A 72089-nucleotide genomic window follows, 5' to 3' on the forward strand; every position below is an offset into this window, starting at 1 on the left:
TCCTAATTCTACCCATGATATCTCGATTGCCAACGGCACCAAGAACGTATGGTTTCAAACTAGAAAATCATAAGAATTAACAAGTTACTAACAAACAATCACACACCATAACAAATGTGACAACCCTCACTAAACCAGGTATCCGTACGATTTAATTAATAAATAATTGCTGCTTAATTACTGTGCTTAACTGAAATTGCTGACGAACTGCTACTTGATTTCTAGTACTTGTATATTCTTGCATCATACTTTGATTGCCGTCACTACATTATTTACAAGTTGAACCTTAGTGACAAACATGATGCACTAAAGCACAGTAGCATTAGAACGGATAACTTATTGAACATGCTGATAAAGCCAGCATCAGGCAGACACTGCCTCTAAGGGCCTGTATGAGCCAGAAATATTTTACTACACCCATAGTGAGTGTAGGGATACAAGGGTTGTAGAACCGCGTCTCTAGGAATAAGATATAATGACTGGATGTGCCTAAAGCGTACTCTAAGCACGAAACACAGCACTTTTATTAACATACTAGCTTATGGCTAACTAATAAAGTGCCAAAACATGAGGAAAATATTCCTGACACTTTGTAGAATAAGTTGTGTCACTAAAAGCATTATTTACGACACTTAAAAGCTTACTTAAGCACTTTAACGGATTACTATCCAACCGAACAACCGGACTATACCCGGAACATGAAAATATTGACAAAAATATTATTGGTCTTTTTCTGAGCCAGTTAGGGTCCCTGAATACCCTAACACCCGCATATTACGCACCACACCACTAACCGAGTTAACCCCTAAATCTAACTTGGTTTAGAGTAACTAAACACTAACTATATACTTGAAATCGAACCAAGACCCCCCCCCCCCAATTGAGATCGGCCAACTAGAGGGGAACACAAGGGTACAAAAGTTTGATTATTTTATTTTGTTGCCTAATATCTTGAAGACATAGTGACCAATGGATTAAGGAACTTGATTTTGTCTATAAAATCTAAACTAAACTCTAGAGATTACTCACACAACATAACACCCAAAACACTCTCTCCCTTGCCCTCTCTAACTCTCGGCCGAACCCCCTCCCCCTTCTACATCCATTTTCGGCTTTTGATCTCTTCATTCCAAGCATCTACAAGTCTTTCGGGTCACGCATTAGGAGTCTTGGAGCAAACGGAAGTGGAAGGACCTCGTTATCTTGCTTTTATCCACCACATTTTCGCCTAGATTCTTCCCTAGCCCCGAGCTAGAGGTATAACACTTAAAACTCATACTCGGATCATTCTAAGGTGGTTAATAAGATTTGTAACGGTTAAAATGCGGAAACTTGCATTTTGAATCTTTAAAGTCTACTAAAACATGAATATAGTTGGTTAAAAGCTTAATACTTGTGTAAAAGTTGTAGTATTTGAAAGTTGTGAATATTGAGGCCCGATCTACGTTGTGGTAGCTCGGATCATCGTTTTACCCGACTTTGTTAAGATCATAGATCTTGACATAAGCTTGTTTCTATCGGTACAAGGGTTAAAAGGTGAAACTCTACCACACGAGAAACATGATCTTGTGTAAAAGTATTTTTACTTGTAAAATAGTATTTAAAACTAGCGGATCTACGTATGTACAAGTGGTATTTTCGTAGAACCAAGTGTCGAGAAAATCATGTTTTCTAAAAGTCGGATAACACACTAACAAGTGTGATTTTTACAAACCACAAGTGTATAAACACTTGTGAAATGAAAAGTTTCGACAAAATAACGATCTTTGTAAAAGTTGACAAGAAGATGTAAAGATAGATTTATTCTAAAAACGAGGTTTTTACGATAATAAGTTATTTTACACATAGATCCACAAACTATAACGGGATCTACACTAAAGTTTTCGGAAAAACTACAAGTTCATGTGATTATGCGACTTACATACTTGTCGACTAGTTTGATATATCGGAAATTGCTTGATTGAATCAAAAAGTTGTTGAAGTGATTTTGTAAAAGAAAATGATACGCTTGAAAGCGTGGCCACCTCCAGTTACAGGGGAAACTCTGGCGAAATTTTTCTAAAATCTAACACTTAGAATTATTTACAAGTGTTAGAACTATTTTTGATATGTTTTCAAAATATATTTCGCCACGACTTTATTTACAAACATTCGGAGGTGGGTTTTTCACAAAACTAAACGTGATAAATATATATTTGGTAAATATATTTTCACCGCACTGTTTATGATTATTTTGTGAAAATACACAAATGTTATTTTTAGAGTAAAAATAATATTTGCAAACGTTGACGAATCCAAAATAATACAAACGCTTTCACGATAAACATATAAGTTACAACGGTAATTATTATTACCACTTAATCGTTAAAACGTAACTTACGCATTATACGGAAATATTCATGAGCGCGTATTTTGTCAACGCATTATTTTGGAAGTATTATGTGAAGTGAAAATATAATATTTTTGAGAAAAATATTTATATTTTGGAAGTAGAAGTAAAAATATATTAAGTGGGACTTAATGATATAATACAAATACACATGTATTAAATCCCCCATCCTTGGGAAGGAGATTAATTACCAAAGTACATGCAAAATATAAACACGAAATAGTTGTCTAACTATTTCCCAAAAACTTAAACTATAAAGCTAAGGCACGGCCATCCGTCTAATAAAATTAGCACATGTAGGTCGTTGCACAGCTGCCTGATATTTGGAGTACTTGGTAGAGACGCACTGACTGTGAGTTCATGTCCCCCTTTTCTCTTAACTGTTTTCAGTTTTCTAAACTGCGGGGGTGAAATACATGTTACTATGATTATGAGTACTTTTTACATGGTATGGTTAGCGTAAGGAGGGTTACTTTTTAGATCATGTGAATGGGTAGGCGGAAACTTGAGGCCATTAATCCTCATGGTAGGACCGAGGGACAGGAGCGGTAGATCTATCTGGGTGTAGCGAGCCCAGCCCCAGGTCCAGCATAACGGACCTCGGGGTGACTTAGTGCCCGACGCATAAATCCGCTAGGTTTGAGTCTTCCTACTTGCATTTCACACATATCAATGGCCTTGCAAACCATTGGTGATCTCTTTTTCCTTATTTGCTACATACCAGGGTTTTTGATAAATACAAAGGTTTACTTACTCACTTACACATGAACTCGCTCAACATTATTGTTGATTTTTCAACTTACATGTATTTCAGGGAATTAAAGATCTGGCACGGTATGGCATGTTTTTCCCGCTGCATTAGTCACCGAGGTCATCCAAGGTTCTGGGAAATGTGACTCTTTCCTGGACAAGTCACAGTCCTTGAATCATGTTTATGTTAAGATTGAATTTGTAATGTTTGGTGAACAAGTTTATGGTTGTTAGGGTGTTATCCCGTTAAGACAATGTTATGGTATTTTTATTTTAATGGATGATCTTGCATATTTTTAATTCATATAGCTTGGTTATGATTAAGCTATGGTATTAAGAAGTCACACCAAATTAACCACGCTTCCGCAAAGCCAGGGTGTGACAGCTTGGTATCAGAGCTCTGATCATAGCGAACTAGGATTCCTTCTTGAGTATAGACTATGATCACTAGGGCTCTCACGAAAACATTTTTACTGCATACCACTTAAGTCCAGATCCAAAACGTTTTTATAACCAAATGTTGAGCGCATTTTATTTATTATTTTAGGCTCAGTCTGGGAGGCTGAGGCTCGGTCTGGGAGGCCGAGGCTCGATCCAATGGATCGAGGTAGTTGTCTAGTGGGACTAGGGAGTCAGTCTGGGAGGCTGGGAGAATTGACTAGTGGGACTAGGGAGTCAGTCTGGGAGGCTGGGAGAATTAACTAGTGGGACTAGGGAGTCAGTCTGGGAGGCTGGGAGAATTGTCTAGTGGGACTAGGGAGTCAGTCTGAGAGACTGGGAGGCTAGTGGGACTAGGAAGAGCAGTCTGGGAGGCTGGGAGAATTGGCTAGTGGGACTAGGAAAAGCAGTCTGGGAGGCTGGGAGGCTAGTGGGACTAGGAGAATTATGTGATTTTTACTTGGTAACTTATGTGATTATTCGATTGTATGACTGATTATTTGTGCATACTTGTGTTTGTGTTACAGACACATGGACTCACCAGGCACAGGTGACTCGGACACCACCGGACCCCTACCTATCGTATCTGATGACCTCCCATCTTCGGAGCATGAGGTGCATACATCTGATTCCACCAGCACGGACGACGACGATTTCCAGCCCTTCGCACTACCCGAGGGTGCTGATGAGCCTGCGGATGGCCCCCCTGCTGAGTACTTACCCCTAGTAGTGATTCCGGCTCCTATACCTTTAGCCGTTTATCCCGCATATGACTTACTACTTGACGCCGAGGCTGACGGCGATATCGATCTGTTTGAGGATGAGCCTATAGAGGATGAGATCCCGGACGCAGCCCTACTTCCTGCTGGCGATCTTCTGATGATCGCTGATGCCCCTGCCGAGGACTCACCCGCACATTCACCGGTCCCAGACTCCTTTGAGTCTGTGGCTTCCGCACCTTCTCACGAGGTGAGTGCACAACACTTTGCACACGATTCGGATCCTGACCAGGCATCCTCTGCTGCACCTATTCCGAGCTTTGCATTTGAGCATGACGACATAGAGGATTCTGATCCCATTTTTCCTCCGGGATTCGACCCGGATCATGATATTGAGTTTATCCCGATGGACCAGCCCATGGAGGCTCCCGCTGATCCAGTTGACCCTATTGATCCTGAGTTCGACTTTGATATGGCTTTTGATGACCCGGAGCCTGCCTTGGCCCCTGAGCAGGCAGCCGCTCTAGACCCCATGCATGAGCATGACCTCGTACATGCTGGCGTCCCTGTGGAGCCCATTATAGCTGACCCACCTGTTGGTGATCTTCCTGTAGATGTTCCTTTGTTAGAGGGTGAGCCGGTCATTGCCGCCGATCATGTTGATCCACCTTTTGATGCTGATATACCTGTTGACCATCCTGTTGAGCACATTGCACCCGTTGACCCTGTCGTTGCTCCCCCATTTGATCCCGTTCCACTCGAGCCTGAGCACGCACTGTTTGCAGACCACATGGATCCACCGGATAAGCATGCACAGCATGGTTGGATACCTGCTGATGAGGACATTCCACCTTTGCCCGCTCAGATCCCTGTTACACGACCTATTGATTTCACTTTTCAGGTTCCTCAGTTCGTACCTCCAGCGAGGCCTGGAGAGGGTTCTTCAGCCCATCCTTTTGGGCACGTACCGATGTCTAGCCCCTTCATGCCCCAGATGTCATCTGTTCCACCCTCTACTTCACCGTTTCATGTGGCACCGTTTGACCCCACCAGTGAGCCTTTGCTTTGGTCGACACCAGCAGTCATGCCACCTACTGATCCTTACCATCCGTTTCATGTGGGACACACTATAGACGACGTTTTGATGTCCTTCGTTCATCAGCACGAGTCACACACGCAGCGTCTCCAGGAGCTTGAGAGAGCTCAGCTGCCACCATGTTCATGCCATGGTCAGATACACTCTCCTCTTCAGCCATGTCGATCATTACCCCCAGATTATGCTGCTCGTCTCTTTACACTAGAGCAGCAGGTTGCTTCTGTCATCCGTACTCAGCAAGCTATGGAGGAGGACTGGCTCCAGTTACGTCGCTTGCTTTACACTTACTTTCCCCCTCCTCCACCGCCATCTGTATAGAGCTCATCAGTACTGCTTGTGTAGACGTTGGTGAGAGGACCGCGATTGCTTTTGGTTGCATAGCATTTTGGAGACGACATGATGATACTGACTTTTGACACATACTTGATGTATTTGATGTATTTGACACTGATTTGATATAGCTTTTGGACAGGGGTGATGTAGCCCCTAGTTGATTGATGATTGTATGACACAGTGATGTACTGATACACTTACGTTGTGGTCTCGATATATATGGCAATCGCAGTATTCTCATCATATTAGATTCACTTGATTGCTTATTTACATTTTTATGACATGGGATGTTGTGTGTATAATATTTGTGACATGGGATGTTGTGTGATTAGTATTTGTAAAGTATTGATAACATGAGATGTTATGTGCTATTACTATTACTATATACGTACGCGTTACTATGGCCTGACCGACGTAAACACATCTTTAGAAGATGCCGCCAAGACGTCAACAACAGCAAATGCCCACTACTCAGGACGAACTACAGCAAGTCATTGCTGCAGCTATTGCTCAATATGCTGCCTCTCAAGGAGGAATGAGTGGAAGCAACTCTGGCAACATGGGCAACAACAACAATCCACCTCATGGGTGCACCTACAAACAGTTCTTAGACTGCAAGCCCATGAACTTCGATGGCAAAGGTGGTAATGTCTCCTTCGTCCGCTGGGCTGAGAAAACCGAATCCGTACTTCGCATGAGCAAATGCGCGCTGGATCAACAAGTCACTTACATCTCTGGGCTATTTTTGGATGGAGCCCTATCATGGTGGAATCTACAAGTACAGACACTTGGCGAAGCTGCTGCTTACGCGCTGACTTGGGCTGAACTGAAAGAACTCATGCGCAAGAAGTACTGTTCTCGCGCTGAAATTCAGAGATTGGAGACCGAGTTCTGGCATCTAAAAATGGAAGGTTCAAAGATAGCTGAGTACGTCCAAAGATTCCACGACTTGTCGCATGTGGTACCCTACATGGTCACACCTGAGTTCAAGAGAATTGAACGCTTCATTTGGGGATTAGCTCCTCAAATCATCAGCATGGTGACCTCCTCCAAACCTGCAACTATCACTGAATCCATTGATTTGAGTGTGGCTCTCACCGAGGAGGCAATTCGTTTGAACAAGTTTGATGAAGCTGAGCCCAAGAAGAAAGAGACTCATGTGGAGTCGTCAGGTGGTAACAAACGAAAGTTTTCGAACTTCAAGCAGGGCACCGGGGTGGTGGTTAAGAAAGGAGAGCAGAACGCGCCAGCTCAGGATACAGCTGGTGGTAGGAAGAAAGGAAAGGGATATATGGGTGCACAACCCAAGTGCAACTCATGCCAACGACATCACTCTGGTCGTTGCAGGCTAAGAGTTTGTGAATCATGTGGGAAGACTGGTCATACGAAGGATTTTTGTTGGGCTAGTGCTGGCCGGGGAGGCCAAGGAGGATCTGGGAATAGGAATAATCATGGTGGTAATGGGAACCGCCCCCAAGGAAACCATGGAGGTGATGGGAATCGGGTCAATCATGCAAACCAAGCGGGTGCCATGAATCAAAATCAGGGAAACAATCAAGCTGGAAACGTTGGTGGAAATGGGCAGAGACCCGGATGTTTCAACTGCGGCGACATTGGGCACTACAAAAGGAATTGCCCGGAATTGAACCAAGCCCGCGGAAGGGTTTTCAACATAGAAGCAAGGGAAGCGCGCCAGGATCCCAATGTTGTCACTGGTACGTTCCTTGTAAACCAACGCTATGCATCCGTTTTATTTGATACTGGCGCCGATTATAGCTTCGTGTCGTTAGAATTTAAGAATATGCTTGGTTTAGCCGCTAGTAAGTTAGATGTTCCGTACTCGATCGAATTAGCGAATGGGAAGTTAGTAGAAGCTAATGAAGTGATTCGAGGGTGTGTACTCGAATTGGGAGAGCGTGAGTTCGCTCTAGATCTACTACCAGTCCAGTTGGGAAGCTTCGACGTGGTAGTAGGGATGGATTGGTTATCGAGTAACAAGGCCGAGATAGTTTGTCATGAGAAGGTCGTTCGTATCCCAACCAATGATGGTGAGACCATTGTTGTTCACGGAGAGAAGCGTGAGACGCCGTTGAGGATTATTAGCTGCCTGAAGGCAAGAAAGTGTTTGCAGAAGGGATGTGCTGCCTTTCTGGCACACATTGTAGATAAGAAGGCTGCTGAGCCAAAGATCGAAGACATCCCTGTCGTGAGAGAATATCCAGAAGTCTTCCCAGAAGATTTGCCTGGCTTGCCGCCTCAAAGACAAGTGGAGTTTCGCATTGATTTAGTTCCAGGCGCCGCGCCTGTGGCTAAGGCACCCTACAGACTTGCTCCGTCTGAGATGCAAGAACTATCGACACAACTTCAAGAGTTGTTAGACAAGGGATTTATCCGACCAAGCTTCTCGCCTTGGGGAGCTCCAGTTTTGTTTGTCAAGAAGAAGGACGGTAGTTTCCGTATGTGCATTGACTACAGAGAGTTGAACAAGCTGACGATCAAGAACAGGTATCCCCTGCCAAGAATCGATGATCTGTTCGACCAACTACAAGGTTCAAGCTTTTATTCAAAGATCGATCTTCGATCTGGATACCATCAGTTACGGATACAGGAGGAGAGTATCCCAAAGACAGCCTTCAGAACCCGATATGGACACTACGAGTTTCTCGTTATGCCATTTGGTTTGACAAACGCACCTGCAGTATTCATGGATTTGATGAATCGAGTTTGTAAACCGTACTTGGATAAGTTCGTGATTGTATTCATCGATGATATTTTGATTTATTCAAAGACGAAGGCTGAGCACGAGCAGCATCTTAGAGCCATTCTGGAGCTGCTAAAGAAAGAACAGTCGCCAAGTTCTCTAAGTGCGAGTTCTGGCTATGAGAAGTGCAATTCCTTGGACACGTGGTGAATGGAGATGGAATCCACGTGGATCCAACCAAGGTCGAGGCGATCAAAGATTGGGAAACGCTAAAGACGCCAACCGAGATTCGGCAGTTCTTGGGTTTGGCTGGCTATTACCGAAGGTTCATTGAGAATTTTTCAAAGATCGCTCAACCATTGACGCTCCTCACTCAGAAGGACAAGAAGTTTGATTGAGGAATCAAACAGGAAGAAGCATTTCAGATATTGAAAGATAAGCTTTGTAACGCGCCAATCTTAGCTCTACCGGAAGGTACAGATGATTTTGTGGTATACTGCGACGCATCGCGTCAAGGATTGGGTTGTGTGTTGATGCAACGCCAAAAGGTTATTGCCTACGCGTCACGCCAACTGAAGGTACACGAAAAGAACTATACCACACATGATTTGGAACTAGGCGCAGTAGTTTTTGCTTTAAAGATCTGGAGACACTACCTTTATGGTACGAAGTGCACAATCTTCACAGATCACAAGAGCCTCCAACATATATTCAACCAGAAGGAGTTGAACATGAGGCAAAGACGATGGGTAGAACTGTTGAATGACTACGACTGCGAGATTAAGTATCATCCAGGGAAGGCGAATGTGGTCGCCGATGCCCTAAGTCGAAAAGAGAGGATCAAGCCCATAAGGGTTAGGGCTTTGGAAATGATTATTCAGACCGATCTTTCTTTGCGCATCCGTGCCGCGCAGAAAGAGGCTCTCAAGGAAAGAAACCTTGAAGAAGAGTATCTCCATGGGATGGAGAAGATATTGGTACCAAACAGGGAAGGAACGTTGTGTTTTGAGAAAAGGATTTGGGTTCCTCTGTTTGGTGGTTTAAGAAAGGTTATTTTCGATGAAGCTCACAAATCGCGGTACTCTATCCATCCTGGAGCGGATAAGATGTACCAGGATCTTAAAGATTATTATTGGTGGCCTAGGATGAAAGGCGATGTGGCTGTTTATGTGAGCAAATGTTTAACTTGCGCTAAGGTTAAAGCGGAACACCAGAAGCCTTCGGGACTTCTGCAGCAACCAGAGATTCCCAAGTGGAAATGGGAACAAATCTCTATGGATTTTATTACGAAGTTGCCAAGAACGCCAAGAGGCCATGACACTATTTGGGTAATAGTGGACCGCTTAACGAAGTCAGCACACTTCCTACCTATCCGAGAGAAGGATAATACGAGCAAACTGGCCGAAATTTACATGAGAGAGATTGTTACACGCCATGGAGTACCTCTCTCGATTATCTCCGATAGAGACAGAAGGTTCGTATCGAGGATATGGCAATCCTTCCAGGAAGCTTTTGGCTCAAAGTTGAATCTGAGCACTGCTTTTCACCCGCAGACCGACGGCCAAAGCGAGCGGACGATTCAGACATTGGAGGACATGCTGAGAGCATGTGTGATGGATTTGGGCGGTAGCTGGGATAAGCATTTGCCTTTGGTTGAGTTCTCATACAACAACAGCTACCACACCAGTATTGGTGCCGCGCCATTCGAAGCTTTATATGGGCGCAAGTGCATATCACCGCTTTGTTGGGCTGACGCAGGTGATAGACAGTTGGTTGGTCCTGAAATGGTACAGGAAACCACAGATAAGATCGCACAGATACGAGACCGCATCAGTGCGGCACGTGACAGGTAGAAAGCCTACGCGGATCAAAGCAGGAAACCTCTAGAGTTTGAGGTTGGTGAGATGGTTTTGTTGAAGGTATCACCCTGGAAGGGGGTGGCACGCTTTGGGAAGCGTGGAAAGTTGAATCCAAGGTATATTGGACCGTTCAAGATCTTGGAGAGAATCGGGTTAGTAGCATACAAGTTGGACCTACCTGCCGAACTGAATGGTGTTCACGATACATTTCATGTATCCAATCTGAAGAGAAGCTCAACGCAAGATACAGTTGCCATTTCTACCGACGAAATTCATGTTGACGACACGCTCCACTTCTTTGAAGAACCTGTCGAGGTCACGGATTGGAAAGTTAACAAGACCCGCCGGAGCAGTGTCAAGCTCGTCAAAGTTTGTTGGAATGCTAGGCATGGTCCTGAATTCACCTGGGAGCGTGAGGACCGAATGAAAGAGAGATACCCCCACCTATTTCCTGAGAACCCTGCTTCTACAAGCAGAACTTAAAATTTCGGGACGAAATTTTTCTAACGGGGGGAGAATGTGACAACCCTCACTAAACCAGGTATTCGTACGATTTAATTAATAAATAATTGCTGCTTAATTACTGTGCTTAACTGAAATTGCTGACGAACTGCTACTTGATTTCTAGTACTTGTATATTCCTGCATCATACTTTGATTGCCGTCACTACATTATTTACAAGTTGAACCTTAGTGACAAACATGATGCACTAAAGCACAGTAGCATTAGAACGGATAACCTATTGAACATGCTGATAAAGCCAGCATCAGGCAGACACTGCCTCTAAGGGCCTGTATGAGCCAGAAATATTTTACTACACCCATAGTGAGTGTAGGGATACAAGGGTTGTAGAACCGCGTCTCTAGGAATAAGATATAATGACTGGATGTGCCTAAAACGTACTCTAAGCACGAAACACATCACTTTTATTAACATACTAGCTTATGGCTAACTAATAAAGTGCCAAAACATGAGGAAAATATTCCTGACACTTTGTAGAATAAGTTGTGTCACTAAAAGCATTATTTACGACACTTAAAAGCTTACTTAAGCACTTTAACGGATTACTATCCAACCGAACAACCGGACTATACCCGGAACATGAAAATATTGACAAAAATATTATTGGTCTTTTTCTGAGCCAGTTAGGGTCCCTGAATACCCTAACACCCGCATATTACGCACCACACCACTAACCGAGTTAACCCCTAGATCTAACTTGGTTTAGAGTAACTAAACACTAACTATATACTTGAAATCGAACCAAGACCCCCCCCCCATTGAGATCGGCCAACTAGAGGGGAACACAAGGGTACAAAAGTTTGATTATTTTATTTTGTTGCCTAATATCTTGAAGACATAGTGACCAATGGATTAAGGAACTTGATTTTGTCTATAAAATCTAAACTAAACTCTAGAGATTACTCACACAACATAACACCCAAAACACTCTCTCCCTTGCCCTCTCTAACTCTTTGAACCCCCTCCCCCTTCTACATCCATTTTCGGCTTTTGATCTCTTCATTCCAAGCATCTACAAGTCTTTCGGGTCACGCATTAGGAGTCTTGGAGCAAACGGAAGTGGAAGGACCTCGTTATCTTGCTTTTATCCACCACATTTTCGCCTAGATTCTTCCCTAGCCCCGAGCTAGAGGTATAACACTTAAAACTCATACTCGGATCATTCTAAGGTGGTTAATAAGATTTGTAACGGTTAAAATGCGGAAACTTGCATTTTGAATCTTTAAAGTCTACTAAAACATGAATATAGTTGGTTAAAAGCTTAATACTTGTGTAAAAGTTGTAGTATTTGAAAGTTGTGAATATTGAGGCCCGATCTACGTTGTGGTAGCTCGGATCATCGTTTTACCCGACTTTGTTAAGATCATAGATCTTGACATAAGCTTGTTTCTATCGGTACAAGGGTTAAAAGGTGAAACTCTACCACACGAGAAACATGATCTTGTGTAAAAGTATTTTTACTTGTAAAATAGTATTTAAAACTAGCGGATCTACGTATGTACAAGTGGTATTTTCGTAGAACCAAGTGTCGAGAAAATCATGTTTTCTAAAAGTCGGATAACACACTAACAAGTGTGATTTTTACAAACCACAAGTGTATAAACACTTGTGAAATGAAAAGTTTCGACAAAATAACGATCTTTGTAAAAGTTGACAAGAAGATGTAAAGATAGATTTATTCTAAAAACGAGGTTTTTACGATAATAAGTTATTTTACACATAGATCCACAAACTATAACGGATCTACACTAAAGTTTTCGGAAAAACTACAAGTCCATGTGATTATGCGACTTACATACTTGTCGACTAGTTTGATGTATCGGAAATTGCTTGATTGAATCAAAAAGTTGTTGAAGTGATTTTGTAAAAGAAAATGATACGCTTGAAAGCGTGGCCACCTCCAGTTACAGGGGAAACTCTGGCGAAATTTTTCTAAAATCTAACACTTAGAATTATTTACAAGTGTTAGAACTATTTTTGATATGTTTTCAAAATATATTTCGCCACGACTTTATTTACAAACATTCGGAGGTGGGTTTTTCACAAAACTAAACGTGATAAATATATATTTGGTAAATATATTTTCACCACACTGTTTATGATTATTTTGTGAAAATACACAAATGTTATTTTTAGAGTAAAAATAATATTTACAAACGTTGACGAATCCAAAATAATACAAACGCTTTCACTATAAACATATAAGTTACAACGGTAATTATTATTACCACTTAATCGTTAAAACGTAACTTACGCATTATACGGAAATATTCATGAACGCGTATTTTGTCAACGCATTATTTTGGAAGTATTATGTGAAGTGAAAATATAATATTTTTGAGAAAAATATTTATATTTTGGAAGTAGAAGTAAAAATATATTAAGTGGGACTTAATGATATAATACAAATACACATGTATTAAATCCCCCATCCTTGGGAAGGAGATTAATTACCAAAGTACATGCAAAATATAAACACGAAATAGTTGTCTAACTATTTCCCAAAAACTTAAACTATAAAGCTAAGGCACGGCCATCCGTCTAATAAAATTAGCACATGTAGGTCGTTGCACAGCTGCCTGATATTCGGAGTACTTGGTAGAGACGCACTGACTGTGAGTTCATGTCCCCCTTTTCTCTTAACTGTTTTCAGTTTTCTAAACTGCGGGGGTGAAATACATGTTACTATGATTATGAGTACTTTTTACATGGTATGGTTAGCGTAAGGAGGGTTACTTTTTAGATCATGTGAATGGGTAGGCGGAAACTTGAGGCCATTAATCCTCATGGTAGGACCGAGGGACAGGAGCGGTAGATCTATCTGGGTGTAGCGAGCCCAGCCCCAGGTCCAGCATAACGGACCTCGGGGTGACTTAGTGCCCGACGCATAAATCCGCTAGGTTTGAGTCTTCCTACTTGCATTTCACACATATCAATGGCCTTGCAAACCATTGGTGATCTCTTTTTCCTTATTTGCTACATACCAGGGTTTTTGATAAATACAAAGGTTTACTTACTCACTTACACATGAACTCGCTCAACATTATTGTTGATTTTTCAACTTACATGTATTTCAGGGAATTAAAGATCTGGCACGGTATGGCATGTTTTTCCCGCTGCATTAGTCACCGAGGTCATCCAAGGTTCTGGGAAATGTGACTCTTTCCTGGACAAGTCACAGTCCTTGAATCATGTTTATGTTAAGATTGAATTTGTAATGTTTGGTGAACAAGTTTATGGTTGTTAGGGTGTTATCCCGTTAAGACAATGTTATGGTATTTTTATTTTAATGGATGATCTTGCATATTTTTAATTCATATAGCTTGGTTATGATTAAGCTATGGTATTAAGAAGTCACACCAAATTAACCACGCTTCCGCAAAGCCAGGGTGTGACAACAAACCAACCATAAAGATTAGAATTGCTATTCTAGAAATTAGGAAATCAAATACAAATTGTCTCAAACAAACCTTCAATCTAGGACAATCATAAAGTGTTTAGCCACACATGGCTCGAATCAACATCCTAACAAATATATTATTGTTCATACGGATCAAAGACACAAACCGAATGTTAGAGATTGTCTAAAAACCAGCAAAAAACCAGCCAATTCGCCCCTCGGATCCCCTCAAAACCGACAATGATTAGAATATGTGAAAAGACACCATCAAAATCAACTTAATGTGGCAGTTACACTTTTTCACGCAGCCACCACCGTAATTTACGGTCCTACCGTAAATTACGGTGGGGACCGTAAATTACGGTGGACTTGATATATTTACGGTGGAGAAGGACTGATTTACGGCAGCTTTAGGTCATCATCAGGTTCACCGTAAATTACGGTGAGACCGTAATTTACGGTGGTGTCTTGAAATTTCTTCTTTGTTTCATCTTTTGTTCCATGCTCGACCCGTTCATCTCCGAATCCTCCAACGCTACGTTTAATCCACTTTTTAGCTCCCTAACTGCACCTGAAACATAGACAAGAGTAGTTAACTAATTCAAGATAATTACATGATTAAGTGAAGGATTAATTTGTCTTTTAACATGATTAAGGGTTGTCCAATGGACCACCCGTCAGAACTCCACTGAGTTCTTCGGGTAGATTCAACCTGTAGGCGACCTTGCCAATTCTCTCAATGATTTCGAATGGTCCGACATAACGTGGATTGAGCTTGCCTCGTTTGCCAAAACGAACTACACCTTTCCAAGGTGAGACTTTGAGTAGCACTCGATCCCCAACCTGGAACTCAAGTGGCTTTCTTCGCTTATCGGCATAGCTTTTCTGACGGTCACGAGCTGCCGCCATGCGTTGTCGTATATGAGCAATCTTCTCGGTTGTATCTACTACAAGCTCTGGGCCAGTGATTTGGCTGTCACCAACTTCTGCCCAGCAAAGAGGTGATCAGCACTTCCGTCCATACAATGCCTCAAATGGAGCGGCCCGGATGCTGGTGTGGTAGCTGTTGTTATATGAAAACTCCACTAACGGGAGATGCTTTACCCAGCCGTTACCAAAATCGATCACGCATGCCCTAAGCATGTCTTCAAGGGTCTGGATGGTGCGTTCAGATTGCCCATCCGTCTGTGGGTGATAAGCGGTGCTCATATCTAAACGTGAGCCAAAAGACTTGTGCATAGCTTGCCACAGTTCAGAGGTAAAACGCGCGTCACGATCAGAAATGATGGAGGTTGGCACTCCGTGCCTTGATACCACTTCCTTTAGGTAGATGTCTGCTAAAGTAGAAAACTTATCCGTTTCTTTGATAGCCAGAAAATGTGCAGACTTGGTCAGTCGATCTACGATCACCCAAATGGTATCATTTCCGCGTTGAGATATGGGTAGGCTAGTAACGAAATCCATGGAAATTTGCTCCCATTTCCATTTCGGAATCTCTGGTTGTTGGAGTGGGCCTGATGGTTTCTGGTATTCGACCTTGACCCTAGCACAGGTCAAGCATTTGCTGACGTAGGTTGCCATGCTGGCTTTCATACCAGGCCACCAGTATGTAGTCTTTAGATTGTGGTACATCTTATCCGATCCCGGATGTACTGAATAACGAGACTTATGTGCTGCATCCATCACAAGCTCGCGTAAGTCTCCATACAGTGGAACCCAGATGCGTCCGTTAAAATAGTAGGCATCGTTTTCCTTTTGTTCTAGTCGTTGCCTCGATTCTCATAGGGACTCAGCCCTAATGTTCTCTGCCTTCAATGCTTCAACCTGAGCATCGCGAATCTGAGTGGAAAGGTTAGATTGGATGGTAAGCTGTAACGCACGTACACGCTTAGGTATAGTATCCTTTCGGGTGAGGGCGTCGGCCACAACATTGGCATTGCCCGGATGGTACTTGATAGCGCATTCATAATCATTCAAGAGCTCTACCCATCGGCGTTGACGCATGTTCAATTCCTTTTGCTTAAAGATATGCTCGAGACTCCTGTGATCGGTGTAAATGGTGCACTTGGTACCGTACAGGTAATGTCTCCATATCTTAAGCGCGAAAACAACTGCTCCCAGTTCCAGATCGTGGGTAGTGTAGTTCCTTTCGTGAACTTTAAGTTGACGTGATGCGTAGGCAATGACCTTGTCACGTTGCATCAACACACAACCAAGTCCTTGGATGGAAGCGTCGCAGTAAACCACAAAATCATATGTGCCTTCAGGCAATGAGAGGATAGGTGCGCTACAAAGTCTCTCCTTCAAGTGCTGAAATGCGGACTCCTGTGCATCACCCCAACGATAGGTGACACCTTTCTGAGTCAGTGAAGTGAGAGGTTGCGCAATCTTGGAGAAATCCTTGATAAACCTTCTGTAATATCCTCCCAAACCCAAGAATTGGCGGATTTCTGTTAGTGTGCTGGGTGCAGGCCAGTTCTTGATCAAGTCAACCTTGGATGGATCAACATGAATTCCATCCTTGTTTACCACGTGGCCTAGAAAGTGCAGGCCAGTTCTTGATCAAGTCATCCTTGACTTCACGAAGCCAGAAGTCACATTTCGAAAACTTAGCATACAATTGCTCTTTTCGAAGAAGTTCCAGAATAAGCCTCAGATGTTGCTCATGTTCATCCTGACTCTTAGAATAGATCAGGATGTCGTCGATGAAGACTATGACAAATTTATCTAGGTAAGGCTTACGCACTCGGTTCATGAGATCCATGAAGACCGCATGTGCATTCGTTAATCCAAAAGGCATAACCAGAAACTCATAATGGCCGTAACGAGTTCTGAATGCTGTTTTGGAAACGTCTTCCTCTCGGACTCTCAGCTGATGGTATCCCGATCTCAAATCAATCTTAGAGTAATAACTCGACCCTTGCAACTGGTCGAACAAATCATCAATGCGTGGAAGAGGATAACGATTCTTCATTATTACCTTGTTGAGCTCGCGGTAGTCAATACACATCCTGAAAGTACCGTCTTTCTTCTTCACAAACAAGACTGGAGCTCCCCATGGCGAAGAGCTAGGACGTATGAAACCCTTTTCCAAGAGTTCTTGTAGTTGCGTGGACAGTTCTTCAAGCTCTGATGGAGCTAGACGATAAGATGCTCGAGCTATGGGTGCTGCCCCAGGGGCTAGCTCGATTTGAAACTCAACTTGACGATGAGGCGGAAGACCAGGTAATTCCTCAGGAAATACCTCAGGAAAGTCGCGCACAATAGGAATGTCTTCTATCTTCCTTTCTTCCGCGGATGCATCAGTAACGAGGGCTAGGATAGCGGTGTGGCCCTTTCGTAAGCACTTCTAGGCCTTTAGGAAAGAGATGATGCCTACAACAGCACCACTCTTGTCACCACGAATCACGAGGGGTTCTTCACCAGAACGAGGGATACGGACGATTTTCTCCTTGCAAATAATCTCCGCTTGGTGTTGAGATAACCAATCCATTCCAATGACGACGTCAAAACTACCCAGAGTGATAGGAATAAGATCGATGGAGAAGGTCTGACCAGCTAGGACGAGGTTACAGCCCTTAACTATGTGTGTGGCTTCAAGACTTTTACCATTTGCTATTTCTACTGTGTGTTTGGTGTTCAGAAGCGTTGGAGTGCGCTTAAGCAATTGGCTAACTTTTAAGGACACATAACTAGCATCGGTACTCGAATCAAATAACACAGTAACAAAGAAGTCGTCCAGAAGATACTTACCCATCACAACATTGGGATCGTTCCTTGCTTCTCCCTGACCAATCACGAACACCCGTCCTTAGGCGCCATTGCCATTATTGTTACCTCCATTGTTGCCTCCGTTGTTATTTCCATTGGGGTTCCCGTTTCTTTGGTTGTTGTTCTGGTTTTGGTTCAGCTGGGGGCAGTTCCTCTTAAAGTGGCCTTCAGCGCCACACTGAAAGCATCCTTTATTTCCCTGCTGATGTTGCTGCTGGTGGTTCTGTGGAGCTTGTTGTTGTTGTTGGCGATTCTGATTCACAGGACGTGGGCTCCTGCAATCTTTGGCTTCGTGACCCAGCTTGTGACATCTCTGACAACGACCCTTGTTGCACTGGCCGCTGTGGTGCAAATTACATCGATTGCACTTAGGGTGATTTCCCTTGTACCCACCTTGACCTTGATTTCCAGATGACTGCTGACTGGGGCTCCTGTACTCATCTGTCTTTCGCTGCTGAGATTGAGCTGAAGCAGAACCCTTTCCCAGATTTCCATCCCACTTACGCTTATTGTCGTTGGGAGCATCAGAAGTAGTGGCGCTAATTCGTTTGGGCAGTTTGTTCTGCTCAACCGCCTGATCAGTGAGACGATGAGCCAACTTGACGATTTGTTGTATAGTGCCAAGGTTAGCTGAGGTTACGTGGCTTTGAATTTCTGGCACCAATTCCTTAAGGTACAGCTCAATGCGCTTGTAGGGAGGGTCTACCATAGTAGGGCACAAGATGGCTAGCTCATTTGACCTCTTCGTGTATGCCTCAATTTCAGATCCCGTCATCTTCAGATTGAAAAATTCTACCTCCAGCTTGTGGATGTCGTCACGACTGTAGTACTCTTCTCTAATCAGTTCCTTGAAACCGTTCCATGGGGTGGCATTAGCAACCGCCAACCCAAGCAATTGAACCTGTGCTTTCCACCAGGTTAATGCAGCTCCTTCGAGTGTTCCAGTAGCATACTTCACCCTACGATCTTCAGGGCATTCACACATCTAAAAAACAGACTCAAGCTTCTCGAACCAGTGAAGAAGACCTACAGCTCCTTCAGTGCCGTTGAAGGTACTAGGTCGGCAATCCATGAAGGTTTTGAATGTGCACACAGGAGGCTGTGCACGTTGACCTGTGATGCGAGAATAAAAGACAAGGTTAAGCACGAGGGTTGGTTTGTGAAGGTAGGATCTAAACGTCCTAAGATAGCTCGAAGTAGCAGGTTATACCTCCTGCAGGAACAGCTGCAAGTGCCTCAGTAACTCCTTCATTGATCAAAGCCGTCAACTGGGCTTGAGTGAGGTTGATACTTCCTCTGCGTCCGCTCATGATCTTCATAATGAAGCAACGTAAGTGAGAATAGTGTCGCGAAAGTGCGTAAGTGTGGGACGACAGGAGAGAGTAAACACACAAGGTTCAAATAGCAATTATCACGTTAACTAATGCACAGTGAGAACTATCGAACCAACAATATAACATATATCATACCACTTATGGTGTCGAGTCTTGCACGTGGAGCGAAGCGTCGTTGTGGATCGTTGAGCACTGTACAGGTTATAGTCTGGTTTTATCAAAAAGTTTTTCCCTTTTTAAAACCAAGTTCACTATAACCAATGGCTCTGATACCAATCTGTCACACCCCCAAAATCCACCATGCGGAGTACCACCGCTTGGAGGCGTGACGTGACCAGGATCGAGCCACCAATCATACTGAACAACGTATTTAAGTAAATCAAGCCAACCACAATACGATTGGTGAGCAAAAGCAAGTTAACCAAGTTTTAATTTAGACAGCGGAAGCATAAACATAAAGTTCAAAATATAAGTCCATAGTTTATAAGTTAAAGTTCAAAACGCAAGTTTAATAAGTTCATAAGGAATTAAATATTATGCACGGAACATAACAGTCCGTACACCACAACGACTCCTTCCTCGTGCAAGCTCCAAGCATTTAGCGACCTGTAAGGCATGTAACAACGAGTCAACAACAAAGTTGAGTGAGTTCATGTTTGGTTGTTTAGTTTTAAGTTGTTTTCTGAAAACGTGGTTTGTCTTTCATTGGCGTAATTGCTGTGGGGGTTACCCCGTAGTTAAAAGAAAGTTTAACCAATTCATTCTTTATTACCCATACCCTGTCCATGATTAGTGGGGGCTTCCCCATGTGAACTACTAGACCGTATGATATCGACTACTACGCAAGTAAGTTGTGCCCTACATCAGTGTCTATCATCACTGATGGTTTGCCATAGTCCATTAGTACACGCCCGTCCGACTGGCACGATGTGAGGTTTGTTAAACCTAATAGCGCTATTACTTAATGACCCGCTCGCCATTGGCCTCGGCGATTAAGTCGATATAAAATGAGGGACTTATGATAGAGTCTTGTCTAGTAAGTTTTAAGGTTGTTGTCCTACCTAAGGAGGACGAACGTACGTAGTTCTCCCAAAGAGAATACGCCGGATTAATACTGGTGTAACAACTCTTATTAAAATCAATAATTAGAATGATAATTAGTCAATAAGGAAACCCTAATTGAGACACCCAAGTAATTCTGCACTAACCCTAAAATTTTCGAAACAATCGGAATCAGGATCAGGGCCCCTAAAACTCAGGGGGGGGGTAAACCCTAGTTGATAATTATCAACTAAATTTGTTGTCACGGTAGAAACTGAATTTAAAAGTGAGTCAGCTAAGCTAGTCCCGAAACCAGCTAGCATAGGTATATAGACTGCACCCTTTACGGACCGTAAAGGGAAAAGCCATACGGTCCGTAAGGGAGTCCCAAATTTCACTATAAATAGCCGACATTGGCAGTAGCCTTTAGAAGTTGAAACGACGTAAATACGCTCTGTGTACGTCGAGATAGATCAGTTATACTAAAATTAAACACACACTGCACTCGAATCGCTGCCGCAAAACAAGGTAATTACTCGATCGCTATTACGATTCATTTTCCGAGATCAATATATCCAAAGAATGTTTAAGTGCCGCCCACATTGGGTTATAATCGATGAATGTTTAAGTATTGCACTTTGTCGTTCATTGTGAGAATTTGATTTCGTGAGTTATCGTGACTGCTGTATTGATCACTAACCCAGTTTTGTGTGCATTATTATTGAAATTAGGTTAACCAAGCTAAATCATATTATGTTCGTGTTAAATCTGCAATGTGAGTCATTCTCTTTTTATCAAATGTTTTACAATACTCCAAATTATTTTCAGAATTATAATTACAGTGATTAAGTTGATGTAATCATCAAATTACAGCCAGTATGTGGGGTATTGTGCACATTACTACTGTTTTTATCACAATTAGGTGGGCGAACCTAAAATTAAGTGATACGTCATTCATTGGGGCAGCCAATGGTGATATGACCACTGTCACAGATCCGGTCGAGTGACAAATACTGTGGGTAGTTGGTTGATATCAGAAACATGTGTAAAAGATCTTAATACTGTGAATTATAACAAATGTGTCGTTTTCAGTAAACTGAATGATTCACTCAGTATTTCCCCGCTGACAAAACCTTTTTCAAACATGTTTCAGGTGACCTACTGTAATTCAGGAGAAGTGCCGGGGAGCATTTCAAGCTTAAGATAGTGGCTCAGTATAAAATAAAGAAATATGTTTTGAAATAAAGATTTATCAGAAAAATCTTATTATTGTAAATTATCGGGGTTTTAGCCCGAATTGTGAAATAAAATAATCGGGAAAAGTTTTTAGCTTTATAACGATCCTGATGTTAAAGAATTCCGCTGCTAAAATCACATAAATAAATATCACGGGATTTCTGTCCCGCGGCTCCTGAAACGGGTCAAACCGGGTCGGGGACCGTGACAGAAATAAGGTGGTATCAGAGCCACTGAGTTAAGCTAATTAAGTATTTAACAGATACTTAATTTTTCCTGATTACTATTATGTGATTATGTGTTTTATTAAACTGACTATTTGTTAGTTACAGTATGGGTAAGCAAAAGTTGCAAGATATCTATCTTAAATTAGATAGGTCAGTCTACGAAGAGGGAAGTTCATCCAAAACTAAATTTTCAAAACTCCCTACAATCCCTGAAGAAGGAATATTTGTGCGAAAAGCACAATATGAGAAACCGCTTTCTCCTAGAAAAAGGAGTATGATTATTAAGAAAAGTAAAGAGCAAATCCGAGAAAAGAGGATTAAAAAGGAAACCCATGAGTTAATCAATAAATCACCTTGGGAAGATAAGCTAGATGAGAAATGGGCAAATTTGTATATGCTAGCTACTGTAGCAGAACATGCAAATCTTTAAATACCCTAAGTCTAGTAATAACACTTCTCAGTAAATAAATAAATAAATCTGAGTGTGTTCTTTCCTGTTATTTTGTACAAATAGTGTGCAATAAAACTTCGATGTTTATTTGTTAAACTTTGTTCCAAAGTTTTAACTTAGCATTTCTGTGCATTTTGCATATATGCTACACAGCATGAGCGAGATATCTGAAGCTTTTCAGAACCTCAATCTTTACCCGGTGAATATAGAAGTTTCCCAAGAGTTTACTGGATACTTTGCTGATGTGGACCAACCTGTAGAATTCCATGCTCCACCTTTGACAAAGCCAAAACGAAAGAAAAAGAAGAATTACGTGTGGGGACATCGTATCCGTAGGAAAAAGCCAGTTCCGAAACTTCCTAAAATAAACAATCCTTTAGAAATAGCAAAAGAAACTCGTTCTAATGACATCTTCGTCGTTTTATAAAACGTCATATTTTAAAAGTTATACAAGAAAAACGAGTTAAGCAGCTGAATTAATATATATAAGCAAGCAAGCTAGCAGGTCAAGCAGGTAGGTAGGCACATCAATTGAATCCCACATCGACCAGAAAAGGATTTGAGGTGCCTGCTTGCTTGCTTTAAATAAGAGTCTCAGTAGGTTGTTTAGGTACCAGTTTTTTTAACGGGAATGCTCTAGTATAGAGAATCCTGAGTATACGATACCCCGTTGGGTGTTGTTAATAGTCGTTTTTGGAGCGCGAGTAGGAGCAGGAGTAGGGAAACTCTACATCAACGTGCCGTAGATAGTTTTGAGGTATACTCTCGTTTAAGTTTATGTTTAGTTATTTATTATTTATTTTTAGTAGTTAATATTAGTTTTATTATTAGTAATAATATATTAGTAGTAGTAGTGTTAGTATTATTTTTAGGTACTAGGGTTATTGTCAGGGGCGGGTATTGGGTAGCCTAGCCTTAGTTAGGCATGGACTGATCACCCATGCTTAAACAAGGTAGGGTTAACCAATATCCAACCATGATAAATGACTAGTTAGGTGTACCAGTACCTAACCTAGGATTATGTAATTGTGTCAGGACCTTGAGACATAACCCAGTATTACTAGCGGCTGTTAAGCAATTGCTAATCAGGTGAGTCATCATACTTGTCTTTTAAACTGTGATAGTATACTCGTCCATAACTGGTAATAGTAAGAATGCTGCAGTATGCATGTGTCAGTAGGGGTATATGGGATCCTATTATGCTTAATGAGGTGTGTCACTCTGGGAAGGGTAATAAGGTGTTGTACCCACAGGCACTTCGTGCTTATAAGGTCCATATAGAAGTTTCCCAAGAGTTTATGGATACTTTGCTGATGTGGACCAACCTGTAGAATTCCATGCTTCACCTTTGACAAAGCCAAAACGAAAGAAAAAGAAGAATTACGTGTGGGGACATCGTATCCGTAGGAAAAAGCCAGTTCCGAAACTTCCTAAAATAAACAATCCTTTAGAAATAGCAAAAGAAACTGGTAAACAGCCGGAGATGGAAATTGAAGATAAGAAAGATTCTAGGCAAATGGAGATACAGTTTGAGGAATATTCTAAAGATATAGAAATGGAAGTAGGACAAGGTTCTAGACCAACTCAGATAGAAATCGGAGAGAGCTCCAATCAAAACCAGAACCAGGAAATAACTTTTCAGGATGAAATAGATTTTCTATTGGCAAACTGTGAAACTATTCAACCTGTCAATACGAATGTTTTTACCTATCCTAGTGAAAATCCAATCCCTATGAATTTTGCACCAGCAATCCCAGAACCAATAGTCCACGCTCAACCTATAGAAATGGAAGAATGGTGGACAAATGATTGGCAATTTCAAAATATTGTCAACGACCCTTATTCCTTCCTTCCGCAATTCGATCCAGAACCCCTACCTAATCCACCAATGAGCACTGAGAATATGGCTGAACTTCACCATTTCGGTGAAGAGTTGATGGATGCAGGGAATAGAATCAGGGAGATAGGGGGACAGATTGCCTGGAAATATGATGAAAGGGAAATGCGTTTTTAGAACAACAAATGGTGCGGGATAGGAGGATGGTAAAACTATAGTTGTGTAATAGTATAGTAAATAGTGAAATCAGTCTGTAACATAACTCCGAATAAAACTTTGTAAAATATCTGTGTGTAGTGATGCATACTATAACGGATATAAAATGGAATCGAGAAATCGATAATTTTGACTATACGTGTATTGTAAATTGTCTGATTGTTTATGTATGATTACTATTTATCAAATACTAATAAAAATTATTATATATTATCAAATGGCAAATAGTGGTAATGAACCAGTAAATGAGGTTAATCAGTTGGAGCAACATCCAGGGGATCAATATATGACTAGACAAGATATTGAAAATATTGTTGCTCAAGGGATAGCCAATGCTATTCCAGCATTTGTTGCTGCTGTAAAAAGTCCAATCGAACCGCAACATATCATTCCTAGTAAACGTACTACTGAAGATAACTTCAGTAATAGTATAAACGGTGGCCATAATCATGTTAATCATGGTAATGAATCCCAGCACACGCCGCTCCCTAAGAAACGGAAGGCTGCAACACCTGGTTGCACTTTCAAAGAATTCCTTGCTTGTAAACCCACTGAATTTGCAGGCAATGAAGGGGCAACTACATCATTGCGTTGGTTAGAGAAAACCGAAGCAGTAATTGCAATAAGTAAGTGTGCCAAAGATGATCAGGTCATGTACGCATCAAATCTGTTTAAAGAAGGAGCACTCGAATGGTGGAACACTGTGTTACAAGCTAAAGGAAGAGATAGGGCTTATGCTATAACTTGGGAAGAATTTAAGAATCTCGTAGAAAGAAAATTCTGTCATGAGTATGAAAAAGAACAAATGGCAAATAAGTTCCTAACTCATCGGATGTTAGGTGTGGATTGTCGTGGTTATACTTCGACATTCTTCGAATATGCTAGAGTGGTACCTAACCTGGCTTTGCCGGAACCGGTACTCATTTCTCGCTATATTTGGGGATTAATTAGCAAAATTCGCAATATCGTTAAGGCTGCGAGACCTCGCACTATTGACGATGCAGTAGAATTAGCTAACACCCTAACTGATGAACTGATACGTATAAGAGATGAAGATAGGAAGAAGGAACTAGCTCAGAAAATTACCCAAGGATTTAGAGTGGGTAATAGTAGAAATTTCAAGAAAAGAGGAACAGGGCAATCCTCAACTTTGCCATTCTGCAAAATTTGCAAAAAGAATCATTTTGGAAAATGTAACAAACTTTGCAATTTTTGCAAAACGATAGGACATCGTGAAGAAAACTGCAGGAAGAAATCCATAATTTGTTACAATTGTGGAGAAGCCGGACATTTCAAAACAGAATGTCCTAAGTTAGCGAACCCAGTAGACAACAAACCCAAAGCGACCGAAGGAGCTACTAAGAAGAATGCCAGAGCATTCCAGCTAACCACTCAAGAAGCAAAGCTCATTCCGGATGTCATCGCCGGTACGTTTCTAGTTCACAACGTTTATGCAAAAGTATTATTTGACTCTGGTGCAAACCAAAGTTTTATAAATACTTCATTCTGTCAGGCTCTTAAGTTACCCTTAACTACCGAGGCAGATTTTTACAGTCGAAACTGCAGATGGGAATTCAGTAAAAATCAATCAGGTTTTGCAAAAAGTAGAAATAGAACTCTCAGGTCATAAATTTGCTGCGAACCTATTACCTATGAAATTAGCTGAATTTGATGTTGTGTTAGGAATGGATTGGTTAATAGCCAACCATGCTCAAATCATTTGTGATAGAAACTCTATAGAAATTCAATCACCTACTAGGAAAGTAATCATGATTACAGGAGATAAACCTCGAAAGCCGCTAAAGTTCATATCAGTAATGAAAGTTGCTAATTATGAACGGAAACAAGGAATAGTATATATGATTTCAGTAATCATTTGTACTAAAGGAAAAGAACTTAAGGAAATTCCTGTAGTCTCAGAATACCCAGATGTATTTCCGGAAGATTTACCTGGGTTACCACCAGATAGGGAGGTAGAATTTAGGATTCATCTAATTCCAGGAACTACACCGATAGCCAAGGCACCCTATCGATTAGCTCCTACCGAAATGCTAGAATTGAAAAAGCAATTAGATGAATTACTAAGCAAAGGATTTATACAACCTAGTTCATCCCCTTGGGGTACACCAGTGTTGTTTGTGAAAAAGAAAGATGGATCGATGAGAATGTGTATCGATTATAGAGAACTGAATAAGGTTACAATTAAGAATCGATACCCATTACCTAGGATTGATGATCTTTTCGATCAATTACAAGGCCCTAAATATTTTTCTAAGATAGACTTGCGCTCCGGATATCATCAATTAAAGGTTCAAGAAGAAGACATACCTAAAACTGCTTTTAGAACTAGGTATGGACATTATGAGTTTACAGTCATGCCCTTTGGATTAACTAATGCACCTGCAGCATTTATGGACATGATGAACAGGATCTGTAAACCATATTTGGATAAATTTGTAATTGTTTTCATAGACGATATACTTATTTATTCAAAAAGTCAGGTCGAACATTGTCAGCACTTGCATACACTCTTAACTTTGTTAAGAAAAGAAAAGTTGTACGCTAAATTCTCGAAGTGTGAATTTTGGCTACAAGAAGTGCAATTCTTAGGACACATGGTGAATCACGAAGGTATTCACGTAGATCCTGCTAAGATAGAAGCAATTACCAATTGGAAGGTTCCGCAAACTGCAATGGAAATTAGAAGTTTTATAGGTTTAGCTGGGTATTATAGACATTTTATTAAGGATTTTTCCAAGATAGCTATACCATTAACTAAGCTAACCTGTAAAGCCACTAAGTTTGAGTGGGGACCTAAACAAGAAGAGGCCTTCAGAATTTTAAAGCAGAAATTAACCAATGCTCCAATCTTAGCCTTACCAGAAGGAACAGAAGATTTTGAAGTATATTGTGATGCTTCAAAATTAGGATACGGATGTGTGTTAATGCAACGCAAGAAGGTAATTGCGTATGCTTCCAGACAATTGAAAAAGCACGAAGAGAACTATACGACTCATGATTTAGAATTAGGAGCTATAGTTTTTGCCCTTAAGATATGGAGACATTATCTGTATGGAAGTAAGTTTACTGTTTATACAGATCATAAAAGTTTAAGGTATATATTTGGGCAAAAAGAGTTAAATATGAGGCAAAGAAGATGGATGGAAATCCTGAGTGATTACGACTGTGATATTCAATATCACGAAGGAAAGGCAAACGTAGTCGCAGACGCCTTAAGTCGTAAGTATCATGAGAAGCAAAGGCGAGTCCGTGCCCTTAGAATAAATCTACAAATAGATTTAATGGAACAATTGAAAGAAATTCATGAAACGGTAATCAAGGACGATGCCGAAGGAATGAAAGGTTACCTAAAATAATTGGAACAAGGAAATGATGGAATTTGGAAATTCCACAAAAACAGAATTTGGGTACCTAAACACGGAAATTTAAGGTCAAGGATTTTAGACGAAGCTCATAAATCTAGGTATACTGTACATCCAGGAAACAATAAGATGTACCAAGATTTAAGAAAGAATTTCTGGTGGATAGGAATGAAGAAGGATATAGCCGAATACGTATCTAAGTGTTTAACTTGTTCACAAGTTAAAGCCGAACATCAGAAACCTTCAGGACTACTACAACAGTTAGAAATGCCTGTATGGAAATGGGAACTCATAACAATGGACTTTGTTACTAAGTTACCCAAAACCAGAAAAGGTAATGATGCCATTTGGGTAATCGTGGACCGATTAACCAAATCCGCTCATTTTCTACCAATAAAGGAAACCTTTAACATGGAAAGGTTGGCTAAGTTGTACGTAGATGAAATAGTATCCTTACATGGAGTTCCACTCTCCATCGTATCGGATAGAGATAGTCGTTTCACTTCCCGTTTCTGGACAAGTTTCCAAGAATCAATGAGAACCCGACTCAATTTAAGTATTGCATATCATCCACAAACAGACGGACAAAGTGAAAGGACAATTCAAACTCTAGAGGACATGCTCCGAGCATGTGTAATTGACTTTGGTGGTAATTGGGATAACCATTTACCATTAATCGAATTCTCCTATAATAATAGTTATCACTCAAGCATTGAAGCCGCTCCATTCGAAGCACTGTATGGACGCAAGTGTAGAACTCCAGTATGTTGGGCAGAAATAGGAGAAAGTCAATTATCAGGTCCAGAAATCGTGCAAGAAACCACTGACAAGATAACACAAATCAAGGAAAGACTAAAGACGGCTCGAGATCGCCAGAAGAGCTATGCAGACAATCGCCGCAAGCCACTCGAATTCCAGATAGGAGACAAAGTACTTTTGAAAGTATCTCCTTGGAAAGGAGTAGTACGATTTGGTAAGAAAGGAAAATTGAGTCCAAGATATGTTGGACCATTCCCAGTGATTCAACGAATCGGACCAGTTGCTTATCGCTTACAACTACCAGAAGAACTAGCTGGAGTACATGATGTATTTCATGTATCCCATCTTAAGAAATGTCTATCAGACGAATCCCTGGTAGTACTTCTTCAAGATGTAGAGGTAAATGAAAAGCTGAAATTCATAGAAAAACCTTTACAAATAGAAGATCGAAAAGTCAAGTTTCTCAAACACAAGCGACTAGTACTGGTGAAAGTCAAATGGAATTCAAAGAGAGGACCAGAATATACTTGGGAACTGGAGTCAGAAATGAAGCGGAAATACCCTCATCTATTTCAATAAATCTCGAGGACGAGATTTTTCTTAAGGTGGGGAGGATGTAACAACTCTTATTAAAATCAATAATTAGAATGATAATTAGTCAATAAGGAAACCCTAATTGAAACACCCAAGTAATTTTGCATTAACCCTAAAATTTTCGAAACAATCGGAATCAGGATCAGGGCCCCTAAAACTCAGGGGGGGTAAACCCTAGTTGATAATTATCAACTAAATTCGTTGTCACAGTAGAAACTGAATTTAAAAGTGAGTCAGCTAAGCTAGTCCCGAAACCAGCTAGCATAGGTATATAGACTGCACCCTTTACGGACCGTAAAGGGAAAAGCCATACGGTCCGTAAGGGAGTCCCAAATTTCACTATAAATAGCCGACATTGGCAGTAGCCTTTAGAAGTTGAAACGACGTTAATACGCTCTGTGTACGTCGAGATAGATCAGTTATACTAAAATTAAACACACACTGCACTCGAATCGCTGCCGCAAAACAGGGTAATTACTCGATCGCTATTACGATTCATTTTCTGAGATCAATATATCCAAAGAATGTTTAAGTGCCGCCCACATTGGGTTATACTTTGTCGTTCGTCGTTAAATCGATGAATGTTTAAGTATTGCACTTTGTCGTTCATTGTGAGAATTTGATTTCGTGAGTTATCGTGACTGCTGTATTGATCACTAACCCAGTTTTGTGTGCATTATTATTGAAATTAGGTTAACCAAGCTAAATCATATTATGTTCGTGTTAAATCTGCAATGTGAGTCATTCTCTTTTTATCAAATGTTTTACAATACTCCAAATTATTTTCAGAATTATAATTACAGTGATTAAGTTGATGTAATCATCAAATTACAGCCAGTATGTGGGGTATTGTGCACATTACTACTGTTTTTATCACAATTAGGTGGGCGAACCTAAAATTAAGTGATACGTCATTCATTGGGGCAGCCAATGGTGATATGACCACTGTCACAGATCCGGTCGAGTGACAAATACTGTGGGTAGTTGGTTGATATCAGAAACATGTGTAAAAGATCTTAATACTGTGAATTATAACAAATGTGTCGTTTTCAGTAAACTGAATGATTCACTCAGTATTTCCCCGCTGACAAAACCTTTTTCAAACATGTTTCAGGTGACCTACTGTAATTCAGGAGAAGTGCCGGGGAGCATTTCAAGCTTAAGATAGTGGCTCAGTATAAAATAAAGAAATATGTTTTGAAATAAAGATTTATCAGAAAAATCTTATTATTGTAAATTATCGGGGTTTTAGCCCGAATTGTGAAATAAAATAATCGGGAAAAGTTTTTAGCTTTATAACGATCCTGATGTTAAAGAATTCCGCTGCTAAAATCACATAAATAAATATCACGGGATTTCTGTCCCGCGGCTCCTGAAACGGGTCAAACCGGGTCGGGGACCGTGACAGAAATAAGGTGGTATCAGAGCCACTGAGTTAAGCTAATTAAGTATTTAACAGATACTTAATTTTTCCTGATTACTATTATGTGATTATGTGTTTTATTAAACTGACTATTTGTTAGTTACAGTATGGGTAAGCAAAAGTTGCAAGATATCTATCTTAAATTAGATAGGTCAGTCTACGAAGAGGGAAGTTCATCCAAAACTAAATTTTCAAAACTCCCTACAATCCCTGAAGAAGGAATATTTGTGCGAAAAGCACAATATGAGAAACCGCTTTCTCCTAGAAAAAGGAGTATGATTATTAAGAAAAGTAAAGAGCAAATCCGAGAAAAGAGGATTAAAAAGGAAACCCATGAGTTAATCAATAAATCACCTTGGGAAGATAAGCTAGATGAGAAATGGGCAAATTTGTATATGCTAGCTACTGTAGCAGAACATGCAAATCTTTAAATACCCTAAGTCTAGTAATAACACTTCTCAGTAAATAAATAAATAAATCTGAGTGTGTTCTTTCCTGTTATTTTGTACAAATAGTGTGCAATAAAACTTCGATGTTTATTTGTTAAACTTTGTTCCAAAGTTTTAACTTAGCATTTCTGTGCATTTTGCATATATGCTACACAGCATGAGCGAGATATCTGAAGCTTTTCAGAACCTCAATCTTTACCCGGTGAATATAGAAGTTTCCCAAGAGTTTACTGGATACTTTGCTGATGTGGACCAACCTGTAGAATTCCATGCTCCACCTTTGACAAAGCCAAAACGAAAGAAAAAGAAGAATTACGTGTGGGGACATCGTATCCGTAGGAAAAAGCCAGTTCCGAAACTTCCTAAAATAAACAATCCTTTAGAAATAGCAAAAGAAACTCGTTCTAATGACATCTTCGTCGTTTTATAAAACGTCATATTTTAAAAGTTATACAAGAAAAACGAGTTAAGCAGCTGAATTAATATATATAAGCAAGCAAGCTAGCAGGTCAAGCAGGTAGGTAGGCACATCAATTGAATCCCACATCGACCAGAAAAGGATTTGAGGTGCCTGCTTGCTTGCTTTAAATAAGAGTCTCAGTAGGTTGTTTAGGTACCAGTTTTTTTAACGGGAATGCTCTAGTATAGAGAATCCTGAGTATACGATACCCCGTTGGGTGTTGTTAATAGTCGTTTTTGGAGCGCGAGTAGGAGCAGGAGTAGGGAAACTCTACATCAACGTGCCGTAGATAGTTTTGAGGTATACTCTCGTTTAAGTTTATGTTTAGTTATTTATTATTTATTTTTAGTAGTTAATATTAGTTTTATTATTAGTAATAATATATTAGTAGTAGTAGTGTTAGTATTATTTTTAGGTACTAGGGTTATTGTCAGGGGCGGGTATTGGGTAGCCTAGCCTTAGTTAGGCATGGACTGATCACCCATGCTTAAACAAGGTAGGGTTAACCAATATCCAACCATGATAAATGACTAGTTAGGTGTACCAGTACCTAACCTAGGATTATGTAATTGTGTCAGGACCTTGAGACATAACCCAGTATTACTAGCGGCTGTTAAGCAATTGCTAATCAGGTGAGTCATCATACTTGTCTTTTAAACTGTGATAGTATACTCGTCCATAACTGGTAATAGTAAGAATGCTGCAGTATGCATGTGTCAGTAGGGGTATATGGGATCCTATTATGCTTAATGAGGTGTGTCACTCTGGGAAGGGTAATAAGGTGTTGTACCCACAGGCACTTCGTGCTTATAAGGTCCAGCGACACACACTCATACCTATGTGACGGCCGTAGGGGGACACAGCTGGAGGACCAGTATGTCTCTTGTACGGTGGTTTGTGACAAGTCAAATGTGACCTATAAGGTTCAATGAGGCCCAACCTGACTATAATGTGGTCACATGCCCATATTGTGTATGCATATAATGTAAACTAGGGTCTGTCTTTATAAAAATTGTATAGTATGAGCTCACCAGTATATATCTGACGTCGTTTTGAGTATACTTATCTCAGGTGAGTCATGAGGAAAGCTATAGGAACTATTTGACAGTTGTGGAGTTTTAGAAGATCAAGGAGTTCTTAGTTGCCAAAAGTTTGTAAATAAATAAAGTGTTTTACTCAGACTATTATAAGTTTTAATGAAAGTTTAGTTTGTTTCCGCTGTAAGTGTATCAATTGTGCACAATCACCCGGGTTACGGGGTGAGGGTGTTACAACTCCCCATCCATTCCCGCTCACAAATAAACATACGATATTGCACATAACACCTTTATTGACACATAACATGTTAGATCATTCATAGATAGCATATTCGACATTTAGGCACGCAAATTACTACTTATGTCATTTCTATTTAAATATCAGAAACTGGGTTGTTTTCGAGCTTTTTAATAAAATAGTTATCTTATTTCAAAAATTCCCAACTTTTTACAGAAGATGCTATACGACCCAAATATTATTGTGTAAAAATATCGGGATCTAATTCATCACCAATATTTTACTAAAAATCATTTTCCGGACTGCACTCAGATTGATTATTTTCTGACTGCAGCCCACGGAATAATTCACTAAAAATTCATTGTAAGTCGGACTGACAAAATTCCAGTGAGACAATTACTAGACATTAGTGTCCATCTACTGTACAGATTTCATGGACTGATTCGACACGGAACTCAAGTTATGGCTGAAAACATATCACCAATTTTCTGCAGAAAAATGCAGCTCTAGCTGCTGTTACGGAATGACACTTTAAAAATAGTAAACGAAGTCCAAAAATTATGATTCCGGTGCCATTAGAACCGTATTTCCTAATATCACATTTTAGATTCAAAATAACAGTTTTTCGTTGAGTTTATGACCTGTTTACAGCCAACTGAAGTTGGCTGTAAAACTTGGACAGATTCTGTTTTCATTCTTTAACTTTCTAACTTGTGTTCGATTGATTTCCGTTATCATGTTTAGTGATCACAACAACATCAAACATCAATATTAACCAGTAAATCATCAAGAAATCAATCAAGAATCATAACAACACAAGATCTACATGATTTACACACACATCTACTCTTTATCCAACATATTCATCCTACTTTCAAGTCTTTAAGTTTTGATCTTTTGTGTTCTTGAGTTTTAGCCGTTAAATCTCTTATTAACCACCTTAAACAAGAACAAGAAGGCGTTTAGAAGAACTTACTACTAGCTCGTGGCTAGGGAAGAATCAAAGCGAAAACAATGTGGATAAAAGCAACGTAGAGAGGTTCTTGAGATTCCGAAAGCACCGAGCTTCATTGTTGGACCTCTTACACCTTTGTATGTATGAGAAATTATTGAACAAGAGCTTGATGATGGTGGTAGTATGGTGGAAGGTGGCTGCCGAACTCAAAGGAGGAGAGAAGAGAAGAAGTTTTGAAGGTGTGTTGTGTTGAGAATGGTGGTTATGTTCTAAAGGCTAGTGCTTATATCCTCCAACACAATTTAGTCCCATGGATAATATGTTCCTTAGAGTACATACATATCCTAATTAAAAATCAAAGAAATCCCACCATTTAGGCATGTGGTCGATTAGGCTAGGGGGGGGTGTCTAGTTGGGTTTCAACTAATTGGTTAAGGATCTTGGTTAGAATTTAAGAGTTTAGTTGGTGATTATATGTGTGGTGTAATATATAGTGTGTTAGGGTGTTCGGGGACCCTAACTAGCTTAGAAAAATAAAAACAATGTATTTGACAATATTTTTGTGTTCCGGGTAAAGTCCGGTTGTTCGGTTCGGTGTTGTTTCGTTAATGTTCTTAATTAACCCGTAACGTGTCATATATATATATATATATATATATATATATATATATATATATATATATATATATATATATATATATATATATATATATATATGTAACGTCTTTAATTTTTAACACTCAGGAAATCACACGGGACTTTTTTAGTAACTTTTCTGTACATTACTAGTAGGTTAACAAGTACATGTAAGTATAACACAGTAATCAGAGAGCAGTTAAGTAATTCCACACAGTCGTCAAGCACTTTAGTTATCAATAATAAATTGTACGGAATACATGGAATTTTGAGGGTCGTCACAATGGTGGTGGGGGCAGCGCGAGGGGATTAGGTGATTGGCGGTGCAGGGGTGGTGTGGGGTGGGAGTGGGTGGTGGCAGATGGAGGTGTTGGTGGCGGCAGATGGTGGTGGCCTGGGGGTTTGCCCTAGAGAGAGTGTGCGAGTAGAGAGAGAATTTTGTTTTAGAGAGAGAAAGTATTATATATATAATATTTCTAATTTAAAACGTTTTTTAAAGTATTTTTTTAAATGGTTGGATATTTATGTTTTTTTACAAGATTAGTCCCTGTAAATATGAATTGACAAAAATACCCTCATGTGCAAGACACATGACCAATTTTAACTGAAAAAATTAACTAGGTTATGACTAAAGGACATAACGTGTCGCATTTTGAAACATTAAGTACAAAATTCGTCAATTTTAAACATAAAGAAAACTGCCTGCAAAAGAGTATAAAGATAAAGGACAAAATTTGCGATTCACGTCGAGATTGTCGAGCATCAACCACAAATAATTTTATATTATTAAAATCCAATAGTATTTTGTGATTTAAAGAAAAAACAAAAATGTGAGTCGAATTGAAAATTCTGGGTACATGACAATGACAATATGAAGATGTTGACTTTAATTGGCTTACTACCATTGGACCAGTGGTAGGTGGTTTTCACTACTTGATTGATGGCACCTTCTCTCAAACCCTAATTCGCTCCTGATCAGCAATCACACCAACAAACTCAGCAGGTAATTACCATCATTTATGTATTACAATCTCTGGTTTCTTTCTGATCATCTACTATGTTAATAACTACTCATTATTATTATTATTATTTGAGTTTCTGGTGTTTGTTACTGTCGTAATTTTCCCCCAAACTCCAAGCAGAACGGTACCGTTTCACCTCTTAAGCTTGCATACATACATCAGTTGTAACTGAAATACAAATTTGGATTTTAATTTTTTTAATCCATTTAGTTAACCAACCAATTTTGTTCTGAAATTGAAGCATTTGATTTTGTTTTTTTTTTATATATATTTATAAACAGTGAGAGTAATACATTTAGTGCATTTAACAAGATCGCAATCGATTAGCTTCAAATTATCTATACGATGAATAGTGATTTTTTTTTGTTTTTATTTTTTATTTTTGTAGTTTTGTCTTTTGTGTGTGTGTTTTTTTTCATAATAAACTTGAAGGTTTTTTGTTTTGTAATAAAATTATGGTTTTTATTATACCGCCATAAAAGTTAGATGAGTTTATTTTTTTTTGTTTTTAGTTTTGTTTTATGCTCTTTTTTCAAATTTGGTGGTCGTCCGGTTATTATTTAGCATGGTGTTTGGTAGTCACACGTGGTCCCTCAAGTTATTTTTACCCCCCTCGACTTTCTAATACGTGTCGGTATATATTCAACTTCGTCTACGTGTTACGTCATGTGAGCCACTTGATGTTAGAAATTCGTGTTTTCATTTTCACTTTTTCCAGTTTTAATCGTTATTTGATTGCTACTTAGTATGGTTTTACACCCTCCCTGTTTGTTATTAAAATTTGTCAATTTGACTCTCAAAATCAATTTTATGTGTTAGTTTCCACTTTGAGTAAAATGCCAAAATGGTCCCTGAGTTTAGGTCACTTTTGCCACTTCAGTTCAAAAATGAAAATTTTTGGATCTGGGTCCATGAGGTTTCATTTTTGTTGTCATTTTCATCCAATTGTCAAACCGGGTTAGAATTTTCTGTTAACTTCACCCTTTTTTGTCATTTTCCTCATTTAATTAAAATATGTTATGGTACAAAATGACGATTATACCCTTTATTTAAATGGGGAAAGCGAAAAAAAAGGAAGAAGTTAACAGAAAATTCTAACCCGGTTTGCCATTTGGATGAAAATGGCAACAAAAATAAAACCTCTAGGACCCAGATACAAAAAGTTTTATTTTTGGATTGAAGTGGCAAAAGTAGCCTAAACTTAGAGACCATTCTGGCATTTTACTCTTCCACTTTCCATGTGTATTTAAGTTGTATTGTGGATCAAACTCTTCTTAAACTGTTTGTTCATTTTCTATTGATGATTCAATTAGCTATTTTTCGTTTGAAATCCAATCATATAATGTAACATGGCGCGTGTTAATCATGGCATCTCTTGACATTTACAAATTTTGTTAAATGAACTTCAAGTTAATATAACAGTATAATCGAGCGAATTTTGTTTATATTTCGTCTATATATAGGAGCAGCTAGTTACTTGAATCCACTGATGGCTGATGATACGACCGACCCAAGTTACTGGTTGAACTGGAGGTTTTTCCTCTGTGCATTATGGATCATAATTGCTATGATACTAGCATCAATCTTAATAATCAAATATGAAGTTTTCAACAAGAAGAAAACTCATGAAAAAGACGATGAGCTTGATGTGGACCCCGTCGGGATTTTGTATGACGATGAAACCTGGAGGACTTCTTTGAAAGCACTCCATCCCGCCTGGCTGCTTGTTTACAGATTATTTGCATTTGGTGTGATGTTGGCATTACTTATTGCTAATGTGATTATTGGTGGAGCTGACGTACTATTCTTTTACACTCAGTAAGTCTTTTTAAGCCCTTTATGTTAAGGCCTAAAACACGATCATACGATGTTATCTTGATTAACGTTTTTTCTTCTGTGATGTTTCTTGTGCTGAACAGGTGGACATTTGCTTTGGTCACTTTCTACTTTGGGGTATGAAATTTTGCTAATTTTATCGTTAAGTTTGTAAATATCATTTTTTTTTCCGAGTAAATTGCCATTTTAGTCCCTGAGGTTTGGTCCAAATTGTCATTTTAGTCCAAATAGTTTTTTTTTCCTCCTCTGGGTCCCTGACTTTTCCATTTTCTTGCCATTTTGATCACATTGCCTAACTCAGTCTAAAAATCTGGTTATAACTAGTGGTATTTTTGGCATAACTGTTCTGTAGTGATAACCAGGGGTAGTTTACAACATAATTTATAAACCTCATAATAATTTAATGCCAAAAATACCCCTGATTATAACCTGGTTTTTAGACTAAGTTAGGCAATGTGATCAAAATGGCAAGAAAAAGGAAAAGTCAGGGACCCGGAGGAGAAAAGAAAAACTATTTGGACTAAAATGACAATTTGGACAAAAACTCAGGGACTAAAATGTTAATTTACTCTTTTTTTCCTTAAAAACATGTGTTGTGCTAAAAAGTTGAAAACTTTCTTGCATATTTACTATTTCAGTGCTCTTTTCGAAACTTTTTGGACCAATTCGGTTGTTTTATATTGCTTATCAAATTATGTTAGACAAGAAATGCTATTTATTTGTACTTTTGTTTTTGTCTATCATGTGTAGCTTGCATCTTCACACTCAATTTACGGGTGTTACCAATATTGGAACGGAATTAATGATGATAATATCAATAACGCCATTATAGACCACGAACGAGGCATGTACATGGCTCCCTCTGAAGGCTTGAGCTCCCAAAGCATGCCCATTAATGCACCTAATCATGTTTTAACCCGTGTTAGAAAGACTGCTGGTGTATCGGGATATTTCTTTCAAATAGTCTTTCAGGCAAGTTTTTTAAATAAAGAGTTTCAATAGGGGTATTATTGATTTATTTCCGTCATGTTATTTGTTAAAATCCATCCTCGTTTTCTCTTTTGATAAACAGATATGCTCAGGTGCTGTTGGACTCACTGATAGCGTGTTTTGGTTCATAATTTATCCATTTCTTACTCCTGCAGAGTACAGTTTAAGCTTCGTACGTTTATTTTTGTTCTTCTATACATTGACAAGAATCATACGAATTTAATTTCTTTTTAAATATATTTGAGGGGTACTTTTGTCCTTTTCTATACAGTTGGATGTCACCATGCATTCTGTCAATGCTGTTCTGCTCCTTGTTGATATATTTCTAAATCGCCTGGTAAGTTACACATCGGTTCAATCATCTTACATTTTGTGTATCCTACTAGCTACCAGTTTGACTAAGTTGACTTTTTTTAACCAGCGCTTCCCGTTCTTTCGTTTGGCTTATTTTGGTCTGTGGACATGCGTATTTGTCGTTTTCCAGTGGATCGTTCATGCATTTGTATCGATGTGGTATGCTGAGATCTTGCTTTGTCCAAATCCGTAATTTCACATGATTATATACATAGAGCGAGTGCTTGCTAAAATATATTTATATGGTTTTCTTGATGCTGCAGGTGGCCATATTCTTTCCTTGATTTATCATCTCCATACGCTCCCATTTGGTACGCTCCTATGTGAATTTTAATCTGTTAAAACATTATCGTAGCTCGTCGGCCTTGTCTCGAATCTCCCCATAATCCCATATATCCAGAGTGTTTCACTATTTAAATAGGGGAATCGTGTACTTCGGACCCAATGCTATCACAAAGATAGGGCTGTAAACGAACCGAACGAACACGAACAAGGCCTTGTTTGTGATTGTTCATTAAGGAATGAACATGTTTATGAACACTTCACAAACGCTTACCGAACAAGATTTCTCTTGTTCGTGGTCGTTCATTAAGGAAGTGGCGGAGGCGTATAGTATAACTATGATTTCAAATTTTTAAAAACTAAAACCAATAAAATAAAAATATTACTTAAAAAACCTTTAAGTGAACGAACAGTACAAATGAACATAGACGAGCGAACATAATTGAACACATTACCGAACGTTCATGAACATAAACGAACGAACACATTATCTGGTTTGTGTTTGTTCATTTATTAAACGAACTTCCCGCCAAACAGTTCACCAACTGTTCGCTAAACGTTCAGTTCGTTTACGACCCTACTTAGAGATAATTTTGTATAATAGTGAAGATAAACATGTGTGTTGTAGAATGTATCTTTCTCACATTTACATAAATCATGTGGGATTGAGTAAACATTCGATAATAGTAATTGTTACATTTGCTTCTTTGGATATGTTTTAAGCGCTTGAACTGATGGGATTAGTTATTGATTGCAGGTATTTAGGAGTGGGATTAATTCATCTTCCAGCCTATGGCATCTTTGCGCTCATAGTTAGGGGAAAACAACTTTTATTGTCGAGACTTCATGACATGCATGGAGCATGACATGTTGTACCGGGATCTCAACCATATTAGTTATAAGATTAAGGAATTAGCACGATCTAAAGGTTAAGATTCCGTTATCTTGACAAATTCAATTTAACGTTGTTTTAGTGACTTACATACGATGCACAACGATGTTATTACAGGAGTTGGCATTGAGGAAAACAGCTGAATCTCAACGCTGTTATGTTAATTAGGATTTTAATTGCATTTCTCAGTTCTGTTGTATGTAAGATAAGAAAATCATTAGAAATTTGTATCAATGTTAAGTTGTGGAATTACAACCAATATGGTACATCTGTTTTTCTTGATTGCAAGGCCATATGCTACAAATATTTTTATTTTAATATTGTGATTACAAAAGACTTATCAAGATTATTATGTTTTTTTCTTTTTTCTTTTTTTTTTTTTTGGTGGGGGGGGGGGGGGGGCGTTACTGAACCTTGGATTCAAACCACTTTTCGAATCGCAGTTACTAACCATGGAGTTGAGACATGATGTGAATTCGCGTCAATCGCGTGGTTGCGAAATTAATGGTAAAACCAGAGTTGAATACATTGAAGTAAAAAAGAACTTGTAAAACCATGATTCTTAGCACGTTTGTGGTTCTTAATTCGGGTTTGAGTTATGTATGGCCGGCAATGATTATGCGGTAAGGGGTAAAACAAGGGTTGAAGACCCAGGGCTGTTATACCTGGATCCGCCCATGCATAAATGAGAGGTTAGATAATGTGTGAAGTATAACTGACATTTTAGCATAAATTATCATATGAAATCTGTTATGTTTATATGTTACATGGTAGCGGTGGAGGATATATGCATCGCTAAGTTTGTGTTTTGACGTGTGGATTAATTGGTGCCCATGTACGCCACTCCCAAAATCGCAAGGTTGACGAATAGCGTTCTATAGCCGCTATCTTTCACAAGGGGCTCATGTACGCCGGTCCGGGCGCCATAAGTTTTTGAGCAGTTTTCAAGATGATTTTAAGGAGGAACACGAGGGTTTGACTAAGGGGGAGTGTTTTGTTTGAGGAATACCGTTAGTATAATTAAGAGTTAATTACTGTTTTCGTCCCTGAGGTTTGTCAAAAATAACGGTTTCAGTCCATTAGTTTAAAAATTGCGATTTCAGTCCATTAGTTTCATTTTCGTAATCATTTCAGTCCACTAACTTAACTCCATCCATTTATTTTGTTAACTTTGAGTTAACTAACTAATTCAGGGACGGTTTGCGTCAGTTTTAGAAACACAGGGACTTAAGTGTAAACTCTAAAACATTAAAACAAAAAAATAGTAAATTCCAAAAAATCAAAAAAAATCTAAAAAAACCAAACAAATTCCAAAAAAATCTAAAAAATCATAAAAATTCTAAAAAATTCTAAAAAATCCAAAAGATCCGTTTCGGCGCGAACTGTTTCGAACCCGAACTGTTTCGAGCTTAACCATTTCGACGCGAACCGTTTCGACCCGAACCGTTTCGAGCTGAACCGTCCGTACCGTTTCGACGCGAACCGTTTCAACCGTACCGTTTCGAGCCGAACCGTTTCGACCCGTACCCTTTCGAAGCCGAACCGTTTCGAGCTGAACCGTTTCGAAGCCGAACCGTTTCAAGCTGTACCGTTTCGAACCGAACCGTGCCGTTTCGAACCGAACCGTTTCGAACCGAACCGTGCCGTATCGAACCGAACCGTTTCAAGCTGTACCGTTTCGACGCGAACCGTGCCGTATCGAACCGAAACGGTTCGGCTTCGAAACGGTACGGTTCGATACGGTTCAGCTCGAAACGGTTCGGTTCGATACGGCACGGTTCGGTTCGAAACGGTTCAGCTCGAAACGGTTCGGTTCGAAACGGTACGGCTTGAAACGGTTCGGCTTCGAAACGGTACGGGTCGAAACGGTTCGGTTCGAAACGGTACGGGTCGAAACGGTTCGGCTCGAAACGGTACGGGTCGAAACGGTTCGCGTCGAAACGGTTCAGCTCGAAACGGTTCGGGTCGAAACGGTACGGACGGTTCAGCTCGAAACGGTTCGGGTTCGAAACAGTTTGCGCCGAAACGGATTTTTTGGATTTTTTAGATTTTTTTAGAATTTTTATGATTTTTTAGAATTTTTATTATTTTTTAGAATTTTTTGGAATTTGTTTGGTTTTTTGGAATTTTTTTGATTTTTTGGAATTTACTATTTTTTTTGTTTTAATATTTTAGAGTTTACACTTAAGTCCCTGTGTTTCTAAAACTGACGCAAACCGTCCCTGAATTAGTTAGTTAACTCAAAGTTAACAAAATAAATGGATGGAGTTAAGTTAGTGGACTGAAATGGTTACGAAAATGAAACTAATGGACTGAATTCGCAATTTTTAAACTAATGGACTGTTATTTTTGAGAAACCTTAGGGACGAAAATAGTAATTAACTCTATAATTAAAATTAAACATGCTTGGTTGTAGTTTTCATAATCAAATAAACACATCAAAGTTTTGTAAACATTTTTTTATAACTATAAACTCAACAAGTGACGTATATTCCTTTCCTTATTTTTCAAGGTCCGAAAGGTCATCATCAACACCACCAGAAACATGCACATCCATCATTCTAGAGGACGCTTGTTTAGCCCACTTGACAATCTTCTCAGCTTCTCTGTTAATCTTCTCTTCTTCCTTCATCGCCTTTCGCATAATCTTCTTCTGTTCTTTCACCGAAAACGTTTTCAAAAACTCAACATCATATTCATAATCATTCCCCAAAGATGATGAAAAAGACGATAACCGATTCAGATTCTCTTTCCCCTGTTTCCTCTTCTCCTTCTTCGGCGAACACCACAAACAACCGATCCCCCGCCGCGCCGGCGACACGCTTCTCGATTCCGACTCCGGCGACGACACACTCCACGAGTCGGTTCTAGATTTTGATTTCAAACTTTTCGTTTTACGACTGTTTGATGAAGATTTGAGTTTTGATCTCGAATCCGTACAGGTTTTCTCGTCTAGATTTCCGTCGGAATGTTCTAGAGACGATTCTGACGAATCATTTCTAGATTTCGATTTTAAACTCTTTGTTTCACGAAACTTTTTACTGTTTGATGAAGATTTCGGTTTCGATCTAGAATAATTCGTACCGATTTTCTCGTCTAGATTTTCGTCAGAATGTTGTTCTGAATCGTCAGAGGAAGGCGACGATTCCGATTTCAAACTCTTCGTTTTACGAAAATCCGATTTCAAACTCTTCGTTTTACGAAAATCCGATTTCAGTTTCGATCTCGAATTTGAGCCTTTTTTCTCATCTGAATATTCTTCTGAACGTTGTTTAGGATCGCCGGTGAACGGAGACGGTTTATCGGAACCGTTTTTCAGATCTGAAACACGTTCAAAATCGACAGAATCGGCACCGGATCGAGGTATAAAGGATTTGGATTTAGAAGGTGGAAAGCGAGCACCGGTGGCGGTGGTGGCGGTTGGAAGAGATTTGAGTTTACGAAAACGGTTTTCGAGGTCGAAAGGGAGGTTATCTTTGGAGGAGAAAGAGGAGCAGTTGATGGCGGCGATTTGTTCGAGAACGGAGTGGTCCAGTGCTTGAGAGAGAACATCTTCTACAGCTCTTTCGTCCTCACTGTCTGTGAATGAGAATTCATCTGCCATTGTTGAGTTGAGTGTGAATTAGGGTTTTTGGTTTATGAGAGCGTGAGTGGGGTATGTGGAGCAACGGCTAACTCATACTTTTGGCATGTTGTGACACTAATTTCTTGTGAAGGGTCCCACACTTAAACGGTGTGGAGTCTTGAAAATTGGGTGTGGTTTAATGTGTGTATGACACGTCAGCACGTATTAGAGAACTGACGTGATACATAAAATAGAAGGGTGGAAAAGGGCGTGAAAGAGTCATGTTATTCGACACATGACACACACTTTTTATTAATATAATATTTATAAATTATATAGAATCTATTAAAGGTAAATAAAAACCAATTAATACTAATTAAACAAATAATTTAAAAAAAATTAAAGATTACATAACCTAGGAATTAAAAACATTACATAACTTAAAATAAAACGTAAACCTAAAAACACATTATTTGCCACGTCGCGTAGTGTCTGAAGTCATGACCGTACATGTTATGATACTCGACGCAAGCGACTTGGATGATGTCGTTGTTTAGCTCACCATTGTCGTTGTCCAAACTGTTGACTATGCCTCAAATCTCGCACAATCCCTATGAATAATCCGAAAACGTGAACAAAATGCGTCCACACTACGTAAACAAAATTCATGGTAAACTCGATCCCAAAACGGAGACGTTGGTAACGTAGCGCCGTGGTTGGTCACCGCTGCGACCCACAATTCGCATAACGCAATGTCCTCTTGTACGACCCAACGAATAACCGGCATTTCGTAGGGTTTTTTGAGAGGGTGTTTTAATATGTAAAATGATATGATAGTTGAGTGATTTGATAAAATGGAAGAAATGATGTATTTATATATAGGAGTAAATTAAAAAAAAACATTTTTTTACTAGCTGTTGGGGCCAACGGCTAAATTTAAACATCCAATAAAAGAACGCCAGGTCGACCAAAAAATTAACTTAACGCCGGTGGAAATGTTCAAGCCCAATCCACAAAACAATGGAAAACACCGATAACAGTATGGTGTGTACGGCATGGAAAGACATAAACATCATAGATCCTCGCCCACACCGTGTGTATTCAAAATATCAGAATTTTTTATTTGAGAATTATATTATTATTAATTTATTTAGAAAAGTCAGAATTTTTTATTTGATAATTGTATTATTTTTTATATATGTTAATAAAATTGATTCAGCTTTTGGGCCAGCTCAATTATGGGATCTTAAGATTGGTGAGTGATGTGATGAGAATGAGATATATACAGGTCGGCCCAGTCTAGATTTTTGTAGCAAAACATGCATATGGGCTTAGTTACAAGTTTAAATATACTTGTCGACAAATCCGAATAAAATGAAGCCCATCACCCCATTTCCATGTTCAATTACATAAATCGATTACCATTTCAATTACATAAATCGATTACCATTTTCGAAGTAAAGAATAGAGGATTTGTCATACATGTTGCATCAATCCATTACTTCGTCGGCCTTTGAGTAGTTACTTATCAAGCCCACCAGCGCTATATACTGATTATAGCGGTTTACTTCAGTCACTTGGCCACCAACCCCAGTTATTTTGATTTAAGGCTTAAAGAAAATACAGAACGAAAACTAGACTATTATACGTTGGTAGTTCTAATTTCAAGTAGGTTTTGTTAAGCATACCACCAAATATTGCACTCTTTAACATTTTTACAAGCTACTTATTTGTATAACCACATAAATCATAAAGGTAAACATATTCAGATCTTCAAAAGTACATAACAGCTAGTCTTTACTTGGGCTGTTTAAAAGGCGAGCCATGGCAGCCACACAATTGATTCAATCCATCGTTTGGTGATTATATTAGAAAAACAAACAATTGCACTAGTAATCTATGGGTTGTGTCAATAGTAATATTGATAAAATCTAAACCAGATTGTGATCATTTGTTTATAAGTAGTCAATGCAATTATTAAAAGAATCTATGTCTATGCATTGGATTAGGCTACTATGTTACATTGCGAGTTATATTAGTTGTATTCATAAAGTCTAAACCCATATTTATGTTTATCGAGTGTTCTTGTTTCCTAGTTTAATTATTGTTTAGTTTACTGTTAAAATAATTAATCAATCTACATCTTTGGTTTTAGTTTTCATAATCAAATAAAACGCGTAATACTAATTGCACGCTTCTCGTCGATACCACACCCTACGTACCATGGCCATCTAGGTTAATTAGTTTAATTTAGGCAAATTGGATTTAAATAATCCCAACTTTCTCAATTTGGCTGATAATAATCCCAACTCAGTTATTTGCCGATAATAATCCGAACCGGTCCACTTTTGGCCGATAATAATCCGAACTGCTCCACTTTAGGCCGAGCTTAACGGAGTTGAGTTTTTTTCGAATTAAAAACCGATGTTTTAGTGATTTTGATTAGAACGAGGATACGAGTCGATTTGTGTAAAACTTATCTCGAAACAGTGCTCCAAACAACTTGATTTTTGTTAATTGGAAGTTTAAACACCCAAAATGAAGCATCGTTCATCGTTTGGGGTAGTATTTGGAGGTAAATTTTACATCATCAACTTGTATCCTCGTTCTAATCAAAAGCCCTAAAACATCGGTTTGTAATTCGGGAAAAAAAAACCTTAACTCTGTTAAGCTATTTTTAACGGTGGACTATTATCGGCCAAAAGTGGATCAGTTCGGATTATTATTAGCAAATAACTGAGTTGAGATTATTATTAGCCAAATTGAGAAAGTTGAAATTATTTAAATTCAAATTGCCTTTATTTTCTGACTTGACGGTGGTAATCAAAATTCTTTTTCATCTCTAAAAAGCTTTGTTATGAAATCATCAAGCTTTGAGAAGTGGTGGATTGGTACACTTGAAACTATAATAAAATATTTGTAAACTTCTTTTAATAACTGTAACATGGCTTAGGCTATAGGGTGTGGTCATGACCCTCATGACCATCATGACCCTTCACATAGGCATCAAGTCATCTATCTTTAATCAACCATTCCAAACCAATACCCTAAGGATGTGGTCATAACCTAAACCATTATCTCCTTTATTTTTTTAATTTATTTTTGTCTTGAAATTATCAAATGAGAGGGTCGTGGCAATCGTGGTTTAATCCATAGGAACCACCATCAATCAAGGAAGGGGGTGGTGTACCATTTAATTAATTAATTAATGGTCCTATGTGGAAATAATGTTCCAATCCATGACCCCCACACCCCATAGCCTTACAAATTATTTTGCACAGGCCAAACAATATTGGTTAAAAGCCGATTCGGTTTCGGTCAAAGAAAGTCAAAGTCGGTTTTTGCCCATACCAGTTTGGTTTGAAACCAGATTTTGAGGGGAAAAGAATCGGATTAGCTTGAAACATGTTCGGTTGGTTCAACCAGGTTTGTTTGGTTCTTTTTCAAGCGGTTTCAATTCAGTAAACCGGTGGAATGTGCATCACATCTCTACTTACAAGCAATATAATGATTGGCTTACAAAAAGAATGTAATATAATGAGTTAACGCGACCCGCACGTTGCAGCGGGATGTTGATTCTTAATGTGTTTAGTATCATTTTATGCAATACTAATATTCTGAAGTTTATGCAAAACATACTTTTCATTTTGATTTATCCTCGGCCTACAAACCAACCCTTGGTCGTATAGTCGTTGTTTCGTACTCGCTTAATTTCAGGTATAGCGACCATATTTCATTTTGTCTGGGTGTGTTGATGGAGAACTTTGATGAGACGTTTATGATCTCTCTCTCTCTCTCTCCCTCTCACACAAAGGAAATGGTCATCATACATATAATTAATTCTTAGAAAAGTCACATGAGAGCGACAGAGCTATTAAATCGAACAGAAATTAGACGTATTAACGTTGAGCCATGCACGCACATTGCCGTATGTTAAGTCGCCAAATTTAGAACTGAAACGTAAAACACTGTCGTGAGAAAGAATAACTTTGGTGGATCCGTAGTATTGTATGTCGGGAACAACCAATTTCAATAAATTTTAACTAAAAACGTACATACATTGAAATAAGGACATCTCAATGCAAACTTTATATAAGGACAAATTAAACCTAACACAGGTACGTTGCGTAGAACTAAACCACGAAAAAGAAATTGTAAAGAGAATGAATTTGGTCCAATCTTTATAGTCTGACGTAATAACAAAGTTAAAACATATATAGAATTATTATGACAAAACATGATTTAAAGTTTAAAAAATATAATAAAACGTTTACTTGTAAATATTAAAACCAGAGACGACTCTGAGAATTCACGTACTCTGTTCGAGCTTGAAAAAATGTGCCCTTCCGTAACGTTTTACTATTATTAAAAAAATCAAATTAGTATTGATCTCAATAAACCTAATGCCAAATGAGCTAAATTCTAAACCATAAAAATGATTTGTAAATTGGCCTATATTGGAATTGGTATGTGTTTACTATTTAAAAAAAATAACATATATAAATCGGATTTTTTTAAATCGCGTGCCCCACAAAATCACGGGTCTTATGCGAAGGTCCTTCCCGCACGCCATCAAAGCCGCCACTGATTAAAACAATTAATCAAGGAGAGATTAAATACAATTAAAAGAGAATATAATTCATTGTAAATATTAAAACAATTAGGATATTAAATAAAATTAAAATATGCGGATCGTAAACTTTTTTTTTCATTTCCCATAAACTTTAATTTAAAATAATATCTTATTTTAATTAACCCTGTAATTGTGTCATAACTGTCATTCCATGTCTCTCGTTAAACCATCTCTCTCGATGATCGAACCGTCCGGCTTTTTCCGTTGACATTTAAATAACCCTCCGGCGACACGCATCGTTCTTTCTTTACTTCTCCAAAATCGTTTACACTATTGGTTGTCATCACCTACAATCCTTTATAACCGATCTCGCTGGCCATTAAATCAACCACACATCTTGATGACTCCTAATTTCAAACTCAATCACAGCCGATTTTCTCGTCGTCGTTCAAATCCACTCTACAACTTCGGTCAACAATAACTCGGGATGGTCGAAAAAAAAAACGACAAAGTAATCTACCGATATTAGAAGAGGACCGCATGTCCGGAATATCTCTTGTTTCATCTCTCTTACTATACATAAATTCTTCATCGTCCATCATTGATCATTCTTGGCGCCATTTTTTTTGGTGACTGGTGATTTATTGTGGCGGTAGAGTTATATAGGGTGTGAAATGGTGGCTAACGGCGGGGAAACGGTGGTTGAAATAGATGCGTCGGTTTGGTATTTTTTTAAAACAGCGTGTCGGTTTGGTTACAATCATATTCGACGGTTTTTATTGTGTTTGTCGGTTCTATTACGATGTGTCCATCACCGGTAGAGATTGAGAATAAAAAGAATGGGTTTTTGTTGTCGGGTCGTAACTATTCTTTCCGGTTGAAAGGACTTCCGGTGTTTTTTAAATGTTGTGGGTGGATGGTATTGGATGTATAATATGATTTTATTAATTCAACAAGTTATTAGTTATTACTTAAACGTTGTGTTTGTGTAGACATGACGTTTCTCCGGTGGTGACCGCAGTTACTTCTTGTAAGATTATATAATATATATATTAAACAAAGGGGTATGTACTGTGTTTTTTTTAAGTATTTATTTTTCATTATATAGAAGCAACCCAAACAAATGGGCATGTATGTGTGTTTTTTTAAAAGTCGTGGTTTTTTAAAAATCATCACTTTTCATTCTATAGTGGCAACCCAAACAAAGGGAGTATGTATGTGTGGTTTTTTTTAAAGTCAACACTTTTTATTCTAAGGGGACTAGGGGTGGAATCACTAGTGATGGATTCCATCACTCCCACTATCCAATCAACTAATGCCATGTCATCAATCCAATTTCCATCACTAGTGATAGAAATGGACTAGGGGTGGAATCACTAGTGATGGGGATTCCAATATACAAGTATTAATGCACAATGTACAAGTCATACCCTATAAAACTCAAAAGTTTAACGCGTGCTGGGTTTAACGCGTTTAAAATTCCACGCGTTATGAAAAGAGAGGCGGCGGTGTTATGTTGCTTTTTAACGCGTTAAACTTGCTGATCACGGGGGTGCCCCGAGTCCCCTAAAGAGGCAATCTAAGTTATTAATTGTATAAGGGTATAATTGTTTAATGGTAGTATTTTTTTTATTCTTTTACACTTCAAAACGTTTATGAGCCAATAATAAGTTTATAAAGATATAATATTTATAAAATGTCATCATCCCTAACAACCACATGTATTGTTTGGTATTCGTTAGGATATAACCATGGGTAACTCATAACTATTATTGAAAATATCTAATAAATTATAAAAGATCAGAAAAAGTATTTATTAATAATTTTTATTGAAAATATTTCTAATAAATTATACCCATCAATCTCCTATAAATTCGCGATATATTGAAAATATTTCTAATAAATTTTCTAACGTTTCAAATATGGTAACCGTTTCAAAATCCCCATCAATCTCCTATAAATCAGCGAATACATATATATATATATATATTAGGTTAGTACCCGTGTATTACACGTGTTGAATAAATGTAATTTTATATATTAAATAATAAAAAGTTATATCTTTATAAACCCCGTATATTGTACGAGTTAAATAAATATAATTTTATATATCAAATAATAAAAAAGTTATATCTTTGAAAACCATGTATATTACACAGATTAAATAAATATAATCTTTTATACTAAATACTAAAAACGTCGTATCTTTAAAAAAATCCGTGTATAATCGGGTTGAATAAATCTACCAAATAATAAAAAATTACATCCTTAAAAGCCCGGTATATTACACGTGTTGAATAGATCTAAAAAAGAGTTATATCTTTAAGAACCATGTCTATACACATATTAAGTAAATGTAATTTTGTATATTAAATACTTGAAACGTCATATCTTTAAAAAAACTCATGTATAGTCGAGTTGAAAAATCTACCAAATAACAAAAAAAAAATTATCCTTAAAAAACCTTGAGTATTACACGTGTTAAATAAATCTAATTTTACATATCAAATGATAAAAAAGTTATATCTTTAAAAACTTCGTGTATTACACGGGTTATACAAATGTAACTATGTATAGTAAATAATAAAAAAAAAATTATATTTATAGAAAATAATAAAAAAATTATATTTTTAAAAACCCCGCGAATAAATATAATTTTGTATACCAAATAATTAAAAATATTTTTTAATAAATTAGGATAACATTTAATATTAATTTATTATTTATATATTTAATATAAGATAAGTAGAAAAAAGAGGTATTTATTTAAAAAATATATTAAATTAACAATTTAGATTTGAGGATAATATTTTATTAAAGTACGATATGATTTAATATTAATTTATTATTTATTTATCTAATTAATAAAAAATAAGTATAGATTTGAGAATACCTTCAATAAATGACACGTGTCCAAAACTTGGTTTCTTTTATTATAATATATATATTCTTTAATTTATATTATCATATAATTTATTATTTAGAAGTAATTGTTAAATATTATCAAAATAAGACAGCCAGACAAAAGAACCAAAAAAGAATATTAACACCCAAAAGGATTATATCCATTAATAAGTTGTGAAGAGTTTAACCATAAATAATCTCTTAACCAGCCCATCAAATAAGTGGAAGATTCATTAAACTGTGAAACATTACCCTGCCATAATGTAATGTGCTTCCAATGCCAATAAAAAGTAACTCATCCAATGGTATTTAACATCCAAAAAACTGCCAAATAAAATGCGTCCCAAGCCGAAATATCACAAGTACCGCCTCGTCCTGGGCCATCGCACGGAAAACTATAACCAAAATCAAGTGGGACCAATGATCTCTTAGTCTAGTGGTTAAGGGGAAGGTAATAAGTTTTGCTTCTTTTGGAGGTTTTGGGTTCACGTTTTTAATACTAACTAGGTGATACTAACTATTAGCCTGGTTAGTAATATCTTAACGGTACACTGTTAAAAAAAACACTCTAAGTGGGGCCCATAAGCCCATCAACTACTATAATAGCCCATCATTGTGGACTGATCATGCACCATATTTGACTGGAAATTCAAATAAATTGATTACTATTTATTAATTTTCTGTGTATTGTGTTTTAAAAATATAATATGTTGATTAACAATCACCAACTTAAATGCATATATCAATTTTCTGTGTAGTGTGTTTTTGTGTTTTAAAAGTTTTTATATGTTGATTAACTATCCACCAACTTAAATACATATAAATTAATAGTATTAAAGTTTGTCGAGCTTAATGAAAACAAGAATAGCATCAGAAGCAGCTACTTGATAACTCCACTTTATCATTATTGTACATTGGAATTTAATAATCTAAACTATTCGTCATTGACCGTCAACAGTTCCAACTTCAAAAACAACCACTGACAATCCCAACTATTAATATATTGGCCTCCACTTGACCCTAACTAACAGAACCCTAACACCGTTAGTCTCCGGTCGCTGGAAAAACATTTTTTTGCTAGAAAAAGGTTCCTAAAGGTCCGATCCATGGTTACAAAAAGGTTTGAGACGAAAATTTTGAGTTTTCTGGCCAAAAAGTTAAGTTTTTCAGCCAAAAAGAAGTTTTCGACGAAAAATGAGTTTTCTGACGACCTCAATAATTGAGGCTTTTACTAGAAAAGGTTCCTAAAGGTCCATAATACGGTTACAAAGAGGTTTGGGACAAAAATGTTGAGTTTTCTGGCCAAAAAGGGTTTTCCGGGGACCGGAGACTAACGTCATTAGGGCTATGTTAGTCATGGTCCATTGGAGGCCAATATGTTAATAGTTGGAACTGCAAGTGGTTATTTTTTAAGTTGGGACTATTGGCGGCCAACGACGACTAGTTGGGATTAATCAAAATCCAATATTCCATCATTATTTGACATTTTATAGCCTAGTGTCATCTTATGGGTAGGATAAGGCTTAGGGACCATTAGGTCCCGAGTTTGATTCCCACAAATGAGTTTTTCCATATTTACTGGGTTTCCTCCTGAATTGGTGTATAAGCATTATTGTCTACTGGAGAGGCATATGATCGGGTAGTTCCGCTAGTGGCACAATGATATTCCAGTAGTCCGTTAGTGATCTAAATTTGTCGTTAAAAAATCGATTTACTATTTGACTTACGGTGGCTCCATGTTTATTGGAATTCCGTGAAATTAAAATATGAATTTCATTCCTAACTTGATTGGGGATGAATAGCACTACAATGAATTTGCTTAAATTCATTCGAATGTCTGGTTCAACATTTTTTTTTTCAAATTGTAAAGGAACTTAACCAACAAAATTACAGCCTTATTCCCTCACTACCCCACCCACCCCTAACATAATTGTTATGTCACCACCGTTGTCAAGGCACTTGTCATTGACGCTCCCATCACTAGGGTCGTCGTTATGAACCCATGGCGCCATCATCAACGCCACCACATGAAGTGCACAATGAATTCTGATTTCCTTTGATGAATTCTAGTTCCAAATATGATTCCGTTAGTCCTAATTGATTGGGGAGATTTCAATTTCTTGAAGGAATTTTATGAACCAAATGTTCCTATAAATAATTCAATTCTTTTAAGATTCGTACCCCTTAATCCTCCCTTATCCTTACCAAGATAGTTTTCTTCTTCTTTACTTCCCCAATACATTCTACCAATTTATGATCATTGAAATTTAAAGTTACTTGTGAAACTTAAAGTTACCAAAGTTCAAATACACAGTCTCCTAAAAATAAGAAGTCGTAGGAGGGTATCAAACGAACTCCGATTAAACTCATTCAGGCGGTTTAGAACTGTCTCATCAAACTCTACGATAAGAGATTTTAGGTTTTTCTCTTTTTGATTTTTAGCCTGTAGATTTTAGAATTTTTGTTTGGATCGTTGTGTTTTTTTATTTGTCATTGTGTATTTTTTGCGACTAATTGTGTTTTTTTCTCGACATTGTATTATATTTTGCAATTCATTGGGTTATATTTTACAATCAATTGTGTCTTTGTACATTTCCTAGATTCCGAAGACTTTGTATAGCAACTTTACCCATTGCGTCATTAGACTATGTGTTGTGGTTGAAGCCACAACCCGGATTCATCCTCTAATATTACGCCACATGGCACTTAAGAGATGCCTACTCATCACCTTGTCCACGCGCGCCCCTCCCACTTGAGCATGTTGTGGTAACTTCACTAATAGCACCTCAAAACACCACCAAAACATCCTTAAACAAGCCCACTCACGTCAGCTACCACGCTCACGCCCCCGCTCGCGCCTAGCCATTGTGGTGTGCGCGACCAAGGTGGCACTCCATTTGGCTGACGCCACTCGCTCACTTGTCTGCACAAGGCCGGTCGAAGGGTGTGCAGGATGGGCGACGGCTCAGGGCTCAAACTCATCGGGGGCCCAATTTTTTTTTGTTTTTGTATTAGTTCTACACTATAAAGTTAGAATACATACGTAATGAATCGGAAAAATACCATCCTGAAGCACTTGGTTTGGTGGTTTGAAAGTCACTTTAATAATAAGAAGATACGAGTTCTAAGTCCGGCATCCTCAGTTTTGTTTTTTTTTCTTTTTGTTTCTTATCTATTTATTAAATGAAAATGTCATTAGTTGCCTAATTTTTACATTAAATGATTGGTGTTGATTCAAATGACATTAATTCATTTTAATATATTTAATTTTTTATACGTATTTTTAAAAATTTATATTTAAGAGGCCCGTATTTTCTGTTTGCACAGGGCCAAAAGATTTTCGAACATTTTCGAAGACGGCCCTGTGTAGACAACACAGTCTTAGGTTTATGATTTATTTTGTAACAATATTTCGATACATCTATTGGAAGCCATGACCTACTCGAAAGATTCAACATCCCATGATGCTTAGGGTAGGCGGTATGGATTCGGTGACCCCATTCGGGGATATGATTCACCGATCGGTGAACCACACCGTGGTGATGAAGGTGTTCGGTGAGTGAGGGTATTCGGTGTATAGTCACCGATTTGATTGAGTGGTGATTGAGTGAAATTTGACCTTTAAAAAGTTAAAAACTAGCCGTTATAAAAAAAATACAACTTTTCCTTATAAAAACAATACCATTCAACATCATTTTTCACCATTTTCTTCTCCATCCAACTCTATTTTCTAAAAAAAATTCACTTCTTCTATTTTTCCAATGGATGATATACCACCGCTATTCATTCCAATTGATATTAGTGAAGATGATTCTTCCTCGAGCGATAGTAGTTTAATTTTTTTTCCAAAATCTTATTAACGAAGCCGCTGAACTAGAAGACACGGTCACTTCTAGAAAAAGGAAATATGTCCGTCGAGATCGAGTGAAATGTCACGAAAACCTTATGAGAGATTATTTTGTCTTGGAGCCCGTATTCAACGAAGAGGTTTTTCGTCAAAGGTTTCTTAGGTCGAAAAGGTTGTTTTTATAGACTAAAATATGATCTTGTGGAGCATCTTGGAGAACAAGATTTACCCCACCTTTTGGCGAATTCCGACGACGAATAGTTAAATTAGGTTTTTTTTTTTATTTTTTTATATTTTAATGTCATGTTATTTATTTTAATTTTATGTAATGTGTTTTTTAATTAAAAGTACCTTTATTTACATTAAAATATGTTTTATTTATTTATGAATAATTTCTAGAAATAAAAAATATATAACTCAAACACACTAGAGTGATTGAACCATACTTAATGATTGAGTGTAAAATGGAGAGTAGAATGGGAGTTGACATAACATGCTATTATTGGGTAGAGAATGACTCAAACACCTTACAGTAATTAAACCATACCCTCCACGCTTAGGATTGCAAAACTATCGTGTACATCACTCCTATCCCTGTCCCTATTCGCCACGTGTCCAATTTGATGTCATTGCCGTTTGTGTCATCTTGGTCATGGGCCCTTGTTTATTCATTAGGCCCGACACAAATATTCTTACTCAACTAAGTTACACAATTTAGTAGATGGTACTTATTTATAATATATTAAAGAGCATGGTCGGTGAGTCCATGACTCTTATTTGCAAAAAACCCTCTTAACTATTATATATACAGACAAAATTCAATTTACAATTGACAATATGACCTCCTACTTTTTGTTTTAACTTCACAAAGAAAACCTCTACATTTTCTAACTTCTCTTTTAACACTTATACTTTTGTTATGCAACCCATTCTACCCTCAAACTTTGTTATTATGTAAAAGGTAACCCTCTAACTTTGTAAATGTCACTTTCTCACCCCTTTACGTTTCTAAAATTTTACCATAATACTCATTTGTTACATATTCTTATGGATGTGTCTGTGCAAATTCGAGTTCAGTGGCGGACCCAGGAATTTTTCCATGGGGGTGCGGAACATTTTTAAAAATTTTAGGCCGCTAGGTATATAAGTAAAAAAATCGGTTCGTATCGGGTCGGGTCGGGTCATGTAAAACAAACGAACATCAAACTAATTATATAATCATCAAAAACATGTCAAACCTTGTTACAAACATAATTAAAACGTCGATGCCATACGGGTTTTCATTTTTTGAAATCTATCCAAAACATAATCTAAAACTAATTTCTTAAGCAATTCTTTCTCTATATAACATAAGGTCATCGCTCCATAACATAATGTTTCAATTTTAATTTTAATTTTCAACTATTCAAGCCTTAGAAATCATAACGTAAGTTGTAATCACCCTACAAATCATCTAAACAACCATAAACAACGTCAAAACACACAAAATTTCAAACCTATTTAACAACTTTATTACCCTTTTTCTCCTATAATATCAACCAAAATCTTCAAAATAACAAAGAAACTTACCCGTGTTCGGATTCCGGTTAGATTTGGTGTGAAACGACGGTGGTATGGTGGCTGATTACGGTGGTCGCCGGCTGCTGGACTGTTGTCGCTGGGTGATGTTGTTCGTTGGCAGTGTAGGGACGCAAGAGAGAGAGAGAGAGCGGGAGAGAATTTCTAAAGGTTTTGGGCTTTAATTATTTTATTATAGTTTAAAATATTGTTGGGTTTGGTTAATGGGCTAAGACTTAGTGGGCTAGCTAGTTAGGAATTATAAGTTAGTAAAGGTATGAGTATTTGGGTTTAGTTAGTTAGGTATTAAAAGTTATATAATTTAGGTAGTATTTTTTTTTTTTTAAAATAAAAGTTTACAAAAAAATTTTAAAATATAAATTGGTAACACTTTTCACCTAAGGGGTGCGGACGAAAAATTCCAATGGGTGCGGACGGGATTTTCTACGGAATTTAGCACTAAATTTTTTTTCCCCGGGGGTGCGCCCGCCCACCTTGAGGTGGGCTTGGGTCCGCCCCTGTTCGAGTTCGTATACGCTTTAACGTAGTTTTTGTTTGAAAATGAGTTGGGTCAATGATAAAAATGTTTTCTTTTACGTACGTTTTAAGTGGACTATGCTTTGTCGTAAATTTAATATGTTTTGATTCGACGATATAAATTTGAGTTATTATATGTTTCTACATAAATTTAGTTCGAAACCAAATTTGGTGGATTGTAGTCTATACGTTATCATTTTGCGTACAGCGCTGTAACGTGCGACGGGTAAAAAAACTAGTCTATACATATAATAAAAGAAACCACTTTGAGGACACTTGTCATCATATTAGGCCATATCTTATGAATAATTATAATTTTAATTTAAATTCTTCTAATTAATTATAGATAATTCTCCTACTAAATATTATTTAGTTTAATTATTACTTTTATATTTATCTATTTACTTCAAATTTAAACTTAGTTATCTAATTTGATATTAGAGTAAATTACGATTTTGACCCATATGGTTATATCACTTTTACCCTTTTAGCCCAAAAAGAAATTTTTTAACATCTGAGCCCTCAACGTCTTTTTTTTTTTCTAACCCTTTTGGACCCCAATGTCTTTTTTTCTAACCCTTTTGGTAGGGGCCAAAAGAGTTAGAAAAAAAGACGTTGTGGGCTCAGATGTTAAAATATTCGTTTTTTTTTTTTGCTAAAAGGGTAAAAATGATATCACCACAGGGGCCAAAATCGTAATTTACTCTTGATATTAACTATATATTTAAACGTTTTGTTTAGTTTGGTATCAAATAGATTTTACGAAACTTAAAATAAAATTAACTAATATTATTTATCGTTTCTACATTTACAAGTTTTAAATAAATGGTTAAATTTATTGAGACTTCGTTACATTTACAAGTTTTAAATATTTTATTATTTGGCAAACAATATTAAATTTATTCAATTCGTGTAAAACAAACAGTTTTAAAGATATAACTTTTTTATTTGGTATATAAAATTATATTTATTCAACCCGTACAATATGGTTCTTATAGATATAACTTTCTATTATTTAATATATAAAATTATATTTATTCAACCCGTGCAATAAAAGAGGTTTTTAAAGATATATTGTTTTATTATTTAGTATATAAAATTCATTTATTCGACCCGTATAATATACGGGGTTATAACCTAGTAGTATTTATATTTTAACCCTTAAAAAAAAGATACCCGTTGAGCCAACTCTCTTATTCTTTTGTATAATAACAAATATACCCTTTTAATAATTACACTTGGTCTTTAAACCTTTAATTTATTTCACATTTTCTTAATTAGACCATGTAGTGGTGAGGTATATGATTTCAAATCATATACCTCACCACTACATGGTCTAATAATCATATACCTCACCACTACATGGTCTAATTAAGAAAATGTGAAATAAATGAACCGAACGTTCATGAACTGTTCATGAACTTGTTCGGCGGGAAGTTCGTTTATGTTCGTTTATTTAATAAATGAACGAACACGAACATAAAAGTTTGTTCGTTTAATTAAATGAACGAACATGAACATACCTTGTGTTCGTTCATTTATGTTCATGAACATTCGTTCATTTATGTTCGTGAACGTTCGCTTATTTACGTTTGTTTATGTTCGTTTAATTTTTAGTAAATACATAAATAGTTATATTTATATAAATATTAGGTTTTCTAACTACTTATATAAATATAACTCATTAGTATATCTATGAACCCTAATTTAGATGTGTTTTCGGATGAACTGTAATATGTTAGACTTGTTGTTCAATCATGCTAATTTATGTTTGTTTCTGTTTAGTCAAATACATTCACTTAAATTTTTTTGTTTATGTTCGTTTGTGTTCGTGAACTGTTCGTTTAGGCTTTAAACGAACGAACATAAACGAACACGAACATGCTCGATTTCTTAATGAACGAACACGAACAAAAAAAATGTGTTCGATTATATGTTCGTGTTCGTGTTCATGTTCGGTTAAAGTTAAATGAACGAACACGAACATGCCTGTGTTCGTGTTCGTTCGGTTCGTTTACAGGCCTAATGATTTGGTCTTTTCAACACGTGACGTTCATATCATCTTAAACAAACCACTTGATGAAAAGGTATAGTGATGAGGTATGTGTAACCACTTGGTTTGCAATTGAAAAACATGATAGAAAGTAATAATGGTTAACATCACTAGTCATTGGTTAGTTTTTTGAAAGCAAACTTCTCATCTCGTGGTCTGAAGCACGAGCAGTAGCCTTATTTGCCCAACCACACAAGGTGAGGGCGGTATTCACCGCGTGGTGAGCTCATTGTTTGGCCAATCATGAGCCATTAAGTTTGGTCTTAAAAGTGAATAATAAACAAAAAAATAGTAACTTTTTATATGACCTTCGTAGTTCACACTCGCAATATAAACAGGGGCGGATCCAGGGGTGTTTTGGGGGTTCCCGGGAACCCCCTTGGTTTGAAAAAAATGGAAAATATTAGTGAAAACTTTATATGATTTGGAAAAAGTTAGTGAGAATTTACCAAAAAGAACCCGATGAAAAATATTCCTGAATCCGCCACTGAATATAAATCTAACTTTTTCGCCTTCTCTCCATGTCTTCTTAAACAATCAAAAGGAGAAACATCACAAACACCTCTTGATTAATAACCTATATCCAAACACACAACACATCGTTGAACACATCCCTTATAAAAAACATATTTTGAAAAAAAAAAAATTTATAAAAAACTAGAGCTAAAAGACAATGATGTACAGTTGCAGACGACAAAGATTTATAAAAAAAGGGCATGTGCGGATACGAGAGATTAGAGTGTAAGGCCACAGCGGGGCGGTTCCCGTGATGGCTATTATAACGCGTGGATTTTATTGGGTTCCCACCCCGCCTCTTGCTATAACGAGTTATAGTATCACGGAATTGGATTTTCGTTATCTTTATCACGCGTTAATGTTTTGTTTTGGGAGGGTAGTTGTTGGTTGGGGGGAAATTGTTGGGTGTGATGATGAGTGATGACCACCCCCACTAAAAAAGGTTGTGAGTGATGGAAAAATGGTCGATGACATGGCGGAACTTGATTGGTGCTTGTGAGTGATAAATTCTATCACTAGTGAACCCCCCCCCTCCCCTAAGGAGAAAAAGAAGGGTAATAATGGTTAACTTAGAACATGTGTAGTGGGAGGGGAAGATAATTCCCCCACCTTTGGGCGTTTTGCGTCATGTGGCGATCCAGTCAGCATGTGAGCATTATGGGTCGTTTTTATAAAATGAGTTTAGTGGTATAATGCTCCATAATGTCCCATTAATGATTACCCAATAATTATTATTTTGTTTGTTTTTTTAAATAATGATATTTGACTGTGGAAGGGTCTTATTGGCCAAAAAATCTTCAGCTGGCGTTAAAAAAATGGAAGCCCAACCCAATATTATAAAAAAAAAAAAAACGCCCCCGGGGCGGTCGTTTGGCGTGAATGGGCATTTTTTTGGGGAAAAATGCAAAAAAAACCCTATTAGGCCGTGGGGTATGGGGCGGGAGTTTTGGCGTGGGTTGGGGTAAAACGCCCAAGTCACCACCCCGGGTGGGCTTGGGTTTAGGGCGTGGCCCTTGGGGCTTGGGTTTCAAGCCGGGCGTGGGGTGGGGGACCAAGGTGACATGGCGGTTGCTGAGTGGCCCATTCAAAGTAGCCGTTGGGCTAGCCGTTGGGGGCTAGGTTTTTTTAAAAAAAAAAAAAAAAAAAAAAACTTTTTTCCTTTATATATACTTACCACATTTAACATTTTTCTCACACAATATCAAACACATAAAACACAATATTACCATGAGTTCTTCAAGTTATAGTGAATCGTCATCATCATCTGATGATGGTGCGGAAATATTTCTACAAACGATCGCGTCTGTGGTGAAAGCTATCGTGGAAGACGAAGACGATGAGGAAGAGACTCAACAACCTAAACGGAGGAGGAGGTACATCGCTCGTGAACGGCACACCGCTAACGATTTGTTGGTAAGCGATTACTTCTCAGCGGAACCTAAGTATGATGAAAAAATGCTTAGGCGTCGTTTTCGTATGAGTAAAAACTTATTTTTAAGAATATCTAGAGATCTTGAGGAGAAATATGATTATTTCAAACAAAAACCCGATGTAACCGGGCAATTAGGATTTAGTACGTCGCAAAAGGTCACGGCCGCACTTAGGCAGTTAGCGTACGGCAATAGTTCGGACATTATGGATGACTATTTAAAAATGTCTGCACGTGTAGCTAGAGAAACTCTTCACAACTTTTGTTCGTGTATTCTAGAACTTTATAAGAAAAGATATTTGAGAAAGCCCTCCTTCAGTGACATGCAACAAATATTGGAACATCACGCTGATTATCATGGGCTACCCGGGATGATAGGTAGTTTAGATTGTATGAAATGGCCCTGGGAACTTTGTCCTACCCAATGGCAAGGTGCTCACACTAGTGGATTTCACGGGGTGCCAACCATCATGCTTGAAGCGGTTGTGTCCCAAGATCTTTGAATATGGCATGCGTTCTTCGGTATGCCAGGTTCACATAATGATATTACCATCATACACCACTCGCCTCTTTTCAATGATCGGGTAAATGGTATAGGACCCAAAGGAAGTTTCTTTGTAAACGGGGTTGAGTACGCGTACGGGTACTACCTAGTTGATGGGATTTACCCAGAGTTGGGGGTTTTTGTAAAATCGTTCACAAAACACGGTACCACAGATCCAAAGAGATTAAAGTTTAACAGGGTCCAGATGGCTGCACGTAAAGACGTCGAGCGAGCATTCGGTGTTTTGAAGAAAAGGTGGTGAATATTGGGAATTCCTTATCGACTATGGGACAATGATCAGATTGGAAACGTGATGTACACATGTATCATTCTTCACAACATGATTTTGGAGGATGAAGGTAAAGCGGTCGTTACCTACTATGATGACGATGACCCCCAACCAGGTAAGACGAAGATAAAGCGGCAAATGAATATTTAATAAAGTCAAGGGATATACATCAGAACCTTCGAGCTGATTTGGTGGAACACGTTTCAACGATTCCTGTGTTCGAAACCGACGAAGACGACGAAGAATGACTGTCTTTTATTTTGATAATTATTATGTATGTTTATGTATTTTTTTTAAATATGTATGTTATATGTATGTTTATTTTTTGTATAATTATAAATATAAATATATATTAAAATTAATTGTTGAGATGGCATAGCCACCCGTCCAACCCAAGCCCAACCCACGCCCCGCCATACCCTGTGGACAAGTAACCACCCCGTGGGCTGCCTCCCTTTACACGTGTCACCTTTTGCCCAACCCAAGCCCCAACCCAAGCCCCACCATACCCCACGGCCTTAGAGCATTCACATCCATTCCATCATATTTTTACCCTAAATTACACTAAAAAACACTACATTTTCTCTCTCCTTTTTAATTAAATAATATTTTTTATACCTTTACCATTACGTATTTCTCTCTCCCCTACTCACAATCACTTTCAAAATACATTAAAAAATTATAGGGGGTGAACAGTGTCCCCCCAAATATACAGATGAACAGTAACATTTTCTCTCTCCTTCACTCACAACCACTTTTTATACTCTTTACATTATAAAAACTTCACACACACAATTTAATGGATTGGATATGAATCCTCTTAGGATGGTTTTAGATTTTTAGATTTACAACATAGGTAAATGTGAAACTTTAAGTATCTTTTATAGGATATATTTGATAGTAACTTTTTATTTGATTATGTATAACGTCGGCCCAACTTTTTCGAGGGTTTTTTCATATTTTCTTTTCTTTCTTAGAATCCTATCACATGAGACACGTTTTTTATATACAATTTCTAAAAAACCAGCACATGACACAGCTCCAATAAGAATTTCCAAATGTGTACATATAATTGCCCCTACTTTACATGTAAAATAGTTATTTTTAATATTTTTATGACAAGCTAACTCACATGCTCTTTATAAGACTTGAACAATTAAACTCATAAAGAGAGAGACATTTTCATAAACCTTAGTATCACTAAGTTATAAGTTCTTTTGGTGGTTGTTTTAAAATATTTAACAACCAATTTTGACAAACATACGGATTGTATACATGTTTTAATTAGGGGAAATGGACTGTATCACCCTCAACTATGCAAAATTGGCCGATATCACGCCCAACTTTCAAGTTGGCTCCCACCACTCCCTACTGGACAAGTTGGTGTCACTATCACCCCTTCGTTAAAAAAACACTAACTGAGTTAGTATTTGAAGCCTATGTGGCATTTAAATGATGACTTGGAAGCACACGTGGACAGAACCTCATTAAATACCCCCTTTCCCTCTCTAATCAGTTGCATTTCCAACTTACCCAGTTCACCAGTTCACTTCGATGATGGCGATCAAACCCTAGTTCCTTGATCATCGACGATTGCAGGCAACATTCAGACTCTCAAGAGGTAAGGTTTATGTTAGGGTTGATTGCATTGTGATTTTACACACTGATTTAAGTTATGGAGCGTATAGATGTTATGCTTTGGTACGGTGGTTGTCTTGATTTCTCTTTTGATCTACCTCAGTATATTGATGGTAATTCTAAGTTAATCCAAATGGATTTTGATCATATCGCATACTTTGAGCTAGTTGATTATGTAATGGAAACCAACGAGTATGAAAATAGGGATTTTTATATGTATGGGATGGATGCGGATAATGGTGATTTTAAACTGTTTCGTGATGATAAAGATGTGTTGGAACTTGCAATTAAGGCTAAAAATTGGAGTGAACCGTTCATTGAAGTGTTTGTTCAACATAGGCCAATTATGTCTGAACATAAGGCCCACCACTGTTCCCAACCCAGTAAACCAGAGGCCCAGCCCAGTTGCCAGTCCAGTACCCAGCCCATTAAAACTAAGTCTAGTTCCCAGCCCATTAAACGACAAGCCCAACCCAAAAAACTAGTACCCAAGCCCAGAAAAAAAGTAGTACACGTGAAAGTGGGTAGGGCATCTGGTAAATGTTTTACAACTCCTGAAGTCCCTAGATCTGGAAGTACATCAGCTGTTAAACAGGTAGTTGAAGAACCAGTACATGAGGCTTCATGGGCATTTGATATAGATAAGGAAACAAATCTTAAAGAGGTTGTGAAAGAATCAGTAAAAGAGGAAGAAGTCTTTGGTAAACATAGTGATAAAGAAGCTGTGTTAGATCAGGACAGTGAAGACAGTGAAGATAGTGATTACAATGAAGAGTCCAGTTGTGATGATGATGAGGATTGTTATTCTGATGAGGATGAGGTTTTGGAAGAATTGGTTGGCTTAGATTCAGACAGAGAAGATTTTGAATGGAAACAATCACAAGATGCAATTAAACAAGCTACCAAGGATGAAGAAGCAGCCACAAAGAAGATAATTGAAGAGTGTATCAAACATAATGAAGAAGAAGGTAATTTGCATGAAACTAATGATGCAGGTTGTGCACATGTAGAGGGATACAGTAGTTACGAAGAATCAGATGGTGATATTGCCACACCAGGTGATAGTGAAGAAGATGATGTTCGAGGTAAAAAGTTTAGGGAAACTGCTCCTAGTGTAAGTGCACAAACTAACTGGAAGAAGTTTGTTTGGAAAGTTGGGACAAGGTTTGCTTCAAGGGATGCCTTTAAGGAGGCAGTTAGAAGATATGCTGTGTCTAATGGCAGGAATCTTTTCATAGCAAAGAGTGATAGCAAACAACAAGGTCGTGTAGTAATCAAGTGTGTAGCAGGGTGTCCTTTCTATCTATTTTGTTCAATGCACACAGGGAAAGAGTGTTACATGATTAAAAGTGTGAAAAACCATCACACTTGCCAAAGAAACATGATAAAGAACAGGCAACTAACTGCTAAGTTTATAGGTGATGAGTTCCTACCTTTATTTAAGGCCAAACCACACTGGTCTGCAAAGGAAATCATAACTGCTGTCAGACAAAAGTACAAGGTGATTATAAGTAAGTGGTTGGCTTATAAGGCTAAGAAAAGTGCACATAAGAAGCTTCATGGATCAATGAGAGATCATTACAGTAAGATTGGTTCATATCTGAATGCATTAAGGAAAGCAAATCCATCATCAACTTTCAAGTTGGAAACTGCTCCACCAGGTTTCATTAATCTAGATCCAGAGGCCACATGTGAAGCATTCTTCAGACTGTTTGTATGTTTTGATGGTCTTAAAAAAGGGTTTCTAGCTGGATGCAGGAAGGTGTTGTGCTTAGATGGATGTTTTCTAAAGACCTTCCTTGGAGGAATGTTGTTAACTGCTGTTGGGAGGGATGCTAATGACCAAATGTATCCTGTGGCTTGGGCAGTTGTTGAAGGAGAAAACAATGACAGTTGGGAATGGTTCATGCATGAGCTACTGCTATGTTTGGAAGTAAATGATGGTGGGCTTTCATGGACATTGATTTCTGACCAGCAAAAGGTTGTCACTCAATTCTGTCTTCTTAAATCAGTTATTTAGTTATTCATTACTTATGTTTAAATGCTTTGGCAGGGTCTGTTAAATGTTGTTTCAATGATGTGGCCCTATGCAGAGCATAGAAACTGTGCAAGGCACATCTATGCAAATTGGCACAAATCATTCAAAGATGAGGAGCTGAAAGAGTTGTTTTGGAAATCAGCTAGGGCTTACTCTGAAAGTGACTATCTACAAGCAATTGAAGACATGAAAGCAATCAATCCTGATGCTGTAGAGGCCTTACTGAAGCAGAATCCCAACTGGTTTAACAGGTGCTATTTGAACACCCACACCAAGTGTGATGTAATAGTAAACAACATGGCAGAAACCTTTAATGGTTTTATCATTAATGCAAGGTCAAAACACATAATTCATATGTTAGAGGATATAAGGATTCAGGTCATGAGTAGGTTAGTGACAAAAAGGACAGAAATGGCTGCCAGAGATGTTATCATATGCCCTAAAATCCAGGAAAAACTTGAATTTTCAAAAGCTGCTTCTTATAGATGTGAGGTGTATCCCTCATCATATCAAGTTTTCCAAGTAAGGGATTTTGATGATGTCTCCGTGGATCTAGAAAAGAGAAGCTGCACATGTAGAAAACGGGATTTAAGAGGATATCCTTGTAAACATGTATGTGCTGTTGCTGGTTTTTTACATAAGAATGCTGAAGACTATGTTGATGTGTGTTATCACAAAGATACATACATGAAGGCTTATGAGTTCTCAATACCTCCATTGCCTAGTGAAAGGTATTGGACCAAGATCAATCAGCCAATGGATCCACCACCAATCAAATCTGCTCCTGGTAGGCCCAAGAAGAATAGGAAGAGGGATCCTCATGAAGATCCAAAAAGGCCTGGGAAACTCACAAAGCATGGGGTTATAATGAAATGTAGTAACTGTGGGGCTAGAGGTCACAACAAAAGAAAGTGCACTGAGAAGGAGAAAACAACTGAAGGTAAATGTGATTAAGTTTAAGTTTATTGTTTTGTTAATTACATGGCTTAAAGTTTGTGTCTCAGGTGGTTCTGCTCCAAAGAGGCAGAAGAAGTCAACTAAAAAGGCAACAAAGCAGTCCACTTATGAGGCAACCCAGCAGTCCACTCTTGAGGCAACCCAGCAGTCCACTCAAGAGGCAACTCAGAAATCTACTCAAAAGGGAACCAAGTCAAGTCAAAAGGGAATCAACAAGTCAAGTCAAAAGGGAAAGAGAAAGACCAATCAAGGCTGAAGTTATATGTGATCTTTTGTGTTTGTGGCACTGTTATGTATGACTTAATTAAGTAGACAATGTTATGTATGACTCTAATATTTTGTCTAGTAATGTGGGACCAGTTAAGTAGTCAATCTATGACTTTTCTATGTTGTTTGACTTTTTCAGTGTTGTTTGACTTTTTCTATTGTTGATTGAGTCACATATTGGTGTACATATTCCATTATGGTCATTGTGTTCACTTTAATAGGTTGACTCAGAAATTGATGACCATGCTTTCTTTTTGGTTTGGTGATTCTACAAGTGCACTTGGAAGTGCAGTTGCAGTTTGACCATGCTTTCTGTTTGGTATATTTTGGTCAGTCTGCAAATTGGTCAAACTTTGGCCAAAATTCAGCTTACAGTTTGGTCTGCTGTTTCTACAAGTTCACTTGCTAGTGCAGTTGCACTTTGCTTCATATTTGGCCAACTATGCACCTAGTAACAGTTTGACTGCAAAATTGGTCAAACTTTGGCCAAAATTCAGCTTACAGTTTGGTCTGCTGTTTCTACAAGTTCACTTGCTAGTGCAGTTGCACTTTGCTTCATATTTGGCCAACTATGCACCTAGTAACAGTTTGACTTCAAATTGGTCAAACTTTGGCCAAAATTCAGTTTACAGTTTGGTCTCCTGTTTCTACAAGTTCACTTGCTAGTGCAGTTGCACTTTGCTTCATATTTGGCCAACTATGCACCTAGTAACAGTTTGACTTCAAATTGGTCAAACTTTGGCCATTTTGGCTTCATATGCAGTTTGTAACAGTTTGACTGCAAATTGTTTCTACAAGTTTGTGAATTTTGGCTCAAACAGTTTGACTGCAATTTGTTTCAGTCACTTGCAAGTATGGTCAACATGTACATTAAGTTAGATGTCCAGTTGAGTCAAAGTAACAAAACACTTCATTTCATTATCAATAAACACTAAATACACAAATACAACAATATGACAATTGCAATTACAAAGGTTAGCAAATATGGTGTCTTCGACTTCGTCTTTGTGTCAAATCTCATTGCTTTCATGTTCATGTTCTCTTCTACTAACAACATATTGTGTAATTCAAGGTTCTTTATCTTCAGGTCTTTAAACGTCACTTGAGTTGAGGTGCCGTATGAACGTTCAACGAACATCTTATCAACATCTTCTTTCCAGAGGAAGAATTTGCAATCCCCTCTCTACAAAACACAACAACTATAAGGAAATTGCAATGGAATATCTCCTAAACACCAAATTGATATGCAATTTCAACTTACAGGCCAGTGAGAACAACCGTAAAATTCTTGACCATGTCGTTCACTTTTACGACCAGCTACTCGAAGAACAACAACAACATCGTGATGACAGTACAAGTTGCCTTCCAAATCGACCTTGAATACTTTAGGTTTTCGAATTACAGCAGATGTAGAAGAAGACGGCATCTTGACTGAATGTTTCAATGGGCAATTGGGGCTAGATCGGCTATGGGGAGGAGGTATTAGGGCAAGAACGGCGATGACCCTCTATCTGCAATTGATCATCGTCACCAATTTGATGGGGGAGAAGATGACTTTGTTTAGGAATTAGGGTTAAATGGTTACTGATGTTAAACAGATGATATATCAAGTTCCTGTCCACGTGTGCTTCCAAGTCATCATTTAAATGCCACATAGGCTTCAAATACTAACTCAGTTAGTGTTTTTTTAACGAAGGGGTGATAGTGACACCAACTTGTCCAGTAGGGAGTGGTGGGAGCCAACTTGAAAGTTGGGCGTGATATCGGCCAATTTTGCATAGTTGAGGGTGATACAGTCCATTTCCCCTTTTAATTAATGATAGTTTGATAACAATAAATGAATATATTCTTATAAATTTTATTCTTGTCTGTCTACATGGTGACCAGTTGAACAAAAAGGGTGATTCGTACCAATATTTGTAATAAAAAGACAATTGAGTTATATGTATCTTTCTGTTTTCTCTAAAGTCCTTTAACAAACTTTTACACATAAAACCAACATGTTTCTGTGTTTTTTTAATCATAAACATCACTTATACTCAAGCATTTATTCTTAAAATTAGTTCTATATCAAAGATGTCAATATGCTTGCTACTCTTTTTCATATTCAGGTTGGTGTGGTTGGTTGTGTTTAAATATGAAAAATGAGGAGAGATTTTGGTTGTATTTGTTTATACTACAAGTTAGATTAGGGTCGCTTTTGTTAGGCATACCAGCATGATTACGATTACTATTATACGTTTGAAAAGCAAATTGTACTTTATTGAAAGAGATCATTGTTTTAGTATGTATAAATCAACTCGATTATTAACCGAGTCGGATCGGATTTGAAACTGAGTCGAAAATTTATGCTCGACTTGGCTTGGTTTCTAACTAAGATGGCTTGGCTCGCCTTGGTTATATTCAAATTTTTAAAGAAAATTTAATATATAGCTAAAAGAAATCAATAGTATAAAATATCATTCAATGGTTAAAAGAACATATCCGAATAGATTCAACCTAATACCTTACATGCCAAAATCAAGTTCAATAAAATATAAAATAAGTTTCAAATGTGATTGAACTATAGTATGAGTTCATTAGCATCATAATAACTTATAGGTATATGTAACAGCTCAATCGCGTAATACAACAACACGCGACAGAAACATCGGGGAGTCACGTTACAAATTGCTCATAACACATGGTACTAAATTGTTTCATTATGTCAACATTGTTTTACAATACAAAGAATACATGTAATTGTCTTTTGTTTAAAAAGTCTAAGGCTCGGATGCGATCCTATGTGTTGCATGCTTGAATAATCAAAACCTGAAACATATGTGAAAAAAAAAACGTCAACTAAGAATGCTGGTGAATACATAGGTTTTGTTAGCCAAATTAATGGCAAAAGGTTTGATATTGCAATACTTTGACAACTACGAGAGTTGTCAATTGAAAATAGACTCTTTGAAAAACACACACCAATCACAAAAAAATACATAAATTCTCTCCAATCATTTTAAAAATGTTATCTCACTCTTCATCCGATTCGTCCCGCTCTTCATCTGACGGTTTTCTCGACGATATGCTTATCGCAGTGACGCAGGAGGCAATTAATTGTTTGCGTGAAGAAGCCGAATCGTCTACAACGCGTACGTGACAAGCGCCTCTTGCAGAGCGTTTTCTGGAGAAAGTTATGATGAAGGTAACCAACGGACGAACCCACTGCTCACATACACTCTAACACCGAATTGTATTCAAGATAAATATTTTGTCTTATAAGTGGTTTTGAGTCTTTTGACATGTGCTTGAATCGACATTTCAGAGGATAATGAAAGGAAAACCAAATTTTACTTTTTATAATGTGATGGTTTTTCTATCATTATGCAATTTTATTATTATTATTATTATTATTATTATTATTATTATTATTATTATTATTATTATTATTATTATTATTATTATTATTGTAACAACTCTCACCAAAACTATTATTTCTTATTTTATTATGTCCAATAGGAAACCCTAATTGAGACCCCCAAATAATATTGCATGACCCCTAAAATTTTCAGAACAATCGAAACTAGGATCAGGGCCCCTAAAACTCGGGGGGGGGGGGGGGGGGGTATTCCCTAATTGATATTATCTAAACAGTTCGCTGTAGAAATCGAATTTTATCGAACCGTCGACTCACCCAGGCTAAAAACAGACGTGGCTACCCTATGCTAGAAGGGGTCCCCTCGCGCCACGCGACAGGCCCTCGCGCCACGCGAGGGAGACGTTTTTTCAGTATAAATAGAGGAGTGTGGCACTTGAAGTTTGGCGTTGGTTCGACGTAAAAACTCGTTTCCTACAATGAGATATCGTCTGTTTACTTCAAAACACGCACACAACACGAAATTCTGCTGCGATAACAGGGTAATAACTCGATCACTGCTACGATTTAATATCCGATCGATAAAAACCAATCCGATGGATGTTTAAGTGCTGCCCGTATTTGGGCTATACTTTGTCATTCGTCGTGAAGGTTTTCAATCTCGTGAGTTGTCGTAAAAGTTGTATTAAGTTACTGACCTAGTTTTCGTGTGCATTGCTATTTGAATTAGGTTAACCAGGCAAAAATCAGTAGGCTAAACGCTGCCCGTTTAAATCTGCAATGTGAGTCATTCTCTTTTTATCAAAGTGCTTTACAAAACCCTAAATGTTTTCCACTTATAATTACAGGGATTAAGTCTTTGTAATCTTCAATTACTGCCGGTGTGTGGGATTTTGTAAACATTACTTGATACCCGTCACCATTGGACATCGGGTTAATGGGTGATCTGACCATAGTCACAGACACTGTCAAGTGACAAATACTGATTTGAGGTAATTGGTTGATAGAAACAATATAATCACCCTTAATACTGTATATTATAACAATGTGTCGTTTTGTGCAACTTGAATGACTCGCCAGTATTTCCCCGCTGATAAAACCTTTTTAAAACATGTTTCAGGTGATCTGCTGTGATCCAGTAAAAAGTGCCATGTAGCACTCCAAGCTTGAAGAAGTGGCTCAGTGAAATAAATAAACATGTTTTTGTAAAATAGGGGATTTCCTTGAGAAATCACCTTTATTGTAAATTATGGGTGTTATCCCCAAATTGTGAAATAAATAAATTGGGCATTTTCAAGTTTTAAAAGATTCTGTTCAAATTTCCGCTGCCAAAATAAACAATACCACGGGTTTCTGTCCCGTGGCTCCTGAAACGGGTAAAACCGGGTCGGGGGCCGTGACAGAAAAAGGTGGTATCAGAGCCACTGATTTAAGCCAATTAAGTATTTAGAAATACTTAATTGTTCTGATTACCTTTCTGTGATTCTATTAAAATTTAATTTGCAAAATTTTAACTTAAGGTTGTGTGCTTCTTCGTGTGTGCTAACAACATGAATGAACTATCAGAAGCCCTTCAAAACTTTACTATCCATACCACAGATATGGATACTACCGGCCCTTTCAATGGTTACCAGGGTGATACTGAAGAGCCCATGGTGTTCCAGGCCCAACCACAGGATAAACCAAAGGCGAAAAAGAGAAGAAGGTTTGTAGGTTGGAGGCGTGTGCGTAGGAAGAGACCAGCGGTACAGAAAGTTATAAAGACGGAGGATCCCAAGGATAAGGGAAAAGGAATAGAGATTGGGGAAAGTTCCAGGCAAGCCCAGGAAATGCCATCATGGGAGGAGCTGGATCGTAAACTGGCACTTAGCGACCTCATCGGACCTGCCGATGAAAACCTCTTCAATTACCCTGCTGAATCCCAACTCCCAGTAAATTTGGAACCTGCTATCCCAGATCCCATTGTCAACTAGGGGTGTGAATTTCTGACACGACCCGAAAACCCGACACGAACCTAACATGAAATTCGCGGGTTTAGGTTTAGTCTAAACGGGTTCGGGTCAATTTCGGGTTGAACCCGCAAACCCGTTTAGGTTAACAGGTCGGGTTCGGGTCAACCTGGTAGGGTTGGCGGGTTGACCCGTTTAACACATTTATACTATTTTATATTTTTTACAATATTTTTTATGTTATAAATTAAATGGGATGTGTATTTTATGTTATGATTATAACTTAAAAAGAGAAATTAACATAGATTTTATAGTTTAAATATGATATTATTATATACATTTGTGTTTTTAAGTAAATTGTAATTTTAATATATAAATTTCAGAAAAAAATTAAAAAATTCGGGTTAAACGGGTCGTGTTCGGGTCAACCCATGAAAC

At 37.9% G+C, this 72089-nt stretch overlaps 2 protein-coding genes across 3 annotated transcripts; one reads left to right on the plus strand and one right to left on the minus strand.

Annotated features, from left to right (window-relative positions):
- The first annotated feature begins 35106 nt into the window (after nt 1-35106).
- On the plus strand, nt 35107-39968 carry LOC110921062. Of its 2 annotated transcripts, XR_002582141.2 has the most exons (10): nt 35107-35257; nt 36740-37094; nt 37196-37229; nt 37863-38084; nt 38185-38274; nt 38374-38439; nt 38524-38615; nt 38720-38767; nt 39496-39666; nt 39748-39968. XR_002582141.2 is itself a non-coding variant. In XM_022165328.2 (9 exons), exons 2-9 carry the CDS (start codon nt 36766-36768, stop codon nt 39602-39604), a joined length of 990 nt encoding a protein of 329 aa, XP_022021020.1. In that variant the 5' UTR covers nt 35107-35257; nt 36740-36765; the 3' UTR covers nt 39605-39968. The 2 variants fall into 2 exon arrangements, 1 of the variants encoding a protein (XP_022021020.1); XM_022165328.2 differs by having other exon boundaries at nt 39496-39968.
- Nucleotides 39969-41994: 2026 nt separating this feature from the next.
- On the minus strand, nt 41995-43332 carry LOC110922371. Its single transcript, XM_022166691.2, has one exon. It carries the CDS (start codon nt 43232-43234, stop codon nt 42131-42133), a length of 1104 nt encoding a protein of 367 aa, XP_022022383.1. The 5' UTR covers nt 43235-43332; the 3' UTR covers nt 41995-42130.
- Between the last annotated feature and the right edge of the window lie 28757 nt (nt 43333-72089).

This window comes from Helianthus annuus, chromosome 17 (assembly GCF_002127325.2).
Source record: "Helianthus annuus cultivar XRQ/B chromosome 17, HanXRQr2.0-SUNRISE, whole genome shotgun sequence".
NCBI classification, from domain to species: domain Eukaryota; kingdom Viridiplantae; phylum Streptophyta; class Magnoliopsida; order Asterales; family Asteraceae; genus Helianthus; species Helianthus annuus.

Excerpts from the sequence above, each read along its gene's own strand:
- LOC110921062 (XM_022165328.2), top strand. The coding sequence starts at position 36,766 with ATGGCTGATGATACGACCGACCCAAGTTACTGGTTGAACTGGAGGTTT. Across the intron at positions 38,085-38,184 it reads TCTTTCAAATAGTCTTTCAG|ATATGCTCAGGTGCTGTTGG; the intron begins GCAAGTTTTTTA and ends TTTGATAAACAG. Across the intron at positions 38,275-38,373 it reads CAGAGTACAGTTTAAGCTTC|TTGGATGTCACCATGCATTC; the intron begins GTACGTTTATTT and ends TTTTCTATACAG.
- LOC110922371 (XM_022166691.2), bottom strand. The coding sequence starts at position 43,234 with ATGGCAGATGAATTCTCATTCACAGACAGTGAGGACGAAAGAGCTGTA.